The sequence below is a fragment of the Pelophylax lessonae genome, assembly GCF_965119305.1.
Source record: "Pelophylax lessonae genome assembly, chromosome: 4".
Lineage (NCBI taxonomy): Eukaryota > Metazoa > Chordata > Amphibia > Anura > Ranidae > Pelophylax > Pelophylax lessonae.
Window position 1 is genome coordinate 75,210,956 of NC_138771.1, and position 72,089 is coordinate 75,283,044.

General features: G+C 42.1%; 1 protein-coding gene across 1 annotated transcript; it reads left to right on the forward strand.

Moving 5' to 3' along the window:
• Positions 1-17,712: 17,712 nt before the first annotated feature.
• Positions 17,713-42,386, forward strand: LOC309555009 (glycine amidinotransferase, mitochondrial). Its single transcript, XM_082256819.1, has 9 exons — positions 17,713-17,886; positions 22,418-22,621; positions 27,026-27,221; positions 32,688-32,878; positions 38,412-38,549; positions 40,599-40,763; positions 40,861-40,924; positions 41,248-41,364; positions 41,745-42,386. The coding sequence occupies exons 1-9, from the start codon at positions 17,818-17,820 to the stop codon at positions 41,855-41,857; spliced, it is 1,257 nt and encodes a 418-aa protein (XP_082112945.1). The 5' UTR covers positions 17,713-17,817; the 3' UTR covers positions 41,858-42,386.
• The last annotated feature ends 29,703 nt before the right edge of the window (positions 42,387-72,089 follow it).

Sequence of the window (72,089 nt, forward strand, 5' to 3'; positions counted from 1 at the left end):
GCCTATTTTGCGATTCGGCACTGCATGACTTTAACGGACAATTGCGCGGTCGTGCGATGCTGTACCTAAAAGAATTTGACGTCCTTTTTTACCCACAAACAGAGATTTCTTTTGGTGGTATTTGATAACCTGTGGGATTTTTTTAACATGCGCTATAAACAAAAAAAGAGCGTAAATTTTGCAAAAATAACAATATTTTTCACATTTTTTTATATGAAATTCCCCAAAAAAAATGTAAAAATCAAAATTTTTTAACATTTTAGGCCAATTTGTTTTCTGCTACATATGTTTGGTAAAAAAAAAATTGCAAAAAGCGTATTTTGATTGGTTTGCGCAAAAGTTATTGCGTTTACTAACTAAGGGAAAGATTTTTGTCATTTTTGTTGTTTTTTTTTTTTAACGCGGCGATCTGCGATTTTTTTTGCGGGACTGCGACATTGCGGCGGACAGATCGGACCCTTGACTGACATTTTTGACACTTTTGGGATTACCAGTGACATTACTACAGTAATCAGTGCTATACATATGCACAGTTACTGTAAAATTACACTGGCAGTGAAGGGGTTAACTTTATTGGAGAGGGAGGGGTTAAGTGTGTCCCTAGGGGCGTGCTTCTAATTGTGATTGGCTGTGGCTTGAGGTGTAGGATCAGTGATCAACGGTCCTACATAGTAGAACCGTATGATGATTGTTCATACACAGGGGAGAATGACAAGCGGCTTGTTTACATTAGCCGCCTGCCTTTCTCCTGCTCTAACGGACGATCGCAAGTGACCGTCAGACATCGGGTCCACACGCGTGGGGGGGGTCCGTGACCACGCAGGAGCGGGAGCGCGCCTCCGGCGGCGCGCGCTCGCTCCCTAGACCCTCACAGGCTAGCGACGTACCCCTACGTCGCTTTGCCTGTGAGGGGCTGACTGCCGACGTAAATAGTCGTGCGGCGGTCGGCAAGTGGTTAAGCTAACTGATGCTGCAAAGTTTATTTTTAGGGTGGAACTCCGCTTTAATCCTTCCCTTTCACATTGGAATCTTCAGTATCCCCTTTTAAATAAGATTCCAGCACACTGTTAATTCAAATTATTAGTGTCAATGTTATGAAATGATGGCTATAAAAAATGTAAATTTAAATTCAGTTATGTAATACAATGATTGAGTGCCCTCTGCTCTCATGTTTTGCTCATCATGACATATCAAATATATTACAATTTCCCAGCACTACCTATTCTGAGTTTCTGGAATCCATTTTCTGTAACTTCAAGGAAGTGATGACAACAGTGGCACAATCTGCATGAAGAAAATATAAAGTGACAACGCTAAATATATGCAGTTTATGTCCTTATTATACTCTAGGTCAAAACGTATATCAGTATTACAAGCCACCAAAATGTTTCTGCTGTCCTCTAAAAGTACATTTGACCTTTACCCATTCTGTGAAGAAAATAAGATAATTAAACAGGCTAGAGGTGAGCAGCAGGGAAGACAAAGTACTCTATGGTGTTTTTAGCTGGGGGGTAGCTTAAAAAAATAAGGGCCCCAGGCAAGGGTCAGTCGTGAAGTGAAGCTGCTTCTATTACTGCTGTCATAAAATGTAGACATACAATCAGATATCTTCTCAGTGACTGTCTGTCTGTCTACAGTTGTATGTTTTCCCATAGGAAAATGCATTTCAGGTAAAAAAAAAAAAAAAATGAATTCCTGCATGACGGGCGTACATCTCTACGCTGGCCTGTTTCTAAAAAAAATAGTACAAACAACTTTTTTGATGCCGCATGTGCAGAAGTGTAAAAGGATTCCTAAAAAGAGAAGGGGGGAGTGCAGCTCCCACCCTAGGGAACATAAAAGAATCAATCTCCATTTCTACACTAATCACAATAAGGGTCTATTCACAGCATTAGTGTGCGTGGTGAGATGCAGGGGGATCACTGCAGTGCAGTTGAGATGATTGCGAGGTATCACACTGTGAATTTTTTATCACAGTGACATTCCAATTAATTGCATGGAGACAATGGAGTGTCTTGCACTGCACTACCTTACTTCTATGCATTAAGGTAAAAAAAACCTTCTGTGTGCAGCCCCCCTAATACTTACTTGAGTCCCATCTCAATCCAGCGATGTGCAAAAGAGCAGCCACACTCCTGGGTCTCTTCCTCCTCATTGGCTGAGACAGTTGTTGAGTCATTGGCTCCTGCTACTGTCAATCACAGCTAGTGAGCCAATGAGGAGAGAGCGGGAGCAGGGCCCAGGCGCGCTTCATGTCTAAATAGATACACAGAGCAGCAGATCAGGAGCTAGCCTGCTCGGGGTGGCCCCATAGCAAGCTGCACGCGGCAGCAGGGAGGAGCCAGGAATAGTGGCGGGGGACCCGAGAAGAGGAGGATCGGGGCTGTTCTGTGCAAAACCACTACACAGAGCAGGTAAGTAGAACATGTTTGTTGTTTAAAAGAAAATGCCTTTAATATCACCTCATGCTGTAAAGTTGTTTTTTTTTTTTTTTTAACTGATGTCATACCAATATGCTCACCTTGCTATATATCTGCCAGCAGTTAACCATTTTAAGACCGGAAGGATTTGCCCCCTTAATGACCAGGCCCTATTTTGCAATTCGGCACTGCATTAATTTAACGGACAATTGCATGGCTGAACCCAAATAAAATTGATGTCCTTTTTTTCCCACAAATAGAGCTTTCTTTTGGTGGTATTTGATCACCTGTGCGATTTTTATTTTTTGCGCTATAAACAAAAAAATGCGACAATTTTGAAAAAAAAAAAACAATATTTTTCACATTCTGCTATATAACATTCTCAAAAAAAAATGTAAAAATCATATTTTTTTAACATTTTAGGCCAATTTGTTTTCTGTTACATGTTTGATAAAAAAAAAACGAATAAGCGTATTTTGATTGGTTTGAGAAAAATTTATTGCGTCTACTAACTACGGGAAAGATTTATGTCATTTTTATTGTTTTTTTTTTTACTAGTAATGGCGGCAATCTGTGATTTTTTGCAGGACTGCGAAATTGCGGCCGACAGATCGGACCCCTTATGTGGCATTTTTGACACTTTTGGGGGGACCAGTGACATTACTACACTAATCAGTGCTAAAAATATACACTGTTACTGTAATAATGACACTGGCAGAGAAGGGGTTAACCCTATGGGTGATCTATGGGTTAAATGTGAGCCTAGGGGAGTGATTCTAACTGTGGGGGGGGGGGGGGCGTGGCTTGGGAAATGACCATAGAGACATGTGATCCTATATAGAAGGATCAAATGGGCTCAGTGATCATTTCAGGGAGAAGAACGGTTGTCTGTGTTTACAACAGCCGACTGTTCTGCTCTCTCAACGGGGAAGGATTGCGGGTGTCAGGTGGCAATCAAAGCCGCCTGACCCATGCATCAGCTTCCCCCGCTGCTGAGTAGGGGGCAGAAGCGCACCGCCGGCGGCACGCGCTCGCCCCCTAGCTTCCCACGCGTGACCAACGTAGACCTACGTCGGTATGCGCAGGAGAGCTACCCTGCCGCAGTAAAAAGGCAGTGGGTGGCCGGAAGTGGTTAAAGAAGAACATAGGGCAAATAACTAAATACACCCTGAAAATATACATTAATGCATTGTTTTACCTACCAAGATATTTGAAATCTTGTTCAGCCACTTATGTAGTTCTAAAATTTCTTCCAGATGGTCTGAAACCTTTCTACCTCCATGTATTACAAAGAAATTAGACCCATGTTTTACTAGCAATACTGTCACTTGGGAGCAACTTGCTGGGGACATAATCGGTAATAGTTATACTAGTCTCATAGATTGTAAGCTCTAATGCGCAGGGCCCTCCGATTCCTCCTCTGTTGAATTATATTGTAACTGCACTATATAAAATATACATGCAGCCCTAAATAAAGTTCATATACAGTCGGTCCCCGGGTTACAAACATCCTACTTACAAACGGAGGGAGAAAACAGGAAGTGCGGGGAATCTCCCCCTTGAAAGGGAAATTTACTCCTGTTAGGCCCCTTTCACAGGGGCGGTTGTCCTGCCATTAATAACACTCCTGGCACAAAGATTACTCACATTTGTACATTGTGATTATGTGCGATTACTTGCGTTTACATGCAGCTGCGTTTTAGCTGCGGTAGTAAATTCTTGCCTTTTGTATAGCAACTGTTTACTTATTTTTTTCTTTGTACTGCGATTTAACTGCGTTTATATACAGATAGCTGTGGTACAACGCTCCTGGATGCTGTCAACTGTATTTTTCCTAAATGCACAAAACCGTATGTTATCACAACGTTGCTAAACGCAGTGTGTGAATGGGGCCATAGGGATGCATTGTCTGCATTTAGGTGCGGTAAATAAGTTCCTCTTTCCGCAGCTAAAAGCTGAATTCTAACCATTCGTGTGAAAGGGGCCTAAGAGTTCTCATGGGAAAGAAGTGTCTCCACTGAAGCTTTATCACCAATCCTTGTTTCCACAACTTGTCATAGGGACAGAAAGTGAGGTGAAATCTTCTGAACAGGGAACAGAGGCGCAGACAGCAAAGCACTGGTTACAGGGGTGTTAACTATTCCCTATGCTATCCAAAAAACGTAAAAAAATATTATTTTGGCCGGAGCTACACGTAAAAAATGTACCTGTTCTGACTTAAGCCTTGTACACACGCACCGATTGTTGGCCGTAAATTTTCGATCGGCCGATTATCGGCTTGTTAGTATGATGCTTCCGACAACCGACTGCGACTTTTCAGCCGAACAAAATCTGATGTGCATGCTATAAAATTTTTGTTGGCCGTCAACAGAACGGCCGATTGTTCGCCAGTCAGTCAGTGCTGTATTTTGGCCTAGGCCAACAAGGCCCAGGCCTAGGGCGGCACTTTGCAGGGGGGCAGCAAAAAAACCACCCCCCATCCACCTGAGACTCTTTTGGCCACTGGTTGCTAGAACTGCCTCTCTCACCCCTCTCTCTCTCTCTCTCTTTCTCTTTCTCTCACTCACCCCCTCTCTCACCCCTCCTCTCTCTCTTCTTCCTCTCTCCTCCCTCTCTCTAACCCTCGCTCTCTTTCTCTATCATCCCCCTCTCTCTCATCCCCCCTCTCTCTCTCTCGCTCTCATCCCCCTCTCTCACCCCCCTCTCTCTCTCTCTCACCCCCCTCTCTCTCTCACTCTCTCATCCCCCTCTCTCATCCCACCTCTCTCTCTCTCAATCCCCCCCCTCTCTTTCTCTCTCATCCCCCTATCTCTCTTTCTCTCAACCCCCCTCTCTCACGCCCCCCCCCGCTCTCTCTCTCTCATCCCCCCTCTCTCTCATAGCCCCACTCTCTCATCCCCATCTCTCTCATCTCCCCTCTCTCTCTCATCCCCCCCCTCTCTCTCTCTCTCTCACCCCCTCTCTCTCTCACACACCCCTCTCTCTCTCTCACCCCCCTCTCTCTCTCTCATCCCCCTCTCTCTCTCTCTCTCTCTCATCCACCCTCTCTGTCTCTCATCCCCGCCCTCTCTCTCACTCTCCCCTCTCTTTCATCCCCCCTCTCTCTCCCCCTCCTTCACCCCCTCTCTCTCTCACTTTCTCATCCCCCTCTCTCATCCCACCTCTCTCTCTCTCAATCCCCCCTCTCTCTCTCTCTCATCCCCCCTATCTCTCTTTCTCTCAACCCCCCTCTCTTACGCCCCCTCCCGCTCTCTCTCTCATCCCCCCTCTCTCTCATAGCCCCACTCTCTCATCCCTCTCTCTCTCATCCCCCCTCTCTCTCTCACCCCCCTCTCTCTCTCTCTCTCTCTCTCTCACCCCCTCTCTCTCTCACACACCCCTCTCTCTCTCTCTCTCACCCCCTCTCTCTCTCACCCTCTCTCTCTCTCACCCCCCTCTCTCTCTCTCATCCCCCTCTCTCTCTCTCTCATCCACCCTCTCTGTCTCTCATCCCGCCCTCTCTCTCCCCCTCCCTCGCCCACCCCCTCTCTCTCTCCCTCCCTCACCCCCTCTCTCTCTCTCTCATCCCCCCTCTCTCTCCCCCTCCCTCGCCCACCCCCTCTCTCTCTCCCTCCCTCACCCCCTCTCTCTCTCTCTCTCTCATCCCCCCTCTCTCTCCCTCCCTCCCTCACCCACCCCCCTCTCTCTCTCCCTCACCCACCCCCTCTCTCTCTTCAACACCCTCTTACCCCCCTCTCGTGAGATCTCAGGGGTTCATGCCAGGATTTGTAGTCCTTCAATTTTGGAGGAAGTCACATCCATTAAAAAAGGAGTGGGGAAAATTTACATGGGGGGGCGCCCAATTTTAGTCTTGCCTAGGGCAGCACAAAACCAAAATACACCACTGCAGTCAGTACAGATTTCGGCCGACAAAAATCAGATGAGCAAGACTGGGCATGCTCAGAGAAGAAAAAACACACGGAAAGTAAACCATCATGTGACATCACTTCTGCAGTTGGTTGTTGTTGGCCGAAAAAATTTGTGTGCAGTCTAGAGTACATTTCAACCAACACAACAACACTGGACAAAAGTCGGCCGATCGGTCGGCCAACAATCGGTGCGTGTGTACGAGGCTTAACAAACAAATTCAACTTAAAGCGGAGTTCCACCCTGAAAAAACTTTTTAGATAAAAATACCCCCAGGACAGTCAGGGCTAGTGCATTTCAGCAACAATAGCCTCTGAACTGTCCCCGGTTTCACTTACCTTTTAGAAGAAATACTTACCTTGAAAATGTCTTGTCCAGCACTGCCATCTCAGGTGTGGGCAGCTGAAGCCAGAGCGTCCTCTTCGGTGACGTTGGAGTTCCAGAATGCCCTGCACCGGCCCTGCTTGTCACTTCCGGTGCAGGCGCATTATCCCTGCACAGCTTCTGGGCATGCCCAGAAGCTGTTCAGCAGGGAATGATGCGCCTGCATCGGAAGTGATGAGCAGGGCCAGTGTAGGCGCATTGATTACTGGGAGCGATGACGCTCATCTCCCAGGAGTCAATGCAAGGAGAAAGTGATGTCGGTGGCTGTGTCCGCAGAGGGAGGAAGAGGAAGGAAGGTAAGTATATTTTCTATAAAAACAAGGTAAGTGAATAAAAAAAAAATTTTAATTATCCAATTGTTTTTCAGGTAATTTAGAGCAAGCGGATGGGGAAAAGTTAATTTTGAGGGTGAAACTTCACTTTAAGAACAAACCTAGTCCCTATCTTGTTCGTAACCCGGGGCCTGCCCGTATAGACTTCAATAGCAGATAGATATCACATTTGTCATAAAAAGCATTCCTTTTAACTATTGTGGCCAGAAAAATCTGAGGAAGGAGGATGGCAATTTTTATTACATTCTTTAAGAAGTTCTTCCTATTTATGAGAGGCCTGTATATCTACATTTCCAGGGAAGCAGTTCCTGGGGTCTCCTTGTTTGTATCTAAGTGAAGTCATAGGATTCCATAGGCTGTCTCTGACCTCTGTTTGTACTGCCATTTGTCTACTTCATTTGCAAGTGAACACAATTTTCTATTGTCTTCTGTTTTCGCCTTTATCTACTTGATTTGTAAATGGGCCCAAACTGCCTTTTGTTCTCTCTGCTCCTCCTCATCCCTTTGTTCCCCTAATCCCTCTTTCTGTTCTTTGGACTGTTTTTTAGGGATAATGAAGAGATTAGGAAAAGGTAAAGTATGCAATTGTAGGTGAAACCTGATCTAATAGAAAAGGAATTCATGGGAATGTGACAATCTGACAACATTTACAACACTGGATAAATTGGTTATTCCACTCACTACACTAAATAACATGCTTTCTGAAAATGCATGCAGCAAAACAAAGTCAGACTTCTCTATCTCTATTCATCCTCTAGGAAAAGAATCAGCATGACAGCCAGGCAACCAAAGTTATCAGCATGACAGCCAGACAACTAACCCCCTTAGATAGAAAGACCAGCAATTGCACTTTGCCAATGTTTAAATCAGGTGGCTGCATTCGTTTTCTTTTTTTTTTTTGTATCTGGCAAGTAGCATCATTTTAGGGTGTCTCTACTAGAGATCGACCGATATATCGAGGGCCGATATGCACTTTCCCCGATATATCGGAATTGGCCCCGGAGGTTACCGATATTTCGGGAAAGCGCTTGTACCAGAGTGATGCCTGTAGCTAGAGGCATCACCCCAGTACCGGCGTCCATAGCCGACGGTCGGCTGTCTTGTAATGACAACCGATGCGGCTGAGAAGCCGCACGGCTGTCATTACAAGGAGCGGGAGGGGACGGCCCCCCTCCCACCGCCTTCTGCGGCTCGCCCAGGTCTTCCGTCCCACCGGGAGACCTGGGCAACCAGCCTGCATGGCCGCTGAAGACCCGATCAAAGCCGCATTCGGCTCTGATCGGGTCTCCATGCAAAAACCCGGAAGTGATGTCATGAGTGACATGCCTTCCGGGTACTGTCTGGCGCCAGATTAAAAAAAATGACAGCATTCAAAACAGCCAAACTTGGCGTTTTGAATGGTTTTAAGTCCAGATGAGGGGTTTGGGGTCTTTTAGACCCCCAGATCCCTCCACAAGAGTACCTGTAAAGTAAAAAAAAAAAAAAAACATTTTTTAAATGTACAAAAATATCGGCCCATATCGGCTGATACCGATATGCATTGGGCAAAATATCGGTATCGGCAACGAAAAACCGATATCGGTCGATCACTAGTCTCTACCCCACTGAAGACGCAATGGAGCCACTTCTAGATAGCAGCATTGTCAACCTGTTGTACTAGCAAATTTAAGGTGGCCATATATGGATCAAAATTTGTATGGGCAGGCTGGTTTTACAGAATGTGATCTACCATTTGACTTCTGTACAACCATGCTGTTGGGTTTTTCCCAATCGATTAGGGCCATAGGCACTGACAGTGTCTCTGCGCTCAGAACGCCATGGCAAAACCAGGTACCCATTTCCCCTTCCCCCCAAAATGTGCCAAATTTGGCAATGGAGGGGGGGGGGGGATGCAAAGAAGTGGAACTTCCCCTTTGCTTTAAGTTCCAACAGTAAAGTTGTTTCAACCACTTTGAGCCTGGTCTGAGGTTATTCAAAGGGGTGCATGTTTGGTTCTGGTGTATAACCTGGGTCTGTAAAGGCACTATGGGTTACGGGGTATGAAGTAATGCAACTAAAATAGGTTAATTCGTCAAGACAAGGAAGAGGAGGTAGTTGCCATGGGTAACCCAGTGAAAGGACAAGCTACAAGCAACCAGTCAATAGGAACAGTACCTGGTTAGGTGACAAATCCTCAAGTAGCAAGGGGGTCAGTGTTCTGGCTGTCCGTCTCCCATGGTAACCAGAAGCAGACTAGCGTTACATAGGTGTAAGTCCTAGTCACAAGCTATGGGGTGGAATGAGTGTGCTCTGCGTGGGTGGTACCCCACAGGCACAATAGACCTCACCCACAACCATGAGGCTAATACTAACCAATCTGTCTGATTTTTAACTGTCAGCTACAGGTGAATCTTCAAATGATATATAAGAGCACAGGTATTATTTAAAGAGACCCTGTAAATAAAATATGTTTATTGCAAATATAATTGCATGGGAAGGTTGCTGTTGAAATGAATGGTCTAGTGCAGTCTTTCTCAATCATTTTATTTCAGAGGAATTCCTGAACTAATTTTTAGGTTTTGGGGAACCCCTGCTAAAACCAGTTCATGGGGGGTCTGAGGTAAGAATGCTTCCTTTTCAGTGGTGGTCAGAATGCCACCCTTGCAGACAGCAAAGAAGATTGTTGGTATAATGATGCTGACTCTGCCAAAAGGCATTGGACACAGAATTATGCAGGTACCTTAACCACTTCTGGACCGGAAGGATTTGCCCCCTTAACCACTTAAGCCCCGGAAGATTTTACCCCCTTCCTGACCAGGGGGGTTTTTTGCGATTTTTTACTGCGTGACTTTAACGGACAATTGCGCGGTCGTGCGACGCTGTACCTAAACTAATTTGACGTCCTTTTTTTCCCACAAACAGAGCTTTCTTTTGGTGGTATTTGATCACCTGTGCGATTTTTTGATCATGCACTATAAACAAAAAAAGAGCGTCAATTTTGCAAAAATAACAATATTTTTCAGATTTTTTATATGAATTTCCCCCCCAAAAAAATGTAAAAATCAAAATTTTTTAACATTTTCGGCCAATTTGTTTTATGCTACATATGTTTGGTAAAAAAAATCGCAAAAAGCGTATTTTGATTGGTTTTGCGCAAAAGTTATTGCTTTTACTAACAAAGGGAAAGATTTTTGTCATTTTTGGTGTTTTTTTTTTAATGAGTAATGGCGGCGATCTGCGATTTTTTTTTGCGGGACTGCGACATTGCGGCGGACAGATCGGACCCTTGACTGACATTTTTGACACTTTTGAGGTTACCAGTGACATTACTGCAGTAATCAGTGCTATACATATGCTATACATATGCACTGTTACTGCAAAAATGACACTGGCAGGGAAGGGGTTAACTGTATTGGAGGGGGAGGGGTTAAGTGTGTCCTAGGGGCATGATTCTAACTGTGATGGGACATGGCTACTAGGGTAAAAACAGAGATCAACGGTCCTACATAGTAGAACTATCTGTGCTCCATTTTTACACAGGGGAGATTGACAGGCGGCTTGTTTACATTAGCCGCCTACCTTTCTCCCTTCCCGGCGAACGATCGCGAGATGCGGACATCGGGTCCGCCGGTCACACGCACTGACTTGTCTGTGAATGAGCCGGGGCGGGCGCGCGCCTCAGCGGGCGCGCGCTCGCCCGCTATTGGCTCACAAGCCAGTGACAGGCTAGTGATGTACCAGTACGTCACTTTGCCTGGCTGGGGCTGACCGCCGCAGTATATGTACTTGCGGCGGTCGGCAACCGGTTAATGACCAGGCCATTTTTTGTGATTCGGCACTTCGTTACTTTAACGTAAAATTGAGCGGTCGTGCACCGCTGTACCCAAATAAAATGAATGTCCTTTTTTTCCCCCACAAATAGAGCTTTCTTTTGGTGGTATTTGATCACCTGTGCGATTTTTTTTTTTTTTTTTTGCGCTATAAACAAAAAAGAAGCAACATTTCTGAAAAAAAAAAAAAAACAATATTTTTCACATTCTGCTATATAACATTCCAAAAAAAAAAATTAATTAATGTAATTTTTTCATCCTTTTAGGCCAATTTGTATTCTGCTACATATTTTTAGAAAAACAAAATTGCAATAAGCGTATTTTGATTGGTTCGTGCAAAAGTTATCACATCTACAAACTAGGGGAAAGATTTGTCATTTTTATTTATTTATTTATTTATTACTAGTAATGGCGGCAATCAGTGATTTTTAGAGGAACTGAGACATGGCAGCAAACAGATCGAACACCTAACTGACATTTTTGACACTTTTGGGGGGACCAGTGACAATGCTACAGTAATCAGTGCTAAAAATATGCACTGTTACTGTAATAATGCCACTGGCAGGGAAGGGGTTAACCTAGGGGTTTTTAAAGGGTTAAGTGTAAGCCCAGGGGAGTGTGTACTAACTGTATGGGGGATGGGCTTGTGAAATCATCACAGAGACCTGTGATCCTATATAGAAGGATCACAGGCGCTCTGTGATCATTTCAGAGAGAAGAACGGTCAGCTGTGTCACAACAGCTGACCGTTCTTCTCTCTCAGCGGGGAGCGATCGCGGGTGCCCCGTGCTTTGGCATCCCTGCTGCCTAGTGGGGACAGGAGCATGCCGCCGGCAGCGCGCGCTCGCCCCCCTAGCACCCGGCGCGCAACCGATGTAGGGCTACGTCGGCTGGTGCAGGAGAAGCTGCCTGCCGCAGTAAATGTGCGGTGGGCAGTCTTAAAGCAGTTAATATTGGAAGTCAATCAGCCACAACTTAAGGAACCCCTAGCAAAACCTCTGAAGGAACCCTGGTTGAGAATGGCTGGTCTAGTGCCAGGGCCTCTAAAGCTGTTCTGACTGTTGTGATTGTACAATGTATTTAAAGTGCTTTTTAAATTGTCGGTGCTGTATAAATACCCGTAGTGTTAATAAAATAAATAAAACTTGTATGTTGAGAGTTGTAATACTGTACCTTAAGCAGGGTATACACACATTGTTGAGCATTAACCAGACGAATTTCAATGTGTGTTCCCCTCCCTGTTCAACCAGTCCAATGACCAACTTCTGTGAAACGGTCCAGCTGGAAAACCCCTGCAGCCATTGGCTGATCTGTGTATTCTGGCAGGAGGGTAAGTCCCCACTGTCAGAGTACAATAGCGCAGCAGTGGGAGGGGCCTGTATTCACATCAGGTTTTTTTTTTTTATTCAAATCCCTGGTTGAACGAAAATAAAAATCTCTGCGTGTATACCTATCTTTAGTGTAATTTATGGAGAATTGATAGAAGAAAATGATCTTATCTTTATTACATTACTGACAAAAGTCCTGGTCATGGTCACATCATTTGACAAGGATTGATTAGGGATTGTTTTTATAAAAACAGACAGCCCTCCCTATTAAAATACACAAGATAAATGATCCTTTCACTGGAGGCAGAATCAGTCCTTATTCCTCATTATTTATATTACATGTGTACGTGTCTAAATTAGAGAAACACCTCATTGACAGCTGCCTTGACACAATACTACGACTGGCAGTGTAATTTGGGATGAGAGCATTTACGAGAACAAGTCCTCTCCCTTTCCTGTGTTCCCACAGATCTGTCTAGGAATAAATTAGGACAACATCCTTTTCAAAGTGATTTCCTACATAACACATATTCCAACCTTTTTAACAAAAAGCCAGTTACACTTGAGGTTAGTGTAAACATACAGTGCTAGCTTTTGCTTTTGTTCCACAACTTATATACCGATACGCACGTGTCTACAGCTCTACAGCTGATCATAGGCATGGCCGGTGTTGAATAGGAGCCATTCGTAGGCTAGGGATTCCAGGACTGAAACTTCTTCTACATTGCATTTTTGTCTGCGTATTTTAAGGGTCTATTCACATCACGCTTGTGCTAATGCCAGTGCTTTGTGTTTTGTTAACACTCAATTGCTTTTTTTTACAAGCACTGAAATATTTTTTTATTAAAGCAGTCTTTTTTTTTATCAGTTCCTGTGAGGTCTTATAAAGACTTCTTATAGTTTGTAGCATACACATGTAGAGATCCCTCTCTGTTTTTGAACAATGTCTGCTCTCACTGGTATAATCATGGTGCTGGCTTTGGCAATTTTAAAGCGAACACCAACGAGGTTCCTCGCCAGCACCAGAATTTTCTCCCCAGCTTCTTCCAGGTGCCAGTCTTCATCTGTCTTCGTTGGACATTGCATGTCTCTTCTGCAATAAAAAACCTGCCTGTTTTTCAAATTTAGTTCTATTTTAGGACTGCAAACTCAGAAGGGTTGCTTATAGGTCCATCCTCTGCTGACAAAAAGGAAAAAGAAGAGCTAGTTTTCAACCTGGTTCATTAGAGGAGCCAGACTTAAAGCGGAGCTCCACCCAAAAGGGCAAGTTCCGCTTATTTGACTCCCTCCCCCTCTGCTGCCACATTTGGCACCTTTGGGGGGAGTACCTGTCTTCTGAGCCTGCACCCATTCCACCAGTCTAGTGCCCTCTGTTACTTCACTCCCAGTAAGAGAATGGAGTCCCACTGAGCACCCAGCGGGCCCTATGCGTCCTCGTTAACTCTTTTCTTCCCATACTTAATGACCAGGCTTTGAATTTCTGTAACACTGGTCTGCTCCTGGTGATGGGAGGAAACGGACAGCTAGGAAAGGGAACCAGAGCACCAAACTCCTTGCTACTAGAGGACCGGTCACCTAACCAGGTACCGCACTAAATGACTATTTACTGTAGCTGTTGTACTTTTCGGTTACCCATGGCAGCCACATTTGCTTCTTTGGCTTTGCCGAGTTAACCTTCCATAGTGATTTTACACATACCCCATAGTGCTTTTACAGACCCTGGTTCTTTGAGATACGCCAGAACCCAACATGCACCCCTTTGAATAACTTCAGACCAGGCTCAAAGCATCTAACTAACACTAAATGCAGCTGCCCCAGCATACCTGTACAGGTAGAGTCCTTACAGGTAAAGTCCATAATTGTAAGATCCAGAGTGGTAGTGTCCATCCATAATTATGGTGTCCTGATGACAGGAGCGGACAACAAGTCCCAGCAACCTTCTTCTCCAATAGTTCCCGCATGCCCAGGCAGGGACCCTGATCTCTATCCTTTTATAATAAAAAAGGCTAGACCCCTAAAAAGCCTGTGAACTAACCCAGAAAAGGCAGTAAAACTTTAACTCCTTCTTCCTGACTTGGGCAGCCGAGCTGGCTAGCTAACACACAGTAGTCAACCTGCCTACAAGCTCACACTAGAACAATTAGATAATTGGTATTAATCTGCCCAAACATGAGTAGAGTTTTATTTAAAACATTTTTTTTTAAACATTTGTTTTTTCTAAAAGGTAAACCAACGTTAGTTTTGGACTGTAGTGCTGACCACCACAAGACTTAGCTGAAGGTTTCTGTTCATATCAATGGACCTGGTAAAAACAAAGTGATAAGGACAGTTATTTTTAACCTGCTCCATCAATAGTTGTCCCAGACATCAACTGACTGGTGGGTTGTTGGCCTCCCATAGACATGAAATCAATGCCAGGACAAGGTCCTTTAGCATCCAAGATCAAACCGCCCCATAAGTTGTGAGCTGCTTCGGCAGCTGTACGTAGGTTATATAGGTTCTGCTATTTTTGTGCCTCTCTTCCTGCTGAAGCGCCCAAGGCCTACCCTTCAACCTGGCACTGCATGACGTTATCACCTGAGCCAACTGTAATAGTTGATTAGGTGACTATTATCTGTATTTGAGCAGTTTTTTTTTTTGTAAATTTTTATTTGAAATTTACACCTTGCCACCGTGTATCAAAAATACAACAAGAGAATAGGCAGAAAGAAATATTAGACAAACAGTAAAAACTATTTTGTCATAAGCTATCTATTAGTACAAGGACAGTAGGATATCATTCCGTATTGCCACAACCATTTCCCCCCTGAGAGGACAGGGTGGCGAACAATTCTAGCATTACAATGTAGAAATATCAAAGAATGTGTGGACAGTACCTGCCCATGAACTCTGCAGCATATGACTAGAACAAGTCGGATCGCATGATGCAGATGATACTAAGCTAGAGGTATATGGAAAAAAATCTTGAATATTGGCCTTTAAGATCAGGAAAGGGTGGAAAGCTTAAGCAGCTATGAAAGAAAGTAAGGCAAAAGAAAGAATAAGATACCAAAGTGACAGTAACATCGCAGATGTTAGGGGGGGGGGGCAAAGACCTGATGGAATTTTCCATAGTCAGGAGCTTTAGTTTTCCTTGTGAATTCGATAAGTTGGCCTTGACATACCATGCAGTGAACTGGAATGACACTATGAGTTGAGTTATCTCTGAGGTGGTAATAGCATATTCAACAAAAGCTTTCCAGAGGGTAAAAAAGCACTTTGTGGTATTTCTGAATTATGGTATCCGACTTTTCCAGGTAGAAGTGACTTATCACAATGCAAAGAGAGGGGGGGAGGTGATATTCAGGCCTTTAGAATAGCCCTGCAGGCTGTTAGGAAGCAACGATGGACCCATTGAGGCAAGTGATGTACTCTCCAGGATTAACTTGGGTCTCCATGAGGGACATAACTGAACAGGCAGAGCAGAGGGTCAGCAGGTAGATGGGTAGATATGACTTTTTGAGCATTACCCAGGACTTAATCCCAAAAGGCATGTGTCAGTGCAAGTCCAGAGGCGATGCATGAGTCGAACGACTTGAAATACACCACGGGCACATAGCCAATAGTGGTATAGTCAAGTCCATATAAGGCAGTATATAGGCCCTATGCAAAAGTTTAACCACTTGACCTCTGTAAGATTTGCCACCCTTCATGACCATGGCATTTTTTGCGATACGACATTGCGTTCATTTAACTGATGACTGCGCAGTCGTGCAGCGTGGTACCCAAATAAAATTTCTGTCCTTTTTTCCCCAAAAATAGAGCTGTCTTTTGGGGGTATTTGATAACCTCTGTGTTTTTTTTATTTTTTTGTGCTATAAACAAAAAAAGATTGATGATTTTGAAAAAAAAACCACAACATTTTTATATAATATACAGTCCATATCCAATAAAAAAATGTAACAAATCTAATTCCTTTAAAAATGTAGGCCAATATGTATTCTGCCACATGTTTTTGGTAAAAAAAAAACTCCAATAAGCGTATATTGATGGTTTGCGCAAAAGTTATAGCAACTACAAACTATGGGATATTTTATTTTTTATTTCTTTTTTTACTAGTAATGATGGCGATCAGCAACTTGTAGTGGGACTGCAATACGGTGGACATTCTGACACTTTTTGGGGACCAGTGACACTAATACACTGATCACTTCTAAAAATATGCACTGTTACTGTATTTTTGGCACTGGCTGAGAAGGGGGTTAAACATCAGGGGCGATCAAAGGGTTAAATGTGTGCCTAGCTGGTGTTTTACTAAACTGTAGGAGGAGCTTTTACTAGGGGACGGCATAGATCCATGTCCCTGCTTTGCAGGAACACAGGATCAATGCCTTCCCTACTGACAGAATGGCATTCTGCCTTCTTTACATAGGCAGACTGCTGTTCTGCCTGTGTAAAAAAACATTGAGTCTGCGGTAGCCGCTGATCGTCTCAAGCCGTTAATAATCACAGCAGAAGCGGGCCACCGGTGGCGTGCCTGCCTGCCTGCCCCCAAACTGGAAATTCAGGATCACGTACTAGGTACCTGATTGAGCACAGTAGAGCCACCTTGCCACCCTATATTTAAGTGATACGGTCGGCAAGCAGTTAATGTCAGCATCAGGGGGTCCTTGGCACATGCTTTATATAAACAGCTTTAAAGCGGAGTTCCACCCTCATTTTCATCTTAACGGATTCCAGTAAGGATATGCATTTTAAAAATTAATTGGGCAATACTTTTTTGGTTTTTGGATGACTTACCTTATTTTAGAAGATTCTTTGTCCCACTCCCTTCTTCTGCGGCCGCGGCCGCGGACGTCACTTTGGGTTTCGCATTGCGTCCTGGGAGATGTGTGTCATCAATCCTGGCCGGGCGCTCCTCTGATTGCCAATCGCAATCTACAGTGCATACGCGAGATTGTGATCAGCATTCTGGGTAGCCAGAAACCAGAAAGAGGGACACAGCGGCTTCAGACGCCCACACCGAAGATGGCCGCGCTCTGCAATCAATTTTAAAGGTAAGATATTATCTACATTCAAATACTGTACTGTACTGTAATGTGGGAATAGTGTTACTGTAATTGGCGATATGTTAGGATTAGAGGGGCATTTTATCTTATAAATGTATTTTTGTCCGAAACTCTGCTTTAATTATCCTACTAGAAACAATTTAGCCAAACATACGGTCAGAAATCAGGCTTAGTACTATGAGATGTGATGGAATGTAAATGAAACATGACCATCTCGCAGTCACCAGTTCTTCCTATAACAGCTGTCGGTTCCATATTCTCTAGCTGCATTATGTGTATTGGCCTGGCAGATGTTGCCAGGCTTTATGTTTTTACACATTAATTCCCACTGTCTTGCTGCAGCTAAAAAAGGGTAAAGGTGCTAGTTTCTTGGAAGAGACACTTGCTAATCTGGGAATTTGTGACCTTTAGCTTTGACACTATCACCACCTGTTATCAGCAGCAGCCAATAGAGAGGGCTGAGGAGTACATATAAAGAGCTTTTGCAGCTCTACTCTACCCAGATCACTTGGCTTGAGTTGGGATAACACAAGGCTTTTGAGCTGTCTCATTCATTGAGAACATTCCTTCCCTTAGGTAGCCCAGGCACCATGCTGCGTGTAAGATGTGTGAGAGGAGGAAGCAGGGGAGCTGAAGCTGTCCATTACATAGGATCCATGGTCTGTATCCTTATAGTTCATACCTTAAATGCCATGACTGTTCACATTGCATAATCCTGGCTCAGATGTACTGGTTACTGCAACTTATACCATATTACATCAGATCCAGTAATATAACTACATGCAGCCAGATGTATGTTTAGCTGCGGGCATGTTGCCATGTGATAACTGCATTATTGATATAGTATCTTGTTATAGAACTAGCATCCTTGAAATGAATTTAGCCTTCTGAACTGTCATTATCTTTCTTGGTCACATAGTCAAGGCTGCGATTTGTTGAATGTCTGTTATCAGATTTGTTCTGTTCTTTCCATATCCAAACCATCAGCTGAATTTAGCTCATTCATTCATCAAATCCATGCAACTGTAAAGTGAGCCTGGGAACAGCTGATCAATTTTCACTGCAGTTTCGGAAATAGGCATTGCTCCAAGTTCCATCTATGGAGCACGGGAGTTTAAAAATAGGGAATTCCAAATTTCTTCTCATTTACATATGGTCTATCCCTGCTTAGTCTGCAGTAATATACAGAGAATACTACAAAATGCCTCCAATCCAGGAAGGTTACATGTTATATTATGTGTTCCCAAAAATGATGGTTCAGCGGTTTTTCTACCTTCTTGGTAAGCCTTGACCAAGGCAATTTTTTTTCTTTTTTAGGAATCCGCAATCTCCCTTTTTTTTCTATTACTGCAGTAGTTGAAAACTAATTTCATTTTTTACATACATTTAGAGAGGATGTGAAAAGGTATTAAATACCCATAAAAAAATATTTTTTTTTTTAATTTTGTTTTTTTATCAATCCAATGGTAGTAAAACACACAACAGAACCAACATTGGCTATATTATGCTGAGCATTATTTGAGCATTTACAGTTATGTCTGTGGAGGAGGGAACAGTTCAAACAATAGTGCATGGCTTCAACCTTGCCTGATTGATCATTGACCCTGGAACAGTTGACCATGATGATTACTTTTTCCATAGACATAAAATTGTTGCCCAATCTAGGGTCATCTCATTTCCGTGGCCAGCTATACTAAACTAAAATCACTTCCAAAATTTGGCCTTAAAGCTTAAATACACGTATTTTTGTGTTTAAATGTTTTTGGATGGTTACAAAAATTTAAACAATATTTACCTGTGCCTTTGTGTTCTTATGTAACATTGTTAATGCAGTTGTATATATGCAGACATAAGGGGTTGTGTACACTGTCTAGGGATCCTTTGCAGAAATTGAGTTTCACACTTGCAATAAATAAATTGGACTGCTAATGAAGTAACATGCACTGGTTTCTGCATATCCTGTGGACATGCCTGTCCTCTGTTAGTAAATAACCCCCCAAGTCGTTGCAATGCAATCCACTTAATGGACTCAGTGTGGGATTGTTTCTGGAAGGGCTGAAGCTCTCCAGCTGTTAATAAAAATACAGTTCCCAGTGAAAAGGCCATGCTGGAATGTCCTCCGCCCAAATTCAGCACCAAGGCGTAAGAACGCCTTCTCTAGTTTGCAGAGGACTAATTTTTTTTATTTTTTTCTTTGTAGATAATGGCAAGAAGGGAACTAACCTTCTTCTAGCTTTATTTCAGCAGTGGGTTCAGCAGCAGTGGCTGCTCCAGGCTGATCTTCTAAATAAAACAGAAATTGCAATGCAGCTTTGCCACCAATACTTTAGATTGCTGGGACTTTTAGTTCCGCAGAGGCAGTAAATGAGTTACTGACCTTTGCGTTAGCTTTTACATTATCGTATGATTTATTTTCCATTGATTGAAAATGTTTCTAGCAATTATATGGGGGCAGTAAAATGTTGGCCATGCGTTAATTAATTGTACCAGTCAACAGCTTTCACAAATTACCCATAGAGATCCATTAGATGCTTAAAACTATTTACTTAACAAAGTGAATGTTCTCATTTCAAAGTGAAATTCACTTTTAGTAAATAAGGTGAAGCTGTGCTCATTTCTTCATCCATTCATTTACACGCGAAAATCCATTTTTTTAAATTCTCTTGCACATGATTGCCTGTTCAAAGTAAAAACACAACTCTGTTTTATAAACTAAGCTATGTTTGAGTGAACGGTTTCCTACTTTAGTAAATCAACTATTAATTTTTCATAGTAAAAATGAACTTTAGCCCATAGATTTGTATCCTTCCTTGTCATGAATGGAAATCAGCTTCATACTACTAGATAGAAAGCAGATTGATTGTTTGACTTTACACTGAACCCCATATGTTCCCTGTAAATAGCATTTTATTAGTTAAAATCCCATAAACTGTAAACATTTGCATGGTCTGGGACCAAAGTTCTGTGGTTCCCTTTGAAGATCACATCTATGTGTATTGATGGAGTAATCCTTGTTGAAATTAAACTCACCCAAAGCAGCCAAGAGCATGAATGTGTTGCAAACTGGGAACTTGTAATATGTGCAGACAGTGCGGCTGTACAAAGGCATTCTGGGACTCATTTTTAATAGAAGGGGGGTCATTGACCCCTCCCATAGTCACGTACATTTAAACATGGCTCATTCCCTCTAGCTGTCATGTCATACACATTATATGTCTTTTTTATTTGACAAGCAGTTCAATGGGGGGGGGCAAAAAAAAATTGGTTTTGCAAAGGAGACCCTTGGCGACTTTCCACCACTGGCTGCAAATGTACTATAAGACCATACTGTACTACCAATCCTTACGTTTAAAGTTTTTATTGTAAAAGTGAATGAAGAACTTAACATAAAGACAAATATATCACAATAATCAAACGTTTCACACAGGGGTGTTGATTTACTCAAGGCAAATAGGCTGTTCACTTTGTAAGGGAATTTTTCTCTTAGAGCTCATGGAATGTGGTGTAAATTCACTGTGCAAAGAATACTAAATCACATAAACGGGAAAAAGCATTTTTTTGCTAGCACATAACTGGATGATGGAAGTCAGCAGAGCTTCACCTCATTCACTAAGCTCTGGGGCAAATTCTTCTGGAAAGTGCAACTTCCCTTGCAAAGTGAGCAGCCTTTTCCCCCTGGTAAATGAACCCCTGTTAGATTAATAATGCTTGCTCTATTTCTGCTTATCATTTGAGGGAAGCATTATTTTTTATGTTGATTTTACTATTAGCCTTCAGCAGTCCAGAACAGTCTAGATTGCATTCAACCAAAAGCAAGGGGTAACAAAGGGGTTAAACAAACAACTGTGCAAAGCAAGCTAGCTGTTCCAGTTAGTCAACCATAGGAAGTTCTGTGTCCATAGGAAGACCACATGCTCAGCTCAGAGGTCCTGATAAGATAGGAGCTATAATCTTGTTTACAGCAGCTGTTACATGGTTTACTTTGACCACTGGTTCTCCAGGAGCACAGTGCAACTCTCTTGAGTGCTTGACAAAAATATGTCACATGTGTACGTGCAGCGTGGCATGAAAGACCTTTCTACATGGCCATTAATCTCAGCTCAGACAAGAGGCCTTTATGCAGAAGCATGCATCCTAGCTATACTGTACAGCAATTGGGCATGAATGCTGCAGTGCCCCCAGCCACCACTAGGTGGATGCATGGGAACACTTACACATTTCTGCTAACAAATCTCAAAAGTGCATTATAACTTTTGTTTTTTATTACTATTAATATAGGCATTATTATGGCATAGGCAGCTTTCTCAGTGCTTTACATGCTGTAAATTCACATCAATTTCTGCTCTAAAGGAGCTTACACTCTAAGGTCCCTATCTCACATGCTTACGTACTAGGGCCAATTTTAGAAAAGAGCCAATTATAACTCCATTTTCATGGGGAAAAACAAGCAACTAAAAATATAGCATATGCAAATGCTATGCAAGCCGTATTGTAATTGAATGTTTTTGAAAATTAAATTTCCTTTTCAGTTGGCGGTGCTGTCATTTTCTGTAAAATTCAATGCAATAAAATTCAGTACAATTCAATGCAATGCAAAACTGGGCAGCCTTTTAATCTGCACTCGGTTGGTGTACAGAACAGCCCGAAAATATATATTTCTGCTTGTGTGATTGGCTCACTGATTTTCCCTGAAGTCTCTGCTAAGATACAAGTGAAAATTCACCATTATCCAGATTTACTCTACAAACTGATTTTTCTTCAGAGCAGAAACAGGTAGGAATCTGCAAAATATATATATATATATATATATATATATATATATATATATATATATATTGCTACAATCTCTACAATGTACTTTGATCACCTAGAGGGTATTGTTTTTTCAACAAAAGTGGAGTTACCCTGTAAGGACTAAAAACCATTTACTTTGCACTTCATGGTGGAGTGGAGGGGGGTTTACTAGAACTGGAGCTGGCAAAATCTGGTGCAGCTCTGCATAGAAATCAGTCATCTTCCAGGTTTCATTGCCAAAGCTTACTTAAACAGGTTGAGGCTAGAAGCTGATTGGCTACCATGCACAGCTGCACCAGATTTTGCACTCTACGGTTTTAGAAAATCAACTTCAGTGTTTAATAAAAAACCTTTAGGTCTGTTTTGTCCTCACTGAGGTTTTCTTTATCCTTTCAGCTGAGTAAAGGCCTCGTCGGATGGGTGCAGCGAACTTTCCAGAGCACCCAGGCAGCTGCAGCTACCCAGAAAGACTGCACTGCTGACGAAACCACCCCCCAAGACTCTCCTGTCTGCTCCTACAATGAGTGGGACCCTCTGGAAGAAGTCATTGTGGGGAGACCAGAAAATGCAAGCGTTCCTCAATTTACAGTGGAAGTGAAGGTAAGCTAATTGACGTCTATTTACACAGGATTTGACGTGAAGGTACTAATTTATGCCAGGCTGTGGCAAACAGAAAACTGTTGTCTCTACTTTCTCACAGTACAGTCATTAACCCCAATTGACTCGACACATTTTCCCAAGAGGCTACAATGCTGCCAAGAGCAATGTGTGCATAGCAGTTTGCATGAGCGGCAGGAAGATTTCAGAGCTTCTCTGCTATGGTGCCATCCAGCTTCGATACCAATATTACGATTGCAAAAATAGTCTGTGGATATAGTATGTATACTTTATAGAATTTGGCTAGTAGATGTTCCCCCAATACACGTAAATGTACTGATAATTCATGGTCTCGGCTCACGCTTTTCTTGAGCAGAGTACTGAGAAAATAACTGGGTTACTCTCATGTAAGCACATCCCTATTGTCACTGTAGCTTTTTTCCACTGCAACATTTTTGGCAACATGTGACTAATGTGGGGTAATTCCAGAAGCCTGTAGTACCCTACAATGATTTTGACTAATCACTTCCTTTTTTTTAATAAACAATTTTACACATTTTAGCATAATGACCTGTGATGTATTGATTTCCATATTTCAACCATTTATGTATTTTTAGCAACACAAACATCAATAACATTTAAAATATATATATATATATATATATATATATATATATATATATATATAAGGATTAAGAGTATTTTTTTTCTTTGTAGACAGATGTGAAATAATGCATATACATTTTTCATATTAGCCAGGTGCAACCAGCAGGAAGCATACCCTTCAGCTTTTTTTTTTTTTTTTTTTTTTTTACCAAGATCAATCATGCTAGGCTGTGAAGAGCCTGAATATCTTAAAGTGGAAGTAAAGTAATTTTCTTTACTTGTGCCTACAGGTAAGCCTATAATAAGGCTTACCTGTAAGCACTGTGAATATTTCCTAAACTTGTAATGTTTAAGAGATATTCACACTGCATTTGGCCGGTGATGTGACCGGTGAATGCACTCTGAAGGGATACCCGTGCTTTCCTTTCAGAGCACTATGCCACGGTCCGTGACTCCCGCGCGCATGCCCAATCAGATGGCCGGAAGACGCGAACCGTGAAGGAAGACTGGGTGAAGAAGGAAGCGCCTTCAACGATAACAGGATGCCCCTGAAAGACTTTGTTCTAACGTAAGTATTTTGTAAATTGTAATGTGTTAGTATGCTAAGCATACTAGCACATTATGCAATTGTCTTACAGGTTTTAAACTATTTTAAAAAATACGGTTTACTACCACTTTAAAGTAGATAAAGTTGGGATAAACCTAACTAGTTTAAAAAATACTCCCTACCCCATCCTGACGCACAACAGCTGATAAAGCTTGGAGCAAGGACGTCGCCCATAAGCTCCAATGGCCAATCTGTTGTTGGAGCTCTCTACTCAAGCAGAGTGCGCACAACAGCTGATAAAGCTTGGAGCAAGAACGTCGCCCATGGGCTCCAATGGCCTATCCGTTGTTGAAGCTTCCTCTCCCCTGCTGCTGCTGATGGCTGACACAGGTTAGCGAACATAGATGTTAGGAGGGGGAAGGGGGACATTTTTAATACTAGTTAGGTTTATCCTGGAATTCTAGTCAGGTCCTGAATAGCAGAGAAAAACATGTCGCTTTTCTGTTGGGCAAAAACAGCCAACAATTCAAAAGGCAGCGCTGGGCCATCTTATCAGAAAAAACCTTGTCATGGAAAGACCTTGTAAAAAATACTTCTCGCAGCCACACACACTGCAAGGGTTAGTTGCTTGCTTTGTTTACGGGGCTTGGAATAAGCAAAAGACATATCTTTCTTGCTCCCATGATGGCTGGTGCACTCCTTTGCTCTCTAACTCTAACTGTATGTGATAGGACCACTGGCCCTACATTGTTATAGGCTTACTTGTAGGTAAAAGGCTGCATCTGTGCTCTCCTCTCTCCCTGCTCTCACACACTTGGCCTAGAGAAGCAGGGGTCATTGGGCCCTGCTGCTGTCAGTCAAATCCTTTGAGGAGGAGCATGGTCGAGCTGCGCTGTGTGTCTATGGTTGCACACTGCCTGGCTCAGGAGTGAGCCTGTAGGTGCTCCTCCATAGAAGCAGCTTCCCAGGGAGCACATAGAGAAGAGGAGGAACAGACAGTACCCGCGGGAGACCACAAGAGGAGGTTCGGGGCCACTGCCACGGAGCAGGTAAGTAGGTTAATTTAAGGAAAAAAAATACTTTAAAACTGTAACTGAAACAAGTGTTCGTAAAATAAAATGTATATACAATAAAAAGTAATATAAAAGATCAGTTAATATGTAAATGTAAAGAAAAATGTAAAATAAAACTGATAGCGAAAGCATTATTGTTTCCTTCTAAAGCATGGGTTTTTCAATTTATACTTATTATTTTAAGGCTATAATTTGCTGAAATTTTTGTTGTGCCTTCAAATTAATAACATATTTTTCCACTTTCTGTTGGCTACAACACACATGTAAAATCATTAGAGGATATATTTTGAAGAGAGAAGAGAGAGGACAATAACAGTTGTGTTATATGCTGTTGTAGATCACTACATAGACCCTGTTTGATTCTAATGTACATATGTGGACATGGGAGGAATGTGAGAAATATCACATGGGAAGCATGTGACAAAAGGACAGCTGGGGCTCTTGTTTGGCTGCAGAGCTCATCCCATAGATAGGAACAGCAGACTGTACAAGACATCTTCCCAGGGGACTCTTCCCTTCTGAATACAATGTGTTTTTTTTAATGGGGAAACTGTAATATGCTACAAAATCATGTGCAAAATCAACTACAGAGCTTCCTTTGCTTGTACTAGGGTGCAACTAGAAGGGGTGCAACCACCCCCAACAGCCATGAGGGGCCAAGCATAATTAGTCTATATCTTTTCTTTACCTCCACTCGCCATTCTATTTGTCAGCCCTATGAAAGCTTTTTACATATGCTACCCAGATAAATGTCGACATTGTAGTCCACTTTTTTAAAAATTTTTTGTAAACGACACTTAATACTTAATTTTCCCTAAATATTATAACGGTTTTAGGTAAATTTATTTTATTTTACAGCCTTTAGGTTCCCTTTTTTGGACTGAAACCTTGGACAAAGTTGTTTGACATGGGAGCTATTGCTCTAGCTCATGTATCTGTGCATTTTTTTCTTTTCTTAGAGTGGAACTACACGTAATCTGAGCACCACAAACCAAAAATGCTATTTAATTAATTTTTATTATCCAAAGCAAACTTGCCCATCCATTCATTTCAACGTGCTTTATTTTGTTGGGAAATCACAAACTTGCCCATCCATTCATTTCAACGTGCTTCATTTTGTTCGGAGATCACATTAAAAAAATACCCCCAAGCACTTCTGGCAATGGCCATCTTGAGTATAGGCAGATAATCCATGTACATTTACTCCCTGGAATCCACCTGCCCTTAGCTCAGGCATGCAAGCAGGAGAGGGTGTGCCTAAACGAGAGAGCCTTCTCCCCCACTGAAGACTCAAAGAATGTATGACCTCAATTGCATAGGCATCGAAACTAAAAAGTAATTGAAGAAATTGTTTTTTAAAAACAAACAAATATGATATATTTTCCTATCCATTTACTAATGCTAGCAGCATAAGGATTAAAATTGAGAGAGTGAAGTTCCGATTTAAACAGGTGCTAAGGAAACACATGTGAAAAGGAGCCTAGAGGTCCACCTCTTGGCTGCCCAGAAGTCTACAGAATAAATAGCCATTATTTCATATTTACCTGATTAAGAAGACTTATTTTAATATGAACATGATCCTGATCCTAATAAAGTACACAAACTATACATTCCTTTAAAAGAAGAAAATCTATCCAACTGTAGCAATTCATTAACAGAGGTAGAGGCAAGCAGCATTCATTTCTAGTCTTTCTTCATGATTGTGTGATAAAAAGCTACATATTCCATTTCAGGCTGAAATAATTAGAGTAAAAGTATCAATGCCTCATTATAGGACAATTAAAAAACACTGCTTTATTACAGCCCTTTAACGAATCAACCAAGAAATAGAAAGGGTTAAAAGCATAGTCGTCATAGTCGTTAACTGAGAAATGCAATGGTGACGGTGCTGGTCTGGCAAAGCCATTAACTAGCGTCATGGGGCAGCTGCCCATGACATCTAGTATTGCATCTGTTTCTTAAAATATTTTTGCCAGAGAGTAAGAGAAGCTGAAATTAGTGTATTATATAACATAGATGTCAGAGACGTTGATGAGGGTCACAGATGTCGGTTGATAGACAAATTACAATTTGCTAACTTGACGTATCGCATTACCAGATTTGTGTCGGTTCCATCAGAAAATATCTGCACATTATTTTTAAAGTGCTAGCCTAAAATGTGCATTTCTTTGTCCACATCAGGCAAACACGTATGAAAAGTACTGGCCTTTCTACCAGACATATGGAGGACAGAGGTTTCCTCAGGAACACGTGAAGAAAGCTGTACAGGAAATTGAGGAAATGTGCAATATTTTACGACATGAAGGCGTTGTTGTCCAAAGACCTGAAGTAATCGATTGGTCAGTTCAGTATAAAACACCTGACTTTGAATCTAGAGGTAAGCTACTAATACAGTAAGTATTGGGCTTCAAATGAAATGAGCATAACACCTACTTTATATTTGTTACATGTCCCCCATTCACATAGCATAACTTAAAAAACCTTGAAAAATTGCAGCTTACCATTTTTAGATGCTCTATACTGGACTCTTCAGAAATAGATATATCTATCACGTGCCTGATAGTAGAGCATGAAATGATGAGGAAGGCCTCTTACATCTCTGGCTCATGGCCCCTGATAGTGTGAACAGAAGGCACAGGAGTGCCAAGTGGCACGTGTGCCTGTAGGTCTTGATAGTAGCAGAACAGGTTTTCACAAAAGGCAGGAGAAGTCGTCAGTAGTCTTCAGTGAAGCAGGTGGGCTGATAGACTGCTGGTGGGTGGCAGACAAGCAAGCTGGTACTGGAAACAGCAGGTGGGTGAGGGATACACCAGTAACAGTCCGTAGAACAGCAGGCACACCTGGATGTAAGGCAAGTACTGGAAGCTTCAGGAAGATTAGCAGAGTCACGCAGGCCAGATCATACACTGGCAGACGAATCAGGTACAGAGGAGCAGGCAAGAGCATAGTCAGGATACAAGCCAGGTCAGGAGACAATCAGTGGAAGAGAAGCAAATGGAGCAGACAGAATCAGAGGTCAAAGACAAGCAGGGGTTGGAGAGAGTGGTCAGACAAGCTGGGTCAGCAACTGGGATCAGAATACAGAATCACAAGGTCACATGATACAAGGAAGGCTGAAGACAAAGCAGGACTGATCCTGAGCACTGACTGAGTTTAAAAAGCCCATTTAACGCCAATATCTGTCACAAGTGCATGTAAGCGTGTGCCCATATGTGGGCACATAAGAATTAGTCAAATTCCTACTTCTACAAGAGGAAGAATGAATTAGACTGAAGAGACATAGACTTCCATCCAGAGGAATCATGTTGTCTACTGGCATGACCTTCCTGACAAAATCCTAGGTAGTCCTCTTTGTAATAGGGAGCTAGGCAGCTTTGCTTGCCATAAATAACCCTGTCTTTACTGTGCAAGTATATCTTTATTCATTGTAACTTGATTTGAACCCTGGCTAAACCCTAACAAAGGGTTAAAAGTATAGAGGCTGTCAGACTTGGGATAGGCTCACTCTAACCTTGTTCAAAAAACCTTGCAGTCAGCCATGATACCTCCTCCTGAAAAACACCTAAAAGCTAAGAATATATTTTTAAAACAAATGGTATTATGTGTGTATGGGAACACACAAAAAAACACATATTGGGGTTTTCTCCAAATTTACTGCAAAAGTGGAAAATACGCTTTAAGTGTACACTAACAGAGCACTTGCCTTTGCTCCTTTTTGGTCTGCTAAATATAACAGTGAAGTTTTGTTACATGTTTGATAAGTGCAAAAAAAAAAAACCTGATGACCATGCCAACATTTTTGCATGCAGATAACTTCCGGCATTCTCTGCTTGCGCTGACTGACTACATTGCACTTCCCATCAATGGTATGGACAAGAACAGAGGGTTGTGTTCTGTAGACCTTTCCTAGGATGACTATGTTGCTCCTCCAAAGATACAGTACAATAAATGAGTGTTGTCATCCTAGGACAGGAAATGTGTTGGTGACAGGAATATCAGGTGAAAATAAAGTAAAAAAAAAGACTGCAAAAGAAAACTAATGCTGCCACCACATCAGAGAATTGGTATGCTGCAATATATAACATTTTTTGTTTATGGGATTCAATGTACTTAAAGATCACACACATTTTCTATGTGACTGTAGCACGAGGGCCTACCTGATGGCCCATACATTGGATGGATTGTTGGGTAAGGCCTTGCAGTACATCATTCCTTCCTAAATCTAAATAAAATCACACAATTGCACATTTGTAAAATGCATTACCAGATTTATGATCTGATGTGACTCAAAACAATTCAATTTTCCGGGGAATATGCACTTTGCAAGGAAATTTTCCCCAGCGCTTAGTGAATGAGGCAAAGCTCTGCTGTCTTCCATCATCCCATCGCTTGTAAGCAAAAATGCAATTTTTTTAATTTTCCTTGATTGTGGTTGGGTGTTCTTTGCAAAGTAAAATTTCATCGTATTCACTAAGCTCTGGGAAAAATTATCTCTCAAAGTGTAACTTCCATTGCAAAGCCTTTAGTAAATCAATCCCGCTGGTTTTTCTTTTCCAAAAGCATCTCTCTTGGGAGTTGTGGAATTTTTACTACAAGTTATTGTAAAGTGTAATATAATCGTCGCAAACCACAAAGATATATGTGCAATTCTCATCCACTGAAATATACAAAGTACACCAAGATTCAAGCAACGATACACTTGACATGTATTTAGTAGTGCAGTAATCCAGTATGAAACGTTATAAGTCTGTGCAGGAGACTGGTCACTGCTGCTTTCTGCTTGTGCAGGGTGACTGGTCTGGTCTCCTCCCCTGTAGTGGGCGGAGTTGCTGGATCCCTTCCACAGCTCTGCTCTCTATACAGCACAGTGATGGTGTCACTGCTATTTTTTCCAGGTAATAACTGGATTTGCAAAGGAATTTAGTGCACACAGTAGATTTAGGTCCCTTTAGAATTATACATAAATAAAGTATTTGTGCCGCACACATTTGTGCAGAATGTGCAGTAGATTAAACTGTCACATTTTAATGAATGACCTGCTTTCGGACTTTGCTTTGTGTTATGCACAGCTTACTCAGAAGAGGTCAGCTTTGTCCAAATAAAAGTGACTAATCTCTTTCTCTAGTATGGGAAAATCACAGGAGGCTGATAAGTCTGTGTAATGTCCCTCATGCTGTAAAACTCTGGAAAGTTTGTAATGGTAACTTTCACTTTATATTCAGGTTAAATGATATAAGCTGGCCTTGTATTTTGTTTTGAAGCATGCCAGTTAATATTAGCCTGGGCAAGTCCCGGAGCATATTGGTCAGATCTTGTTGAGGTGGCAAAAAAACAGTAAGGGGCACTTGTATTCCCACAGGCGAGAGGATGAAAAGGACATTCATTAAACAATCCTCTCCGAGCTCATGAGTAGAAGCTTTGTTGCTGGGATTCTCATGCCAGTGTGTGTGTGTTGTCATGGCAGTAAATGGCTTTCAACCATAATAACCAGTTCCACAATATGCGTGGGCTTACGCTAACCATTGAGGGAATGTCTGCTTCCTGACGTAACATAGAGCGGTCAGATTAACCACTCCTCTGCCAGGTGACCAGATACACCCTGAAACATTCTTGAGTGCTCGCCGTATTACACTGTCTGTCTTTTAAAATGTTCTGAGAAAAATAGTTTTTTTACTGGACAATGTTCAATCATTTAAAGAGCACTGAAAAAAATAGTAGACATTTGTGGCCCCTTGAAGTGTATTTCCACCTTTGCTGTCAAATTTGAGAAAACCCAACTATGTTTGCCATGTGTCCATCCATACAGCATACCTAAAGAAATAAAAAAAATATATAAAATTTTAGATGTTAGGAGAAGGTGTCACGGCAGACTGCAACAACTTCACTGTGTGTCCCAAAGAGGCAAATTACTCAACTCATTGCGGTTGTAGCTATCAAAGAAATGGACTGGATGGTAGCACTCCAAAAAATTAGTCCTTTATTGAAAAAATAAAAATACATGAAGGATAATCATACCACAGTGAAGGATAATCATACCACAGCGGAGATGATGACACTGACAGCTAACGTGTTTCGCACCCAAGCTGGTGCTTAGTAATAACAACCAGGGCGTGCACCTGGATTTCCTCTGAGGCTGAACTTTGAATGGAGGCTTTTTCTCCTGGAGCAACACAGTGTCTGGCATCTAGCTATCATTTAAGGGTCCATCCCATGGGCAGGAGACCGACCCTGGCCTGGGCTTCAACCAATTACCTTGTTTCCTTCGCCTCTACTCTTTTTCTGCTTTTTCCTCTGGTTTCTTTTCTTTCTTTTTCACCTAGACTCTATGGGGGGGGGGGGGGATTTATTAAAACTAGTGCACACAGAATCTGGTGCAGCTGTACATATTAACCAATCATCTTCTAACTTCAGATTTGTTCATTTAAACTTTGACAATAAAACCTGGAAGCTGATTGGCTACTTTGGACAGCTGCACCAGATTCTGGGTGCACCAGTTTTTGCAAATCTCCCCCTCTGTCCACAGTTGTTCCCTACATGTTACAGGGTTCTCACTGACTATCTGCTGTGGGGTTGGGTCCTTCTCATGTATTCCCCCTGTCCCTCCCATGCCTTCTATACTTTTTGAGGAATGTGGTTCTCTTACACTTGTGCCTTTTTGATGGGAGGCTCATATTTTTGCTGCCTACCTTTGAGTGGAAAGATGTCCATTATCTGCTTTCATGTGGGCTCATAAACAGTTGTGAACTTAAAGTAGTTGTAAAGTCACTAATCACAAATCCTGGAGTTCCCTCTGTTATGGAAAGATATACTGTGCAGCATCTGTGTGTTTTAAAAATGATGCAGCGAAATACCTTATTTTACAGCGCTGCTGTGCATTCATGTGACAGCTCAGCGCTCTGCTTCCCCGATCTAAAGACTATAGCGGAAGGGGCTGGGATTCCCCATTGACGTCAGCCGCGAGGAGAGGAGGAGAGCGGCAGAAAGTCACGTGAGCGCACAGACGGCTCACAGACAGACTTCTAAGCTGACAGGCAGGGGGAGAGGGAGAGCAGTGGGATGAGAGGCACGTAAGCTGACCACGTTATCATGGCTCAGCAGCCATGATTACAGTAGTCAGCACACTAAGGGGGACACAGGAACAGGCAGGATCAACCAGGTATATTACAGCATAGAAATGGCAAATGACACCACATAAGCACTATGCTGAATATCCTGTTCTAAAGAAACAGGATTTAATTTTTTTTTTCAGGGTTAAATATGCCTACTGTTTACCATTAGTGAAAGAATGCACATGTTTCATATACTATGGTTTATCTTTGTACTAATGTGAAACCTAATGTTTGCTTGATAATCATATTGTCACTATTCCTAAATATCAGATCCAAAATCTTTTTGGTTAGGGGGAAGCCCAGCTTCTAAATCTTTAATCTCTTAGCAAAGACAGTGTTCAAAAACTAGTTTATAACTCGCAATGAGATCTGCCAGCACAGTACACACACAGCATTCATTATGGCAAACACTGTTTCCCAGTCCCCTCATAATAGAAATAAGTAGAATTTTTCAGTGCTGGGTTCAATTGTGCCACGTACAAGTCATAGATAACATCTGAAGACTGATTTTTTTTCACATGTAAATTTTTATTTGACTGGTGACAGAAAACTGAAAATAGAAAAATTCATGAGGCAAGCACAGTATTACTGGATCAATATACAATAATCGTGTATGTGCATGGAGAGGGTTTGACCTTTTGGTTCCAAAAATGTATCTAGATAAATCCAACTAGAAATTGTGTTGGTAACACAAATCTATAAATGATGATAAAATGTTATTTATTCTATTGCAGGTCTGTATGCTGCTATGCCTAGAGACATCCTGCTGGTTGTTGGTAATGAGATCATTGAAGCTCCCATGGCGTGGAGGTCCAGATTCTTTGAATACAGGGCCTACCGTCCCTTAATTAAGGATTATTTCCGTCGTGGGGCAAAGTGGACCACAGCACCTAAACCAACAATGGCTGATGAGCTCTATGACCAGGTACATTCTGCTCTAGATTTTTTAAAATGTACATGTACATTCTAAAATCAAATAGAACAATAAAATAGTGTCCTGATTCAGTTAAAGAGCATTGCAAAGTAATACAAAATGCACATTAGAAACTGAAAATTCAGAAAGAAAAAAAAGTAATTTATTGTATCAGCCAGGAATAAAGGGAAAGTATTGCCAACGTGATACCTGTAGTGGCTATGTAAATCAGTAGTAATTCAGAAATATTCATCCCCAAATTTTCTTCTCCAGGGCTTCTAAATGTAGCATCATAGCATATAGATAATACATTTAGATGAGTCAACAGAAACTTATCTCTAAACAGTATTTGGTTACAAAGCATAAAAAGGCAGTCTATGCAAAGCTGATAGGTCACTACTGGGGGGAGCTGCAAGTCAAATACTCTGCTATATTCTAAGATCTGTCTGGGTTATCAGCAATTAGCATTTCTTCCTTAAAGTGGTGGTAAGGGCACAAGGTTTTTTACCTTCTGTGTGCAGCAGCACTCCCAATTCCCCCCCTAATACTTATTTGACCCCCCCCCCCCGATCCAGTGATGTCCACGAGAGCCTCTCTGGTGACTTGCACTCCTGATTGGCTTTTGGCAGCAGTGGGAGCTATTGGCTCTCACTGCTGTCAATCACAGCCAGTGAGCCAATCAGAAGACTAAGAGGGTGGGGCCTAGTCGCAGCTCCATGTGTGAATGGTAACACAACAGTGGGTTGGGAGCATGCCTGCTTGGGTGCCCCCAGAGCAAGATTCTTGTTGTGGGGGCACTCAGCAGGAGGGAGGGGCCAGGAGCGCCAGAAAAGGACCCAAGAAGAGGAGGATCCGGGCTGCTCTGTGCAAAACCACTACACAAAGCAGGTACGTGTGACATGTTTGTTACTTTTAAAGAAAAAAAAAAAACAAGAATTTAGTATCACTTTAAGTTCCTGGCAGTTCACCGTTACTACCACCACCACCACCAAAAAACATACTGTTTGGATGTAATCATGGTCTGATATTATCAATTCATAAAGCTGGCCAAACATGGCCTGAATTATAATAATAATAAACTTTATTTTATATAGCGCCTTTAAAGGTAGCTTAATAAAGTGCTTTACAAGGAAAAGCAAGGAATACACAGGATAACATGAAGGAAAAAGGGACAACTAAGTGAAAGCTTGTCTAAAGAAAAACGTTTTTAGATTTGATTTGAAGGAGTTTAGAGAAGATGACTCTCTGATGTTCTTCAGAAGTGAATTCCAGGGTTTTGGAGCATAGAAGGAGAAGGCTCTGTCTCCCATCGTGTAGGTGAGTAGAGAGGACACACAAAAGACCAGAATTTGAAAAGCAGAGGTTACGAGAGGGGAAGCAAGTTGATAAAAGTTCAGACAGATAATGGGGTGCCAAGTCATGAAGAGCTTATAGGTGAGCAAGAGGAATTGGGCCAATTCCTGCTGATTTTGCTGAAATTTGAGCTATGGGTAGCCCTGTCAGAGCCATCCAGCTTGACAACCTTTGAACTGAAAAATTGAAAGAGCCGGTGGAAAATTGTTGGCTGAACAATTACTGCATCTGATTGGTTCAAGTTTTCAGTCCGCCACGGGTGTTACACCAGTATGAATATAATGGATGGCTGGGAATATTCTAAAATGCACAATGTTTAGCCTGGATGGAGGAGTCTCTTAGATTCCTATTTGAAATATATGCCTGCATGGCCAGCTTGGGGAAAATCCAGTGTGATTACATGCCTTAATTGGCCTAAAACCACATGTTCTTGATGGCCTCGGCAAATAGGAAGTGGAGCCTGGGCAATCTCCCCATTGGAGTATGGGTGAGATCTAAGAAGCTTGTGGGTGCTTCAAGTAGCTATTATCAACCCAGTACTGTGTTATCAGCTCCTAGTGGACATAGCCTTTCTATAGAACTAAGAAAAAGAATGCTCTCAGGGCAGAGGTAAAAATAAGATCTATCTCTAACAGCAAGATGCATATTTTTTACAATTATATTTTACATTGTGCTGAAATGTTAGACCTAGATAGGGCTAATGTGCTACATTTTTCAGCTTTTATTCTTCCATTGGCACTATCTCTCATGTATCCTTGGTGGCAGGACTGAAAAAAGGGGAGAAACGGAGAGGAGATACTGGCAGTGTGTAGCTCTCTGCACTCCCCAACCACCAGAGGGTGCTGAAGAGCACAAGCCGCGGCTTCTTGCGGGGCCCTGGTTGCTCTCTGCAGCATGATGGATGGCAGGTGTGTTTTGTGTGTGCTGCTATACTGTGTTCTGTGCAACCTGTGTTTATGCCCCATGTGTTGTGTATGTCCATGAATAAACATGGTCACAAAACCAATATTATTTCATGTGATCTCATATTACTTTGTATGTAACTGTATAATTGAAAATAATGCATACTGAAATATAGTCTATATTCTTTGCCTAAGAAAGTTAATTTCATTAATAGTCAATCAGAAGAAAATATACTGGAAATTAAAATATTTGAACATGCACTGTACTAGTGCATTTTTCAGGGAACAACGAGGGTGATATTATTAGATTGATAACATTTATAGATACCTTGAGCAAAGATCTTGAAATTTATGAGTACAACAATTTATTTCACCTGTATAAAATGGCTCAATACAAAGTATTTAATAGTAATTTATATATAACCTGCTTTTTATGACCATTCCCCATTAAACTTTACATATCATGGAACCATTGCAGCTACCAGAAACAGTCCTACTATATAATATATATTCCCATTCTTACACATAATCTGGTCACACCATGATGTGGACATGTAATGTTTGTATTTTTATGTGGGGGGGGTTAGACTTAAGTCAACTTCTCTGCATGACAGAGTTTTCCATTTTTTATCGCCCCAGACATTCCTAATTAGTCTGATTTCTACGTTAGTTTACTGTCTACAAGAAAACAATAGTAGGAGGTGACATCATTATGGCATCCAGCTCGGAGTCCCTAGGTGACTCACAGCTTGACTGAAACTTTCATAGCCATTAGAATCATATTTTAGGATAACTCTAAAATACAAAAATGACATAGGCTGTTGTAATAAAAAAAGAATTATAACTCTATAATAAATAAAAAAGTGACATCAAATGTTAAGTAGCCAAATAAATCTTAGTCTGTCCAAATTAAATAGGCATTATGACACTCTTACTAATGTTTAAAATCCAGACTGAAGTCAGAAATACAGGAAACCTTTCTCTATCCCACCCTTTATCCTATGGTAGACATCCTGTTCTATACAGTAAACAGAATTACAATACAATACCTGTATTTCCTCCAACAGAGGACGCTGCGGTGCAATTTAGTGTGAGCCATAACCTATCATTACCACATTGCACATGACCTCAACTGCTAGATGTAATCACCATCATTCAATCATAGGTCATTTATTTTTTCTGTGGGTTTTGAGATGAAATATTTTTTACATATTCTACAATGTATAATTAATACCTGAAAAGAAATAGTAGCTAGGAAGTCACCTAATTTTAGACTTTCAGATACAGTATGACTATATGTATTTCAGGAGTCTTGGCTATGCAGCATATTATGTTTAACAGCCCGATTAGAAAAAAATTAAACTGGCAAGAGTAATAACATAATCAATATTAAAATTAAAAATAAACAAAAAATGGGGTTTGCTTATATGCTTATAGATCTATCTATCTATCTATCTATCTATCTATCTATCTATCTATCTATCTATCTATCTATCTATCTATCTATCTATCTATCTATCTATCTATCTATCTATCTATCTATCTATCTATCTATCTATCTATCTATCTATCTATCTATCTATCTATCTATCTATCTATCTTGTGGGAGATTAGCTCGGTGGCGGGTATGGATGACCCCTTGGGGGGGGGGGGGGGGTGTTTACACAGGGAGATAGCCAAGAAGTGGTTGCAGACAACAGTTTGGTTTATTCTTGCAATTTACTTCACACCAGTGCAAGCCTCAAAAACATCAAAATAAAAATAAAACACAAAATAAATCCTTGCCACTGTGGGCGGCTACCTTCTCACATACAGGAACCTACCTACGGAGTCTGTCTCCATCCTACTGTTGGGCAAACTTTGCTGATTCTACAGCAGACACTCAATAGTCCATGTTTTTTCTTCACACAACCAATGTCCATTGAACATGTCCCTTTTCCTCTTCACATTGAACATGTCCCTTTGCTTGTCTCTTGACATAGCAAACAGTTCATTTATTTCTTCCACATAGAAATAGTTCATTTTCTCACCTTGAGAAGTCTTCACACTTTTTACCCTCCTCAGCGCACATCGCTCCAGGAGGTCTTCTCCCATGCTCACACAGCGTCGGGAGGTACACATCTGACTGTCCTCCTCTCCCCAGCTTCACATAGCGTCAGGAGGCAGCAATCCTTCTCCCATGCTTCACACAGCTTCGGAAGGCACACATCTGACTGTCCTCCTCTACTCACACAGCGTCAGGAGGCAGCAATCAATAGACTTCCATTGGACAAATTATAGAGGCCTTAACTTCCTCATTCCGAACAGCTGAAGGCCTTTCAACTTCCTTAAGCCAGTTCTGGCTACCTTTGCAGCCGACACCCTATAGTAATTGGTGAATTTTCTAAACCAGGTGGAAATGTATCTCCTGTCTGTGACTACATCCACAGATTTACCTGACTTCCTGTCACAATATATATATATAAACTGGATAGCTCTAAGCTATTCCATTAGTCAGAGTGATGCAGTTGGGACAGGGAGAGGCAACACATTTTTTCATCAATTCTCATTGGTGATTTAAAAAGTTGGGCATACACTATACATATATATATATATATATATAATTATGTAACCTCTATAGCTGCTTAATCAAAATTAAAAAGCCAGTACAAATGCAGCTAAAGAGAGCGTTTAATTAAAACAATCTTCCCACCAAAAGTTGTAACATTTTAATAAAATATAATAAATACAATATCTTAAAGTCCAAAAGTGGACATATGGTTTTTATTTAAGACATTGTAATTTTTGTTTCTTTATTATACTTTATATAAATTTGAGATATTCTGTATAATTGTGGGAAGATTGTTTTACGTAAGCGTTGACTTTTACTGTATACACAGATTTTAGTTTAGGAATTTTAATTTTATATTGGCTACCTTTCCAGGGTTAAAGATTAGCTAAACATATATTTAATGTCGTAGCTAGATATATATTTAAAATGCCATACTTACAAGTCTAAGCAGCTCTGCTATTAGAAAATGTACATTTTGTATAGCATTTTCATTTTTTTCTTGGCTTAATGTACCTGGATAAGTTGAATTTCAATAATGGTTGCTTATGGACCTCAAACATCATTTTTTAACTCTTATGTAATATATCTGTGTACTTTTGACATCACTAGAGTGTGTGGATTGTGTATAGCACATGTTGTATGTGAGGGATGAATACAGTATGGGAAATGCTGGAAAGGTCAGGATCTGCACTCCATACCCAGGGCTAGATTTTGACTTCTCCTAATGTCTGCCTTCCAGGAATACCCTATTCGTACTGTTGAAGACCGACACAAACTGGCTGCTCAGGGAAAATTTGTTACTACAGAACATGAGCCCTGTTTTGATGCTGCTGACTTCATGAGAGCCGGAAGAGACATATTTGCACAGAGAAGCCAGGTACGGTGGCTCTGCCAGCCATTGTCATGCTTTATGTTTAATTGCCTTTTATTTTATTTAACATGCTGACATCATATTGGGTGCAATGGTTTCTGAAGAGCACAGCTGGATCCGGTACATTTTTTACAGCCTCCACTTAGCAGCAGCAAGATTGGCACCGCAATTTGTTAAATTTTCTTTATTTCTTGTGTACAGGACTAAAATTAAATTTAAGCAAATATTTTCAGCCAGGTAATTAGAAATTATTGTAGTAAAAAAAAATGACCACTACCAGTAGGTGAGGCTGTAAGCGAGTTTCACATTTTACAAACTGAGGTGACTATTTTGCTGTCAATTATACATCTTGTGAACACACATTAAGAGCAAAAACTTAATTACACACATAACGCTTTTGTTTCTGTTATGCACATAGGCATAGAAGGAATAAATACTATATTATATTATTTTTTTTGTATGTCTTAGTGCTATAGTGTTTTCATTTCCCACTATTTTGATCTATTTTTGGATTTTTATATGCACATAGGCCTTGTCTGACAAAACTGACAGTGCTGGGCTTTTTTAAAACAACGCAAAAAACTCTGCAGAATCAGTATAATTGTTTTATCCTTTATTTGCACAATATATTCTTTTTTTGCAAATAATAAAAAATGATATAAAATATCAATTTATAAACCTTGTAAGGTTAAAAAGACATTTCCAACTTAGCTAACCACAAATCATAGTTCCCTTTATTAAATTAATGACACACCTAATCTCTGCTGGTTCTATGGCTAACTGGATTAATTCAGTCCCTTAAAAGTATTTAATCAGCCACAGACCCTGCATAATTAATGTGCATCAGTAATTAAAGATGTGAGCTAGCATTCTCATTAGGGTTGACCTGGCTACATTCCATGAAAACCCAGGACCCAGAATTAAAGATTTAAAATTTGATGTCTGAGCTAGGAAAACAAGGCAAAAAATATAGCTAACTTTAGGCAAGCCTAAATAAACTGTTTATATATTTTTTTAACCTGAGTTTGAAGTGTTTTGCCCACTTGTTGTCCATGTACTTACATGTGATTCCACAGTGTTAGCCCCCATTCACACGGGGGCGACCTGTGAGGCGACCTGGTCGCCTCACAGGTCGCCTGCCATACAGAAGCTATGGACCCGTTCTAATAGGAGCGACACAAGTCGCTCCGACTTAGAAAAAGGGTCCAGAGCTTCTTTGGGGCGACCCAGGGCGACCTGCATAGACTTCAATGTTATGAAGTCCGTGCCGGCCGCTCCGAGGTCGCGGGGCGAGCAGCGCGCCGCGACCTGTGAGGTCGCCCGGCAAAGTCGGGTCGCTGCAATGTGAACGGGGCCTAAGCGTAGAAAAATATATTTTCTATAAAGCAATGTCATTTTTTTGTATTCTATCTTAGTGTCCATTCGCACTAGTCCGACTTGTCAGGCGACTTGGTCAGCCTGACAAGTCACGTACTGTCGCGGTCCATTGACTGCTACAGGAGCCATTCTAATAGGAGCAACACAAGTCGCTCCGACTTAGAAAAAGGGTCCTGTACTACTTCAGGGCGACCTGGAGCGACTTGCATAGACATTCATTTTATGAAGTCCGTGCAAGTCGTGCCGAAGTCCCGGTGCACGCGACTTCACTGGTCGCCCCCGAAGTCGTGCCGCTGCAGTGTGAACCGGCACTTAGTTGTGCAACAGTTTACAAAGCAAGGACAAACAAATATAAATACAAACAATAAAGCAAAAAAAAAAAAAAAAGCTTTGGAAAGCAATGTGAAGTTTTAAATTTTGAAGCTGCATTGTTTTTTGTCCAACGTTCTAGACAAGCAGGTCCTCTATTGAAAAACATGGGAACTACAGCTCAGCCCTTGCACCAATCAAAACAGCAGACTTTTCTAAACAAGACAGTATATACAGTATAAGTGAAAAAAAATGAGCTGCCTCCTTTTTGCTATTAACCTTTCTTTTGTTAAATTTATACATTAATTTATTTTCTGTTTTTGTACTCTGGAAATTATTTATGTGGATAAATCCTTTATTTATTACTAGGTGACAAATTACCTTGGAATTGAATGGATGCGCAGGCATCTGGCTCCGGAGTACAAGGTGCACGTTATCTCATTTAAGGACCCAAATCCTATGCATATCGATGCCACCTTCAACATTATTGGACCAGGCCTTGTACTTTCTAACCCAGATCGTCCCTGCCATCAAGTAGGTCAAAGACATTAGATTAACTGAAAATGCAAGAACATAGTTGATTCCATTGGTAGCACACATGCTAAAACGGGTTTTTTGTCTCTGTTCCTAGATTGAATTGTTTAAGAAAGCTGGCTGGACTGTTGTCATTCCCCCCACTCCACTCATCCCAGATGGTAGGTATTGGCATGTTTACATGCATGCTGTCATGTAATAATGAGTCATTATATTTAAATATATCAGATAACTGGTTTGGGGGTTTTGACGCATTGACTGAAGCAAGACCTTTGCATCAAACCGTGCAGATTGTGGTAGGTGTATCTTCTGAAACAAATTGGCCAAGCAATTGCTTACTTCAGAAAATCCATTTGTAAACTTTGCAAATGAGAAGAAACACAACTCCATAAATGACACTAAAATATTTAACAAAAAATAAAATGGTATTAAAGATTATCCTGGTTATTTTACATAATTTAATACTCCCTTTGTTTGTATTTAGATCATCCTCTGTGGATGTCCTCAAAATGGCTCTCAATGAATGTCCTAATGTTGGATGAAAAACGTGTAATGGTGGATGCCAATGAAACTTCTATTCAAAAGATGTTTGAGAAGTTGGGTAAGTGTCTACTGATCCTGGTATCTTAAAATTTAGCTAGCCCTGCTTTAGTTTTTATCCAGATAAATTGAACTGGTCTTAGATTGTAAGCTCTAACGAGCAGGGCCCTCTGATTCCTACTGTATTAAAGTGTATTGTATTTGTACTGTCTACCCTCAAGTTGTAAAGCACTGCGTAAACTGTTGGCGCTATATAAATCCTATATAATAATAATAATAATAATAATAACTGATATAAGTCCCATGTTTACTGGTCTTTTAGGTGTTAGCATTTGCCTTTCCATGATCCTTTTTTTAATGTAAATTAACATCACAAATTTGAATATGTTCCTTGGATAACATTTGGTTAATCATTAATGTATCTTTTGTTTTAATTGGCAGGTATCTCCACCATTAAAGTGAGTATTCGCCATGCGAATTCCTTAGGAGGTGGTTTCCATTGCTGGACCTGTGATGTTCGTCGCCGTGGAACCCTGCAGTCCTATTTCAGCTAAAAAGCTGGAAATGAGCAGTAAACAAGCTTTTAAGTGCCTCAATCTATAAACAAGGCAAATATCAAAATCTAGCTTAGAACAGCCTGCTTCCAATTACAATCCTATCTGGTGATGAAGGGTTTAAACCTAATTATTTTGACCTCTAAAATTAGCTTTATGACCGAAAAATGCAGACTGAAACTTATGCTGCTCTGAGTTTCAACATTTAGAATGTTACATTTACATTGAAGAACCATTCAAAATTTTCCAGGACTGCAAGGTGCTGACAACATCAATGCACGAAGTATATCAATCTACCTGTCTACCTCTGTTTTATCAAAAAAGCAGCTCGAAATGTACCATGTAATTTCCATTTCTTTTTTATCTTATAAAGATTTATTGGTTACACTCAAATTATGAGACTGAACCTCAAAATATTGATCCCAGATTTTAAAAAGTTTAGTATGTTTTCAAAGAATTCTATAATTTAACCAGGACTATGCTTAGTTCCTTCTCATTTAAACGGTTCAAAACTTTTTATAGCACCACTTATAAAAATACGGTTTGCTTTGCACTTTCTGTAAAGTCTTTCTAAAGGAGTGTGTGATCCTACTTTCACTCATAAATTGACATGTACAATTTGAGACTGTATTAAAGGGAAATATACGTTTTTTTAGACATGCATGTACAAGAGGTCAGCGTGCTCTGAATTTCTTTTTTTTTTTTAATTTTTTTGAATCTATTGGTGTGTGTTTAGTATTTGAAATAAACTTGTTTCTATGCATATTTTGTCAGTTTATACATAGCTGGGGGCAGACATATTTGCCCATTGCAGACTGAGTTTCCTGCTTTGCAGTGATACATGGTGATTGTGTTTTACTACTCTTTCACATAGCACATCAGTATGGGTCTGCTGGGCTACTCAAAACAATACACTTCCAATGTGGCCGATATATTATTCCAGCAGGAAGACATTATGTTTGCAATACAAAAACAGAGCTCTCCCTAGTGGCCACTCTACAAATTTCCACATTTCCTCCAATAACAAAAATAGGAAAAAGCAAACATAAATATGCAAAAGTCACACCAAAGCATACTTTATGGCAAAAACATAACTATTTAGATGCTGCCTAGTCAAACCAATAAACATCATAAATATATACCCTCAAAAACCATAAAAAAATCTATAATATACAAAGCAATAATATACAAAAAAATCAGTTCATATCCACATGTTATCTTCATGTATGCACTGACAGTAGTAATGTAGTCTCTTAGCAGTGCTGTGCTCTATTACTTCAAGTGCAATGCTGTGCTCTATTTCTTTAAATACATTGCAAGGTTGTGCTCCCCTCCAGTGATCCCACTCATTTACCGACCACTGTGGACTCTTAGATAAATATGAATCATGCACGCCTTGGATCCTGGTTTTGCTGGGGCTTGGGGTCCTCCTCAGTAGTTGTATCCTGTGTTCTGTCACTTTAATTTACAGGGACATGTATTCCTAACATGATGCATGTAAAAAGGAAGCAATAGAAGGGATCCACATAGTGCAATTCCATGTATTATTTCAAACACTTAAAATTGGTTACACTCCCTTTGTAAATAAAAATACAAACAAATTGCCAGACCAGAAGTGACGTACTGGCATGTGCTGCTCCACTGGGCGGATATGATGTCACCAGTAGCCTATCCTCCTGGGCGTCCTCAGGCTCAAAGGCTAAACCACTGGTGATTGGTAATGCTTATATACTTTAAATCCCTCTTATTAACCCACTGAATTTCCTACTTGTGACTTCCGCTTCCTCCCATGGCCATCTTGGTGGTACCTGCCCTTATATGGATTCCTTAACCTCCATATTGCTACACCCTTAGTAATACTTTATGGCATAACTGACAATATGTGCTTGCTACATACAAACCATACTTTCCCTTTAATACTTCCAAATTCGTCCCGTGTTATGACAGCAAGTCACTGAAACTATTGCTGTTCATGGAGATTTTCAATTACTAAATCATTTCTAAAAGGCAAAACTGATCTGTTTAAAAAGCCTGTTAACTAAAAAGTGTAGAAGTTACAAATTGGGGACATTTAAGGCTTGTGTTGGTCACTTGTATTGGTCTGTGAAAAGTGATCCACAGAGGAGTGCTTTCAAGAGCAGCACAGGAGTGGTCAATAGGAATTCGGGAGGCGATACCACCACCACCTGAATACCTGTTTTCGGGCCTTTTTGAATAGGAATACTACTTTGCAACCACAACTGCTCTATGAAAAGTAGCACCCCTATGCCTGCCTTGAAACGCAACTAGTCACATCTGTTCTGCTCAAAGCTTTGGTGCTAAAAAACAGGTGATCTGGGTGAATCAACATCAGATTACAAATCTTTGCCTGTATAAATGAAAAGACAAGGTCAATGAATGCTTTGCTATCCATCTGTTTAAGAGAAGTGAAAAACATACTTAAGAGTGAAGACCATATAAGAGAAGTGAAAATAATTACCCGTGATGAATACCTTGCCTAGCTGTCGCCAAGCTATTGTGGCCTGAACCCGTACCTTGTGAATTAAAAGAAAAGTCCATCTGTTCCTTGTCACTGTGAAACTCTTGCTGGCAGATGGTTACCATTGGGGTCACCCTCCTCTCTGACCTCTTTTGATCAGTTCTGCTTATCAGAAAAATAGATCTGTCTGAACATCTGGATCTGATCTGCCCTGTTCACTTTAATACAGTAATGGCTTTTAAAACAAACTGAATTTCTCTGCCCAGCCTCTGCCATAGGTGAAAGTAGGACTCTCACAATGATAAGGTGAAGCTGGAAAATCTGATTTTAAACCCAGTTTCATACTGTATTTTAGAACTGACCATATACAGTATTTAATGGTTAATTTTTTTTAAAAGAGATAACACATTGCACTGTATGTGTGTGGAACATTTATTTATGCTATCATTCAGTACAGAAATGTGTTAGATGTTGTTTTCATCTTTTGCAGCTATTAGAGCTAATAAATGTTTTTTTTTTTTTTTTTGGAAAAACAATAAAAGCATATACATTATAATTGTGCTTTAATTAAATTACATTTTTATGCCATTATGTGAGCCATGACCTTATCTTTGAAAAATACAAAACCCACTTTTATGTTCTGTTATCACAAGGGTGTAATTCAAATAGCTGCCATATGCAAAGGGAACCAGATCGAACAGGTCCAAGTTTAAGGAAAATGCACTCAAATATCACATGGAAATATGTACACTGGTATCATTTAAATAAACTCATTTGGAGTGTTCAACCATGAAAATTGGGAGGTTGGCAGGCTAAGAAATTCAGATAGCAAACATACAGTTATACAAAATGATCTCCCTCCCTGTAGAGTCTTTTTTCAGTACTGATGCAAATTTAAAGACCTGAAGTCAGTGATATGGTAGAAAGAATCTTTTAGGTAAGTAAACACTGAATTGAGAAGTTTATGCAGCCACACATTCCACCTTCAATAAGGTATACACATATCGATGATTGGTACTCGTATGTAGAATTGAAAATGGTAACTATACACATTCAGTGAAATGGACACATACAGAGAAATGATTTACAAAACCAGGAGAGCAAGGAATTGGAGCAATAATACTGACCTTACCCATATACAAAAAAATCTGAAAATGAATGTACAAACAGCCCTTCAACAATTCACAGTAAGCTAAAATACCAATCTTTGTGTACCATCAAACACCCTTCTGGAATGGGACTTACCCTTTATAATAGACCCTTAAAGTGTAATTCCAGGCATTCTCTAAAACCATACTTCAACTGCTCCTACTCCTATTCTAACTAACCTGTGAAAGAAATTTGTGTATACTTACCAATTCTGAGGGCACTCTGGTATGGCCACATGATAACCAGAGCGTCTTGCTTCAGGTGAGAGGAGAGATCTCCGACAATGGCTGACATCAACCATAGGCTTGCTATGGTGCATCCATTGTTGTGGTCCATCATCCTGCCCTGAAACAGGCCGCTAGGAACCGATCACATGACTGAACTGTTTTATAGGTCATGTGTCCACAGACAGCAGCCATCTGGGCCATGAGGTATCTAATTAGGGTGTGCCCCTATCCTCAATTAACTAATATGATTGGAAGGATTGGGAAACAAGGATTTCGGGCACGAGTTTTTTTAAAAAAAGATTATTATTTTATTCAACAAAAAAGGTTTAAAATCATAGAAAAATACAGGCAAATAATTGTGTATTGAGGACACAGTGAGACCAATAAATGGTCTGTACTGTAAAGTATCTCAGTACATAAAATTTGAGGCAATAATTTACATACAATTCAAAGTACAAGACCATTAGTAGTCATATAATTCTCGAAACCGTTTGCTCGATGTCAGAAGAAGACCGCCGGCGGACACCCGAACAATAAGGTGCCGGTCAGCGGGGTCAACTGAGAGTATAAGTTAACTTTCACCATATAATATATGACCTTTGCTCAACATGTTTCGCTTTCTTAGGAGAAAAGCTTCGTCTGGAGCATATCATTTCTTTTGTCTGTTTGAGAAATAACAATGTTTAGATAAATGACATATATATGTTACATCGTTTCCAATGTGTTGCAGTTATAGTTACATATCAATTTTTCCTTTTGTTACATACAATCACACTATACATCTGAATGAGTCCTTATACTTTTACTATATATCAGCACAATATAACATTGAGTCTTAAATTGCATTCAGAAACTGAGGGGGTTTAGGAAAAGCACTGGAGGCTGCCAATAGCGAGTATATGTGGGGACCCATGCCGTAATTATATTATCAGCATGCTATATCATGATTGTACATCTGATAAACAGAAGAAAGATATACATACCTGTACATATAGTAATCAGGCACATATCTCAATTTTCATAAGAATTTCTTTAACGAGGAGGACTGTGCGTGTTGGGAAGCTCAGAAATAGATACTTATATAGTGACATAGTAGTGAGGGTAATCACTCCATGTCTATTATCTGGATGGATAAGAGCAGGAAAACAATGTTTCTCAGAATAGTTCGTATTTATATTCTGTGATATCACTTTAAGAAAGAACCCATGAACGTGCTAAACCCATAAACTCAAACATTCCATAGTGATAGAATAATAAATGTGCCACGTGCATGTTATGAGAATATATAAGCACCCATATAGCCCATAGGTTGTCTCCCTCAAAGGGGCTTAAGGATAAACACATACTTATTCAGGACAATAAGGATAGGCAATTATCATACGATTCCAGCCGGATATGCACCGACGTATAGAGTTCACCCATGCACCGATGGGCCACCCATAGAATAGAATGCATAACATGTGTATTGATTTATTTTTTATTTTTTATATATACATATATGAATATATGTGTGCAATCAAATTAGTATCCAACTCCTCTCCATGGTAATAGGAGAGTGACCTGAGTTACATATACGCAGGTAATTGCCTCATAAAGTCCACATAAGGTTCATACATGAGATGCTTGAGACAAGTATAAGAAATAGAGATAGGAGTAGATAAGTAAGGTGCCACCAGACATAATAAATCCCTATATGGTGAGAGAATCCCAGACATAAAAAAACACCTTAAAACGGCTCATGTATAGGCTGTTAGGCAGAGTAAAGTTGAAGTAAAGTCACGGGTATTGAATAGTGTCAAAGAATATAGTGCTAAAACAGTGTTGCTAGCCATGTGTAACTTCCGGGCGGAACTTCCTGTGGCACCAGAGCGGACTACGGAGGCAGTTTCCTGCCTTTGTGTGATCTGCTCACACTTGTGACAGAGCGGAGAGCATCGCTGGGGTGTCCCCGCGTTTGCTCTCGAGCGATGTCCGGTGGGAGTGGCCGGGGCGGTGACATCTTCTGACGAACCGCCCGGGATCTACGCCATTTAAGGGCGCCAGTTACAGGCCCTGGTATGGCGGAGGTTCCCCATCCGGTGGGGACTGTGCGGAAGCTGGGAACAGCGTGGCAAGGGGTAAGTTACACATGGCTAGCAACACTGTTTTAGCACTATATTCTTTGACACTATTCAATACCCGTGACTTTACTTCAACTTTACTCTGCCTAACAGCCTATACATAAGCATAGGAGATATGCTCCCTATATTAAGCTCTCGCCCTTTCCAGGTTTGGTGAGCCGTTTTAAGGTGTTTTTTATGTCTGGGATTCTCTCACCATATAGGGATTTATTATGTCTGGTGGCACCTTACTTATCTACTCCTATCTCTATTTCTTATACTTGTCTCAAGCATCTCATGTATGAACCTTATGTGGACTTTATGAGGCAATTACCTGCGTATATGTAACTCAGGTCACTCTCCTATTACCATGGAGAGGAGTTGGATACTAATTTGATTGCACACATATATTCATATATGTATATATAAAAAATAAAAAATAAATCAATACACATGATATGCATTCTATTCTATGGGTGGCCCATCGGTGCATGGGTGAACTCTATACGTCTGTGCATATCCGGCTGGAATCGTATGATAATTGCCTATCCTTATTGTCCTGAATAAGTATGTGTTTATCCTTTAGCCCCTTTGAGGGAGACAACCTATGGGCTATATGGGTGCTTATATATTCTCATAACATGCACGTGGCACATTTATTATTCTATCACTATGGAATGTTTGAGTTTATGGGTTTAGCACGTTCATGGGTTCTTTCTTAAAGTGATATCACAGAATATAAATACAAACTATTCTGAGAAACATTGTTTTCCTGCTCTTATCCATCCAGATAATAGACATGGAGTGATTACCCTCACTACTATGTCACTATATAAGTATCTATTTCTGAGCTTCCCAACACGCACAGTCCTCCTCGTTAAAGAAATTCTTATGAAAATTGAGATATGTGCCTGATTACTATATGTACAGGTATGTATATCTTTCTTCTGTTTATCAGATGTACAATCATGATATAGCATGCTGATAATATAATTACGGCATGGGTCCCCACATATACTCGCTATTGGCAGCCTCCAGTGCTTTTCCTAAACCCCCTCAGTTTCTGAATGCAATTTAAGACTCAATGTTATATTGTGCTGATATATAGTAAAAGTATAAGGACTCATTCAGATGTATAGTGTGATTGTATGTAACAAAAGGAAAAATTGATATGTAACTATAACTGCAACACATTGGAAACGATGTAACATATATATGTCATTTATCTAAACATTGTTATTTCTCAAACAGACAAAAGAAATGATATGCTCCAGACGAAGCTTTTCTCCTAAGAAAGCGAAACATGTTGAGCAAAGGTCATATATTATATGGTGAAAGTTAACTTATACTCTCAGTTGACCCCGCTGACCGGCACCTTATTGTTCGGGTGTCCGCCGGCGGTCTTCTTCTGACATCGAGCAAACGGTTTTGAGAATTATATGACTACTAATGGTCTTGTACTTTGAATTGTATGTAAATTATTGCCTCAAATTTTATGTACTGAGATACTTTACAGTACAGACCATTTATTGGTCTCACTGTGTCCTCAATACACAATTATTTGCCTGTATTTTTCTATGATTTTAAACCTTTTTTGTTGAATAAAATAATAATCTTTTTTTAAAAAAACTCTTGTGCCCGAAATCCTTGTTTCCCAATCCTTCCAATCACATGACTGAACTGGAGCTCCCTTACAATTGGTAGTTATAAGCATCTTCCTTCCCCAGGGTAGTTACAGTGCCTTGAAAAAGTATTCATAACCTTTGACATTTTCCACATTTTGTCATGTTCCAATCAAAAAGGTAAATATATTTTATTGGGATTTTATGTGATAGACCAACACAAAGTGGCACATAATTGTAAAGTGGAAGGAAAATGATAAATGGTTTTCAATTTTTTTTACAACTAAATATGTGAAAGTGTGGCATGCAACATTGCACATCACCCTGAACACATCATCCGCACTCTGAAACGTGGTGGCAGCATCATGTTGTGGGGATGCTTTTGTTTAGCAGGGACAGGGAAGCTGGTCAGAGTTGATGGGAAGATGGATGGAGCCAAATGCAGGGCAATCATGGAGGAAAACCTGTTAGAGTCTGCAAAAGACTCAAGACTGGGGCGGAGATTCAGCTTTCAGCAGGACAACGGCCAGAGCTACAATGGAATGGTTTAGATCAAAGCATATTCATGTGTTAGAATGGCCCATTCAAAGTCCAGACCTAAATCTAAATGAGAATCTGTGGCAAGGCTTGAACATTGCTGTTCACAGACTCTCGCCATCCAATCTGACAGAGCTTGAGCTATTTTGCAAAGAAGAATGGGCAAAAAATGTCACTCTCTAGTTGTGGAAAGCTGGTATAGACATCCCCAAAAAGACTAGCAGCTGTAATTGCAGCGAAAGGTGATTCTATAAAGTAATGATCCAGAGAAAAAGGAGGGGGGGGGGGCTGATTACAAAAGCACGCCACACTTTTCAGATATTTATTTGAAAAAAAATGTGAAAACCATTTATCATTTTCCTTCCACTTCACAATTATGTGCCACTTTGTGTTGGTCTATCACATAAAATCCCAATAAAATACATGTAAGATTTTGGATGTAACATGACAAAATGTGGAAAATTTCAAGGGGTATGAATACTTTTTCAAGGCAATGTAGAATGGAGGTGGGTACAGGTTTAAGTATAGTTTGGAAAAGTCTGGTCTTCCACTTTAAGGTGGCCAAAGATGTCCAAGAATGATCAGGTACATTGCAGTACTTCCCTGAACTTGTATGTTCATGCTTAAAGTATAACTAAAGGCAAAACTTTTTATTTTTTTTATTTAGTGGAGATAGATTAGAACTCCTGTCAGTTTTTTTGCTGTCTGTGCCACCATTAGGGAAATTAAAACTCTCTATTTGTCCTGTTTACCATCATTGAAAGTGAAAGTAAAAGCACATCCCACATTTTGGGTTGTCCCCAGGAACTCTGGGAGGGAAAATCTTCCAATGGGGACACTAGTTCTGGTGACCTGGGGTTCCCCAAGAAATTCCCTTAACTTGCAGGGATTTCCTCTTACTTGCTGTTTACTATGGGACAGGAAGTGAAGGGAAATCTCTACAATGGAAAAAAAAATCTTACCAGGGTTAAAACCCTCCCTTACTCTATCCAAAATAGAAAAAAATGTGGGTTATAGTTCTACTTTAACCTATAGGAGAGGCAAGAGAGGTGCTTTGCAGGCCCCTCTAGTGCCAGGTTATCAGGTAAAAGTTATTTGAAGGGCTTTCAGCAACATGGAGGCATCTCCAGCTTTACTGACCTTTGGCAAATAAAAAAAAAAAAAAAAAGTGTTTAAACCACTTGTTATCTATGTATTAAAAAGTGGTATTGGGCTCCATGCAAACTGGCATTTTTTTTAAGCTGAAAAAATTCTGGAAATGACTTTTTGTAGTAGCGTTTTAGGCATGTTTAGGAGTGTTTAGGAGCGTTAGCATTTTATTAGCATTTTTGCAGTGCCTCTAAAAAAAATAAAATCTCACAAAAATGCTATTAGTAGCGTTTAGGAGCATTTAGCAGCATTGAGGAGCAGTTCTGCTGGAAAAACGCTCCAAGAAACTCTACATAAAACATTTTTTTTTCTGCTTCTAGATGCTGAAGGTCAAAAAATGCCAATAGCCTAAAGTAGTGTGCATGGACACATAAAATAACACTATTTCACTTCTAGGGGCATATAAAAACGTTGTACTGAGAGTAAAATAAAGCATGTCAGAGGCTGATACACGTTAGTAGATCCATCTAAACATCAGAATGATACACAAAGAGTCGTCACAAACAAGTAGAAGGTTTATAAATGCACAAAGCTAGCCATGGCACAGCAAAAAATCCTTACCAGTAGAAAAGAAGATTGTTCAAAAAGCTTCCACCTGGGTTAGAACGGAAAAGGAGAAGGCAGGAACATCGGGAAAGAAAAACGGACACCTGAAAGGGAGAAGGGGATAAAGCGTAGCCATCTGTAGTCTATGTAGCACTTTCCCCATGAGCTTGCTGTATGATGACTTGTCGGGCCTCCTCTGATTACCAGGACACCTATTTAGGGTACAGTTCACACATTCCTCCTGACTCCCAATGGCTCGTCATTCAATAAACAGTCCAGGGGTATTGTTTTTTTGTGTTTATATTGGTACTTAGATGGGAGAAGGGAATAGTGGGATACTCCAACTGTAACTATTCACAATGGATAAAGACAACTCTCACTTAGCCTCACCAGGTTGCTTGTACTGTAGAAGCAGCTTCACTGCATAATCCGTACTGCCACGTGTATGGAAAGTGTAAGTCTCCCTGCTCTTTCTCTCCAGCAATAGACTTGGTGAACTATATTCTCTTCGGGACACTCACTTGCATCCCCTTTACTGACACCTGAACACTGACCCTTCTATACCACCGAAAATGGTTGAACTCCAACAGGTTATAATGAGTTCTTGATAATTCTTCTAGCTGAAGGGGTGGCCCCCACAGACTTGTACTCACTGTACTGCAGAATCAGACCCTCCAGTGTCTCCCCTTTCAGTCAGCTTCACAGGTCCTCTGGGTTCAGTTCCTCTCTAGGCCCTCAGGTCGACTATCTGAGGCTGCATGGCACCTCTATAGAGGAGGAGGTAGCCGCCCCCTCCCTCCCTCCAGGACTCTGCTATCCGCTAAGTGCTCCTGGCATTTATACAATATCCCATCATGCAATGAGGCACTTTCCTCTGCCAAACCACTAGGGCTGTATCAAACACCTATGCATTCATTTGTGAGGTTTCCTACCACTGTCCAACATACCTCCCTATTGGACCAGTGTGAAACACTCTGCAGACAGAATGCGTTGGACCTGAGCACATTAAGAAGACCTCACTAACAGATCCTGCTCTCTGGTAGGCAGAGAACAATATAGATTTAATGGCAAGCCCTCTGGTAAGCAGACAGGATTCAAAACTATACTTTCTTTCTCTAGCATCTACCTAGGACGGTGCTACATCCACCCCCCCCCCCAAACTGAGCCATGTCCTCACAAAAATTCCAGTAAAAAATGTACAAGGAGTATCCCACGAACTTGGAAAGGGGGGAAAGGGAAATACCATATGTACAGGGCCATGGGGCATACCCCGTATGTGGCCAGTGGATACAATAAATTAAGTGAAAAAAACACATGAAAAGATACCGAGTGCATTTAAACCAATGGACCCCCTGCCAAACAAAAATCTGCTTGACAGGTAAAGGTAAACATCCTAACTAACTAAGCTACAAAATGCAGTTTCACATATGTACAATTATAGACAGTGGACGGCCTTTCCAAGACCAGAAGGTCCTCCACAAGCCTGCATAGGAAAAGGTAAGTACATAGCAATATAAAACATCCTATATACTTACGGTGAGACTGCCCTTTCCGCAGAGGCGACCTTCTCACCCACAAAATCTCTGCACTAACATTCCTGTAGTGATCTCTAACACTGCCCCCTAAGGGCACGCTTGACTCATCGCTCTGTTGTGCACCTGTAATAGACAAAACAGAACAATTCCTGCCAATCTGACTAACAAATTATTACAGGTTCCATCTGGGAACCATTTTGACTAGCAATAGGCACAGTCCCTCTCAGACACCAGGGCACTTACTTTCTCCTATTCTAATTAGACCGACAAGTTAGGATGAAGAAATGCGGAGTCCACCCGACTGGTGTTCACAGTCAAGGGTGTAGGAACCCACACAAATCTGGGGGGGACAGCATTTTTACTCGCCAGGTATATGCGCGCAAGCCCCTTTCAATGCAGAGCGCCACAGCATTGTCCCCAATCACTGCAGAGCACCACAGCATACAGGAGATTGTCAGAGACTGCGGACATGATACAAGAGATGGTCAGAGACTGCGGACATGATACAAGAGATAGTCAGAGCAGTGGCGGCTGGTGCCACAGCATTGTACCCCAATGATTGCAGAGTGCCACATAGCATTGTACCCCAATGATTGCAGAGTGCCACGGCATTGTACCCCAATGATTGCAGAGTGCCACACAGCATTGTACCCCAATGATTGCAGAGTGCCACAGCATTGTCCCCCAATCAATGCAGAGACCAGCGTTCGTGCTCCCTTCAACACAATGCACTTACCTGGCGGCGGCGGGAAGGTGAGCGGCTTCTCCCTCGTCCTCTTCTGCGGCGGGAACCGGTGGGCGGCCTCTCCTCTTCTCTGCAGCGGGAACCGGTGGGAAGGTGAGCGGCGGTGACAGTGAGTGACTGACGCACGCACCGGCACCGCCCCCATTGCAACGTCATGGATCGGATGTCCTGGATGATGATTGGTCCAGGCTGGAGACTGGACCAATCACAGCCAGGACATCACGAAGGTGGGGGTGGCCAAGCGCTCTGTCCTGCGCCCAGGTTACGCCCCCAGAAGGCAGCCAATCGGCGCCTTTCTGGGTCGTAAACCCCACCCCCCCTTTAGCCACCACATAGGCCGGAACACCGGCGACAGGGGCGTTGCTAGGTGAGAAAAAGACCAGGGGCTTCAGCCCAAACCTAAATTTGATGACCCCGCCCACATTTTAAAGTAAGTCCCGCCCAAGCTCCACCCAATGCCCCATCATAAAATTTTATAAAATGTGACCACACGCATGTTAATCTCTCAACTTTCCAATCTCCACTTTTACTTGTAACTCTTCCCTTAAAAGCAATTGAGAGCACCAATTATGGCAATCAGGGTGTCCTATGCAGAAGCCTTTCTGGAGGCTCCTATGGAACTGCTTAAGTCATTTTCGAAATAGCAGAGGTCCCAGAACATCCACAACACACAAGAGAAATTCATTTCCCAGTAGCCTAGATGAAGCACCAACACCAAATCTTTCCAAATTAGCTGTAACCAGAAAATGGTGAGTCAGTTCCTCTATGACTTCCTGGGAAAGTTGAACATCAAGAGCTTGTTCAAGAAACAATGCACAAAACAAAATGTTACTTATCTGACATCACACTAGCAAAAGGTGAATTCTAATTGGTTGTCACAGGGTTTAGGGTGCCTTTGTACAGTTTTAGTAAATTAGGTTGAAAGGCTGTAGACTGCAGACATCATACAGGAGATGGTCAGAGACTGTGGACGTGATACAAGAGATGGTCAGAGACTGTGGACGTGATACAAGAGATGGTCAGAGACTGTGGACGTGATACAAGAGAGGGTCAGAGACACTGGACGTGATACAAGAGATGGTCAGAGACACTGGACGTGATACAAGAGGTGGTCAGAGACACTGGACGTGATACAAGAGGTGGTCAGAGACACTGGACGTGATACAAGAGGTGTCAGAGACACTGGACGTGATACAAGAGGTGGTCAGAGACTGTGGACATGATACAAGAGATGGTCAGAGACTGTGGACTTGATACAAGAGATGGTCAGAGACACTGGACGTGATACAAGAGGTGGTCAGAGACTGTGGACATGATACAAGAGATGGTCAGAGACTGTGGACTTGATACAAGAGATGGTCAGAGACACTGGACGTGATACAAGAGATGGTCAGAGACTGTGGACGTGATATAAGAGATGGTCAGAGACTGTGGACATGAAAAAAGAGATGGTTAGAGACTGCAGACGTGACAAAAGAGATGGTTAGAGACTGCAGACGTGACAAAAAAGATGGTTAGAGACTGAGGACATCATACAGGAGATTGTCAGAGACTGCGGACATGATACAAGAGATGGTCAGAGACTGCGGACATGATACAAGAGATAGTCAGAGCAGTGGCGGCTGGTGCTCAAAATTTTTTTTGGGGGGGGGGGGGCGCAAACAGAAAAATGTAATAGACATTGCTTTGCGGCAAAAAACGCTGTAAAAAAATTGCGTGACTTTGAGGTCCCAAAAGTGTGAAAGGGGCCTGCAGTAATTAAGGTATAGTGTGCCCCCTTTCAATGCACAGAGACCACAGCGTGCACTCTTTCAATGCAGAGAGACCAGCGTGCCCCCTTTCAATGCAGAGAGACCAGCGTGCCCCCTTTCAATGCAGAGTGACCAGCGTGCCCCCTTTCAATGCAGAGTGACCAGCGTGCCCCCTTTCAATGCAGAGAGACCAGCGTGCCCCCTTTCAATGCAGAGAGACCAGCGTGCCCCCTTTCAATGCAGAGAGACCAGCGTGCCCCCTTTCAATGCAGTGACCAGTGTACATGTCCCCTTCAATGCAGTGACCAGCGTACATGCCCCCTTCAATGCAGTGACCAGCATACATGCCCCCTTCAATGCAGTGACCAGCGTACATGCCCCCTTCAATGCAGTGACCAGCATACATTCCCCCAATGCAGTGACCAGCATACATGCCCCCAAAGCAGTAACCAGCATACATGCCCCCAATGCAGAGATCAGCATGCGTGCCCCCTTCAATGCAGTGACCAGCATACATTCCCCCAATGCAGAGATCAGCGTACGTGCCCCTTTCAGTGCAGTGACCAGCATACCATTCCCCCATTGCAGAGATCAGCGTTCGTGCCCCCAATGCAGTGACCAGCGTACATGCCCCCAATGCAGTGACCAGCGTACATGCCCCCTTCAATGCAGTGACCAGCATACATGCCCCCAATGTAGTGACCAGTATACATGCCCCCAATGCAGTGACCAGTATACATGCCCCCAATGCAGTGACCAGTATACATGTCCCCAATGCAGAGATCAGCATGCGTGCCCCCAATGCAGTGACCAGTATACATGTCCCCAATGCAGAGATCAGCGTGCGCACCTCCAATGCAGTGACCAGCATACATGCCCCCAATGCAGAGATCAGCGTGCGTGCATCCAATGCAGTCACCAGTATACATGTCCCCAATGCAGAGATCAGCATGCGTGCCTCCAATGCAGTGACCAGCATACATGTCTCCAATGCAGAGATCAGCGTGCGTGCATCCAATGCAGTGACCAGTATACACGCCCCCAATGCAGTGACCAGTATACATGTCCCCAATGCAGAGATCAGCGTGCGTGCCTCCAATGCAGTGACCAGCATACATGCCCCAATGCAGTGACCAGCATACATGTCCCCAATGCAGAGATCAGCGTGCGTGCCCCCTTACTTACCTGGAGCAGCAGCGGCAGCGATCGGCTCCTCCTCAGTCCCCCGAACAGCTTCTTCTGCTCGGTCCCGGCGCGCCTCTTCCAGTACTTCCGGTCCCGCCTCCTCCTGGGCCAATGGCATGGGGTTTGCCTTGCGGCCAATCAGGAAGCGTGTATCGGACGCGCTTCCTGATTGGCCAGGAGGAGGATCGGTGTGACAATAGCGAATTTTCATTCGCTATTGTCACACAATGGGTGGGCTCGGGATGCACTGCTCTGCGCCCCGAGACCACCCTTTCCATTGCCTGGCTCTAATCAGGTGATGAAAAAAAAATCCCCCATTGAACTCCATGCGTCCGGCGCCCCTGCTTGCAGATTGTGGGGCCGGACGCATGGATGGGGGGGTGGCGCCCCTGCGCCCCTAACGAGCCGACCGCCACTGGGTCAGAGACTGCAGACGTGACAAAAGATATGGTCAGAGACTGCAGACATCATACAAGAGATGGTCAGAGACTGTAGTTATGATAGAAGATGGAAAAGCACTAGGGGTCCCGGAGAGCACAGGGGAAGCAGAGAGCACTGGAGATGCTGAAGGGCAGGAGGGGGGCGACAGGAGAGCATTGGGGGGGGGACTGGAAAGAATTAAGGGGGGGTTTGGAAAGCATTGCAGGGGGGTTGGAAAGCGCCGGGGTTGGAGAGCACTGGGGTGGGGGGCAGGGAAACCCAGGGGGACAGAGAGACCGGGGGGGCTGGAGAGCAATGGGGGAAACTGTAGATCACTGAGGTGGGGGGGCCAGAGAGCATGGGGGGGAGAGATGAAAACCACTGTGGTGAGCTGAAGAGCACATGGGGGGGGGGGCAGGAGAGAGGGGGGCTGAAGAGCACTTGGTGGGGGTGTTGGAAAGTGGGGGGGTGTTAGACAGCACTGGGGGGCCCGGACAGCAAAAGAAGTTGTATAGGAGGGGGATGGGGCAGCTACATATAGAGGATTTGATTTTTCCATATTCCTTCTGCAGCTGCTGAATGCCTGCAGAAGGGTGAGGGGAATCAAGCATCCAGCAGCTGCAGGAGGAATATGTAAAGATCAATTCCTCCATACGCAGCTGCCCCCTTCCCCCTCCTATAGAGTCACATAGGGAGCCTTGCTTTGGCACTCACCTGCTGCCATCGCCGTTGCCGCTGTTCTGACAGAACACCACCTCTGATCTACACATTCTACAGCCGGAAGAAGAGGGAGGCGGAGCCGATTCTACGCGCCGAGGAGGCATTTAAAATCCTCCACCGATCTGTGCAATGAGAGCCTCTCCTGCTGGTCACGTGACGAGTGACATCACTGGTTGCTAGATGCGTCGCCAGGCGATAGTAGCAACCAGTGTGGCAGGCCAGGCTTTTTGCGGGCACACGCCACTGACCGGCGATGTACTAAACTGGGGGGGGATTTCACCATACCTGTCCCCCCCGCATTATTTCCTGGGGGGGATGTGTCCCCCCCATCCCCCCCGGTTCCTACGCCCATGTTCACAGTGTCCTTTCCCTCTGTAACACAGAGGAAACACATCTTCTCCTGGCGGAAAGCTATTCTTGCTGGAACCTGAGAAAAGCTTGCCTTCATGTGAGTCTCTGTAAGAACTCTTCAAGGGATCCTTCACTCTGGCATCCCTCTCTCTGAAGAGGCAATGAGCCGCTACTCTTCTCTCACAAGGTAGCAGTGAGTTTCCTTCAGCATTACTCTGGCCCACTGGCCCAAAGGATCTTCGCAAAGTGTCCTTTAACCACTTGCCGACCGCCAACAGTACATATACTGCGGCAGATCAGCTCTGTCTCGCGAAACAACATAACTGTACGTTGCTTTGTGGGACTGCTAGTGGGGGCGAGCGTGCGCCGCAGGAGGTGCACACATGCATTGATTGGCCACAGGAGGAGCCAATCAGTGGGTCTGGCGGCCGCGATTGCCGCTGGACACCCGCGATTGCTCTCCCTGGAGACAGAACGATGGTCTGCGGTGTTTACAAGATCTGCCGCTGTTCTTTCAGTAATGAACACAGGGATCCTGTGTTCCTCTTATTTAGGAACACAGGTCTCTGTGTTCGTTCAGTGAATACAACCTCCACACAGTTAGAAAGCACCCCCTAGGGACACATTTAACCCTTTGATTGCCCCTGGTGTTAACCCCTTCCCTGCCAATGCCATTAGTACAGTAACAATGTATATTGTTAGCACTGATTACTGTAGTAATGTCACTGGTCCTGCAAGAAGTGTAAAAAATGTAAGTTAGGTGTCCGATCTGTCCGCCGCAATGTCACAGTCCTGCTAAAAATCGCTGATCGCCGCCAATACTAGTGAAAAAATAAAATAAATAAAAATTACATAAACTTTCCCCTAGTTTGTAGACGTGATAACTTTTGTGCAAACCAATCTATTTATACTTATTGTGATTTTTTGTTTGCCAAAAATATGTAGCAGATTACATATTGGCCTAAAATTATGAAAAAATTAGATTTTTAAATTTTTTTTATTGGGAATGTTATATAGCAGAAAGTAAAAAATATATATTTTTTCAGAATTAATTGTTCTTTTTTTGTTTATAGCGCAAAAAATAAATATTGCAGATGTGATCAAATACCACCAAAATAAAGCTCTATTTGTGGGAAAAAAAGTACATAAATTTTATTTGGGTACAGCGTTGCATGACCGCGCAATTGTCAGTTAAAATAACGCAGTGTCGTATCGCAAAAAATGGCCACGTCACTAAGGGGGTAAAACCTTCTGGTCCAGAAATGGTTAAACAAAGTATCTGCAAAGTGTCCTTTCTCTACACTTAGTTATCCTGGCTCGTTGGCCCAAAGGATCTTCGCAAAGTGTCTTTTAAACAAAGTATCTTCACAAAGTGTCCTTTCTCAACACTCCTTTTAGCATCAATAGTGGCCCAAGGCCAAGAAGATCTGAATCACAAAGAGTCCTTTAAATGGTAAGTCTCTGTAAACTAGGAGGGTTTAGCAGGAGAAGTTCTTTGTGGTAAAGTGAAGAAACTGTTGGAAGACCACTGCTCAGCTCTAACAACTTGTGTGCATTGCACCTCTGAGATGTGGGTCTCTCTGGTTCGGCAGATGGTTGTGCAGGTTTGCATCACTGGTCCTGGCCCCAGCGGTGCTCTCAGCACTCCCCGTCCTCTTCCAAAAGGGATAGCAACTAGGTGTTAGCAGTTCTGAAGTGGTTCCTACTTCCCAGTTCACATACAATCTTCTGGGCTGGCAATAACTTCTCTCTAGCTTCAGCAGCATGTCACCGCAGTGCCCACACGGACCCCACACTTGCAGCCACATGGACACATTCAGGCATCTGCTACATACCCAGGCCCGGATTGGCTAATCGGGAGCACCGGAAGAATTCCCGGTGGGCTGGTCGGTATTTTTGGCCTCGAGGGCCGTTGTCATGGCAGTGGGTTGATGCTGTTCCTAGGCTGCCTGCACTCACAGCAGCCCCACTCTTTTTTATTTATTATATTACCGCAGCGGCACAGCCCCACATCTCATGGGGTGTCAGAGACCAGTGACCCGACCTGAACTCGGCTCAGGTTATCCCGGGTCAGCCGTCATCTTCCAGCGGGCGCCTCTCTTTACGGCGGTGTTTGCAGCAGCGGCGTGTGCAGTGTGAGGTCAGGAGAGACCGGCTGGATCCCGGGCTGTGTGTGTGAGAGTGTTTGCAGCTCCTCTCCTCTCCCCGGCCGCCTCCCTCCCTCCTCACCATGGATTATGACTTCAAGCTGAAGATGACCGGAGAGGGGGAGCGGGTGGAGGACCTGTTTGAGTACGAGGGCTGAAAAATTGAAAGAGGCACCTACGGGCATGTGTTCAAAGCCAAGAGGAAAGATGGGTGAGTGACCGAGGGCCCTGAGCAGGTCCGGGGGCCCCTGGTGAGCCATGGACGAGCCTGACCTGTGTGCAGGAGGCCACACTGAGCCCCAGGAAGGAGGAGGGGTAGATGGACATCTCCATATATTTTTCTATATATACCCCATCATTATATATACACAATTCTCCATAATCATCCATACCCCATTCTATATATAACACCCCATCATTATAGCTACACCCCACTATACATACATCAAATTATACCCCACCCACTATAGAAAAGCACTATATACATAATGCCCCATAGTGTGCCTGGGCATCAGGCTTTTATTTTTGTTTCCCACTATATACGTAATACCCCATGGTGTCCCTGGACATTGGGGGGGATATATATATATATATATATATATATATATATATAATATTTTTTTTTCACACCACACGCATGCATACATTGCTATTCCACTATTTTTTTTTTTTACATACTATCCTTTAATGGGTTTGAACACAGAACTGGAATATATCCCTCTACATATTCATGATGCCCCATTGTGTGTCAGGGCACAGAACTGGCATATATTTTATATACACCATTCCCTATAGTGTTACTGGGCACAGAGCTAGCATACTGTATATCCTACAATATTAAGATCTAGTGCCTGGTGGTGTACTTGGGACACACATCTGGGGAATATGTTCCATTATAGAATGCCCTTTATTGTACCCGGGCACAATGGTTGCATATATCCTACAATACTGTGTATACATAATGCCCCAAACTTGACACTGTGCTGGTGCATAAATACAGAATACTAATTCTTAAAGAAAATAGATTCTGATACTGTCCTGTTATTACTGTTCTAATAAATCTTCACTGTGAAGCAAAACTTACTGTTTTTGCACTGAATTGGAAATGACGATATTTTTTGAAAAATACAATGAATTACAAGGCTGTAGAGAAAAGTGCGCCATTGCAAATTTATATTCTGAGGTTTTAATTACATTATTATATTATAGTCAGTCGTGAACTAAAGTGGGCCGGTCTATGGCATGAAACTCCAGGGCTGAAAAGGAGTCCCACTCCGGCCCTGTACATACCAGTCCTAGATCCTCCATGTCCCCTCCACTGCACAAGGCCAGACTTCCCTTGGGCATCAATCAAACCCCTGTGTCCAACAGGGTTGGATTCCACGATTCAGTCCGCTCTGCAGGTTCTCCACCAATACGTGGGATAGCTCCTGCACTCCAGTTCACTCTGGCATTCGCCATCTTGCTCCTCCACACACGTGTCTGCTCCTCAGCTACACTCGATGGTGGAAGTGACATCTCAGCTCTCTTCCTCCACTCAGATTGGCAGCCAGTGGACGTTGACTTTGCCCACGGCCCCAGACTAGCTGACTCTCTGGTGGTGGCTCCTCCTGCAAGGCAGATCTCTTGAGCGCACGCTTTTCCGCACGGTGCAGTAACCTCTTTGCCGCTGCCATAACTCTGCCCAGACTGCATGAATGGTACTGCGATGTAGATTGTGTTCCCTGACACAGATACGCATACATCGGCCTCTCCTGTCTATTCTTGAGCTTCAGTTGCACTTCTCCATTCACAAGCTAACCAAACTCCCTTACTGCTGTTAGAAATTGTCCCGCTGTATCCGGCTGCACAGCAGACATTTTCTTTCACAGTACATGTACAGACATAACCCCTGACGTACCCATCCCCACATCCCGGGTCACTGCTTTCTTGACCATAACCTGAAAGCACACTTGCACTGATTACTGTAAAGCAGACACAATTTTCTCCTACAATACAGCACATCCTTTCTCCAATCGACACTCCAGCACTTTACTTGAGAAGACATAATGTTTCTTTGGTAACTGTGTGGTCGTTGCCAATAGCAACCATTGCTGTGACCATGACTTGGCAGCGCACTTTCACAGGTCACTGTAGAGCAGACATTACTTTCTCTGCTAACACTCCAGTACTTTGCTTGAGAAGACATAGCGTTACTTGGGAAAATACTCGGCTGTTGCCAGTAGCAACTGCTGCTGTAACTCAGAGGAAATCAAGGACGATGCCCCCAAATGTAGCACTGTCCCCATAGGGCTTGCTGTATGATGACTTGTTGGGCCTTCTCTGCTACAAGCACACACTTACTTATGGGATACACAGACACAGCCATACAACTATGGTCAAATTTGTAAGCCTTCCATACTTTGACTGAGGCTGGGATGGGAATTGGATGTGGGTTTTACACATCTCTGGGGCGGCCGTGGAGTGCACTGCAGAAGGGTCCTGTGTGTCTTTAGCTCCATTTCAGGTCCAAATTTAGGCAAAAATTCAGACCTAATTTTGGACCTGAAACGCTGAACGGAGACGCACCGTACCCCCCTGCTGCGAGCCGCGCCGCACATAGTGTGAACCTAGCCTGAAGTTGATATTTAAATTCCTAAAATGTCATAGAACCTTATTTTTAGCCTATGTATTACATACATATTTTGAAAGGTATTTGTAATGCTGCCATATCTAATTAGGAGAAATGCAATTTCACTTCTTTTTTGTTTGTTTTCTGTTTACACCGATCATGGTATTATATATTTTCTATGGCCCATACACACAGATCGTCCCTTTTTTTTGTTGCATGCTAGTCGCATATCGAAAATGGAGAAGTTACTAAAGTTATGAAAATTCTCGCACGACAGAACACAAAGTGATGTAATGTGTTGTAGTATATTTGTATTGTGTTTTCGGACAACAACTGTACTTATCATGCCACTGCTTGGCCACTCATATTTCCCACCGGGCCAACAAGACTCTTCCTTTCACAGCTGGCTACCCTTTTCTCCTCCACTACTTCATCACATCTCATCACCAGATGGTATTAAACCGTTAGCTGCTCTTTTACCTGATCGTTGTCGTACCTTCATGGATAAATCCTTCCTCATCCTCTTCGATTCCTGTCATTGCTTACCCCTGTGGAGGTGACTCAGCCCCCACAGAAGCTTATTTCTCTGCTTTACAAATGGCTCCAGCGATCTAATGTCACAACTACCCCATCTTTCATCAAATGTTGGGAAGAGGACTTGAACTCCGAACTCTCCGAAGCTCAAATTACTTGGATACTGCAACTTGCTCATGCACCGTCCATCTCCTCCAAAGTGGCGGAAACAAACTATAAATTGCTATCAAGATGGCATTACACTCCAGCCAAGTTGAGCAAAATCTTCCCCAATTGTTCCGACCTCTGCTGGAGAGGTTGTGGGGGGATCGCTTCCCAGGCCCACATCTGGTGGTCATACCCGCTCATAAAACCATACTAGTCGAGGGTCTTATATCTCATTGAACAGATACAAGCTTATCCTGTTGTAAATGACACCTGGGTTGTGTTGTTTCATTGTGCGGAGGGTTCAACAGGCCCAAATCGACGCCCCATTACCCCCCATCTCTTAAACACAGCTAAAGCTTTAATTTCCAAATATTGGAAAAGCCAAACTATTCCCCCGATACCTCTCTGGCTTCAAACTGGAGACCATCTTTATCACATGGAGGACATGACCTTGGAATACAGGAACCAATCTGATAAGGCGTATAAGACATGGGCCTGTTGGATCTCCTTTACTCACTCTGCCTCGTATGCTGCATTGATGTCCTGATTCTTTACTGGTTATTAACCCGTCTTTTATTATCACATAGCCATGGGAGCCGGACGCCTTTGGTTCTACTTTCCCCTTACCCCCCTCCCCTCCCCCGTCCATCCTTCTCTCTTTCTGAACAACTCCTCACATTTTTCCCTTCTTCTTTTCTATTTCTTCCTCCTCTCTTTTTCTTGTATAAGTTTGCTTCTCCTCTTTTGTGTTGTACCTGGATACCATTTTTGCCTATTTCTAATTGTATAGTGTTATATGCCACTGACAGGCACACGTTATGCCCTCAACCGTTGAGATTGTTCTCTGTCTTCCACGTTGGGTATTACGCGTGTTGTGAGTATACGACATCGCTATTGGAGTTGGCTTGTTTTTCTCTTCATTTCAATGTTGATGTGTTATTGTTTCTGATTGTTAATTATAAACTTTTCACAAAAAAAACTGTACTGATTAAACAAAAATTATACGATCTGGTATTGCATGAGAAACATTTTCGTTCTTGTTGGATAAGATCGGTTGAACTGTCCTGATCATCTCTCAAAAGCTGTGTACTAACGATCCGATTATCGTACATTCGCTTCGAAAGGAGTATTTTTCGTCTGATTTTTGGATTGTGTGTATGGGCCATTAGGGAGAGTTTTATTTTAAAGGTTGTTTTGTTCACTCCATGCAGTCTGCACTTTACCATCGTGACTCCGTAGCTTGGAGGGGTTTCTTCAAAGAAAGTGAGATTGTGAAGTCCGTTATTTATGCAGACATCTGCCAGCACAATAATGTTTTGATGGACACAATGCTATCCTCAGATCATTTCTGACAAAAGGAAATCTTGTTCTCTATGAAACAGCTTGTGTACTACCATAATAAGTGTGTCTGCTCACATACAGTAAGTGATGTCATCCATCCGAATACATTTGGCTGCCTTCTATTGCTATTTATTGGCACACTAAACTTGAAGTGGCCGTGTGCACATGGGGAAATGCTTGTACAATGCAAAAAAAATATGATGCCTTTTTATGATACACTAAAGTTACATGAATATTTGACTAGGGATGCAATTTTCCTTTGGTTCCCCATTGTTCTCCATTGTAGGTGCAGTTATAAGGCTAGAGTCATCTGTGATATGTTTACTGTGGGATTGATTTACTAAAACTGAAGAATGCAAAATCTGGTGCAACTGTGCGTGGTAGCCAGTCATCTTCTTACTTCAGCTTTCTCAATTAAGCTTTGACAAATATAGTGCTACCCCCTTAAAGGGGTTGTAACCCTAAAAAAAAAAAAAAAAATCATGCTCCTTTCCCTTTAAGGCACGAGCTATAACATAGTGATTTTGCCATGTTAATTGTCCCTTTCTATCTTCTACAGAACCTGGTTGATCCTGCCTGTTCCTGTCTTCCCCTCTGATCTGACCATGTTTATCATGGCTACTGGGCCATAAAAGTGTGGTCAGTTTACGTGCCTCTTTCATTCCCGCTATCTCCTGTGTGTCTGTGCATCTTTCCCACTCCCCCTCCCTCTCTACCTGTCAGTTTCTGTAATCTGGAGTCTGTGTGAGTACACGATCTCCTCCTCGCCCCATCCTGTGAGATGGAGCAATGCTATTCCCCTAAAGCTCAGGCCCATTCTGACATTTCTCGTCTGCATGTAAAAATCTGTATTTTTTTGCTATAAACTTACATTATATATTTTTTTTTAGCAGAGACCCTAGAGAATAAAATAGTAAGTCTTGCGATTTTTAATGTCACACGGTATTTGCGCAGCAGTTTTTTTTCACAAAAACACTATATAATACTCAATTTTGGTAATACATACTATATAAGATTATGTTATAGTGGGTAAATAGATACCAAACATTGCATGCTTTAAAATTGCATACATCATAGAAAGGCGCCAAACTACAGTATCTCTATTATTAGCAATGCTTTAAAAGCCTTTACACGTTACCAGTTTACACAGAGTTAAACAGGTGGTCTGGTGCTAAAATTATTGTTCTCTCTACGACGTTGGCGGGGATACCTCACATGTGTGGTGTAATCACCATTTACATATGCTTGCGCAGCTTAAGTATGCATTTGCGTTTACCTGGTAACACCAGGGAGAGGGCCGCTTTAAATTTTTTTCATTATTCATTTTATTTTTTATTTTATTCAAAACTTTTTTACACTGTCTCTAACTTTTTTTCATCAACTTTATTGCTTTCACAGGAATTTAACTATCAACCAACCAATCCTTCCTGCAATCGACTGATCCTTCCTGCGATCAACCTACCAATCCTTCCTGCGATTGATTGACCCATCCTTCCTTCAACCAATTTTTATTAGGGTAAACAACTTGGATGGGTTATAAGGAGGTATGGGATACCCAGAACTGACTTGAAAAAGAACCATTGCTACTCTGTCTTCTTAGTCCAACTCCAGACTATTCCTATGGAGACCACTTCCAAACAGACTGGTAACAATTCCAACACTGATCCCAGCACTGGTTTTTCAGCAGCAAATCTTCCCAAGCAGGGGGTGAAGGTTTAGCAATAGCTTTCCTTCTTGTATGGCTAGCTTGATATTGCACCTGTCTGCCTTTAGGCTGTGGATGATGAACAAACAGAGGTTACCCAGTCTCTAGTGTCTTGCAGCAGGGATAGTAACTTCTGGTCAGGCCTTCTGCTGAACAGGTTCCATGTGCTTCCAGGGTGTCCCAGCCAGGCAAGGGGGTGAGGGTTCCTCTCAGCTTCCTTTCTTCTTACTCCTTTTCGCTCTCTCTCTGGCACCTTCTGTCTGGAGGCAGAGCCCCTCAGCAAAGAGGTCACTTCCAGGCCTGAAATCTCTCCCCACATGGCCAGGCTCCACAATATTTAAGGGCCATCTCTCCACCTTTTGGGCCATCCTACCCAGGGATTGGCAGAGATATCTTGAATATTCAGGCCCTGATCTCTGCCCCTCCGCCTACTAAGTTCTAGAACCTTCAGGGAGCTTCTAGAACCAGGGGGAGGCGTCAGGGACTCAGCTTGCAGAGCCAGCCAGCTAAGTGAACAATTAACCCTTGCTCCACTGGCTACAGTGGAGCCCAACTAAACTTACCTATACAACCATGTACACAGAGGGTGCTACTCAAAAAAAAAAAAAAATGGAAACTGATTGGTGCAGAGCTGCACCAGATTTTGCACTCTCCAGTTTTAGTAAATTAACCCCTATATGCCTGGGGGTAAGTAGAAAGATAATTTGCTGAATACAGAAATATTTTAAGCAGGTTAGAGTGTGTTTCTACTTTAGCAGACAAACTGGGATAACACTTACAAATGTTACATGTTCTCATTCACATAATATAACAATAATTTATAAATTGCAGTTTACTATTGCACATGCTCTTTTTTGATAACTCCAGCACTGAAAAATACTACTTAATTCTCTCTTGTCATAATTAACCCTGTTAACCTTGCTGGCAGACGTCAATATCAATTGTAAACTAATAAGTAGACATGGGCCAAACACCCCCCTGTTTGGTTCGGAGCAGAACCCCTGAACAGGGGAAATGTTCTAACCCGAATGGCGAACCCCATTGAAGTCTATGGGAGCTGAACAGGAAAAATTAAAAGTGCCCATTTTGAATGCTTGTATGCATGTAATTGGCCAAAAAAGGGGTATGGGGGTCTGGGTACTGCCCTGGGGGTAAAGTATCAAGGATCGGTAGAAGTGATTGTTTTTTCAGTAACAGTGTTTTTAATTATGCTTAAAGTGCAGCAATAAAAATGAACAATTCCTCTAAATATAGTGCCTGGGGGGTCCCCTTAATGTGTCTGTTAAGTGGCGCATTTGTAGCATGCATAGAAAAAAAAATCCCATTGAAATTGACCTGCGGTTACAATTGCCACGCTATAAAAAAAATAAAGAAAAAGGTGTGGGGTCCCCCTCAGTCCATACCAGGCCCCTCAGGTCTGGTAAGGATTTTAGGGGAAGCCCCCACGCCAAAATTAAAAAAGAAATGCCCCCCTAAAATCTATACCAGACCCTCATCCGACCATGCATCCTGGCAGGTCAGGAAAGGGGGGGGCGAGCGAGGGCCCCCCTTCCTGAACCATACCAGGCCACATGCCCTCAACATGGGGAGGTGATTACTATGGCGCAGGGGGAGGCCCCCCCGTGTTTGATGGGGACAAGGGTCTTATCCCCACAACCGTGTCTAGTGGTTGTGGGGGTCTGTGGGTGAGGAGCTTATCGGAATCTGGAAGCTCCCTTTAACAAGGGGGCCCCCAGATCTGTGGGTGGGGGGCTTATCGGAATCTGGAAGCTCTCTTTAACAAGGGGCCCCCCAGATCCCGCCCCCCCCATGTGAATGATTATCGGGTACATTTTACACCTACCCTTTCACCAAAAAACTGTCAAAAAGTAATAAAAACAAGAAACAAGTTTTTTTCCTTCATTAAAAAAAAAAAAAAAAATAGCATTCCTCAGTGTAAATCCTTTGTCAATCACACCGCCCAAGGACCCGAAAAAAAAAAAAAAAAAGCTCTGCCTCCTGGGATGGCCTCCCACCCAATGCCTGCTCTGTGCTTTGACATTGCTTATATAGGTAAGGTTAGGATTTTGAAGCTTTCCTCTTGCACTGTATGTTAATGAGGGGAAACCCAGCCAGTTCTTGGGGCAGACTCACTTTGAAACTGTTCAGAATTGCTTACAGTCTGCCATGAAAAGGCAGATAAGAAACATAAGAAAGATCTAAAATGCATGGCATATTTTTTTAACAGATAACAGCGTTTAATAAGTTTGTACTTACAGGAAACAACATTGTAGCTTACAGTTCACAAAAGAAACATTAAAGTGAAGGATCCTAACCACACATAGTATGGTACAGTGTCAAGAAGACATTTGTAAAGAATAGAGACATGATATGACAAAATAAAGGTAAATGAACTTTAATTATCTGCCAAGTAACATTTTAGCGGTCCAGTGTCATCAATCTGTGCAACAGGCATATTCATTCCAACAGATCATGTCCATATAGTTTTTGAGAAAGGAACTCCTCCTTTCCAGGACAAATGGCCAATATAATGAGCTCAATATGGGAGGGAAGGAGTGGGGAGGGAGGCATAAGGTAGAAGAAAGTACCAGTAGAGGGAAAGAGGTATTCAAGGCCCATAACCAAGCAACCCTGGAAGTCCAATTGTGGAACCATGTGAATCAATCCAAATTCAAAATCTTATCAAATTTAGTCGTCTAATTTCTACTTTCCTATGTTGATTTTTAAAAGGGTAGAACATTGTTGATAATGGGAAATGTGGTGGGGGAGGGAAGTTTCCGTTAAAGGGTTATTTTCTACTTGAATGAAATGTGGCATAAATAACAAACAGTTTTGCATAACGACTCATTTCCAAGTCATCAAGAATGCCTAGCAATAGTATCAAAGGATCTAACCCCAAGGTAAGGTCAAATACACCATTGAAGACATCTACCACTGCTTCCCTTTAGGGTCGAATCAGGGAACATGTCCATACCATATGGATAAAGATATCTGCAGAGGCTTGACATTTTGTACACGGGGAACTAAATGTCAGATATATATTGCAGAGTCAATGAGGAGTATAATAAACTCTGTAAATAACTTTTAGCCTAATAACACTATCCTCAGCAGAATTCATATAGGAAACATAGTTACCAACGAGTGCACCCTTGAACTCTGCCCTCTGTGCATAGGGAACCCTTGGAACTGCACTCTATACATAACGCACCCCTGAACCCTGCACTCTATACATAGAGCACCCCTGAAACCTGCACTCTGTACATAACGCATTCCTGAACTCTGTACATAGTGAAATTTTGAACTCTGCACTCTCTATTTAGCATAATCCTGAACCCTGCACTCTGTATGTAATGCACTCCTGAACCTTGCACTCTGTATGTGGCGCACCCCAGATAAAAAAGGGCCCTTTAAGGGCAACCATGCTGCTGATACAGCCTGCGATGAAATTGGGTTCGACACCCCTGCTCTATATCAATGCTGGTAATACTATGTACTACTCTGTACATAGTGTAATCCTGAACCCTGCACTCTGTACATAACGCACTCCTGAACTCTGTACATAGTGAAATCCTGAATTCTGCACACTCTATGTAGCATAATCCTGAACCCTGCACTCTGTACATAACGCACTCCTGAACTCTGTACATAGTGAAATCCTGAATTCTGCACACTCTATGTAGCATAATCCTGAACCCTGCACTCTGTACGTGGTGCACCCCAGTTACAAAAGACCTCTTTGAGGGCAGCCATACTGCTGATACGGCCTGCGATGAAATTGAGTTTGACACCTCTGCTCTATATCAATGCTGGTAATATTATTATGGTTGCTGGCAGATGTTTAAAAAATTCATTGCTCACTGCCTGGCTTGTTCAGGGGTCATCTCAGTTCTTCTTTTGCATTCTGTCCAGTGCATGTGTAAGATGAAGATGGCAATTGGAGAATTTGACATTTGTAGGAAAATTCAGAAAATAAATAATGGAATAAGTCTTTAAACAGTTTGTACTGTAATCTGTACTACGTAAAATATATTATTTGTAGCTGATACTGACTTGTCCTCGGGCCTGCTGTAAAAAAATTATGAATTATTAGTTTTGAAAGAAGCATTGTCCTGCGGGGGCTGTCATTTACTTGGATTGGGTTCCCTTTTTACACATACTTGCATGAATATCCAATTCGGTGATATTATGGGACATTGTGGAATTCATTCTTTGGATCTACTTTGATTTTAGAGACCTGAGTAGTTTAGTAACAGTCCGGAAAGTTGGGTATTGGTACTAGCACCTAGGATGGTAAGCTGTTAATGACACAATGCTCATAACTTAATTGGGTTGAAATACATTAATATACCCACCCACCCAGCAAATCCAGTGCTGTCCTGCTGTCATCTGACGAAGCTGCACTGCAGTCCAACACTTCATCTTCTTTGTGACATTAGGTTCCAACAGCTAGTCTCCTGCTTCACTGAAAAAGTGGAGTTGAAACAAACTATTTAACACTGACAAGGATGCTTAAAATGGTCAGTTTATTTTAATTTATATAAAACTTTTATGCAAAATAAAAAAAATAAAAAACTGTTGCTGTAACTACTTAAAACATGTTAGCTGGAGTGCAACTTTAAAGAGGAACTGCAGTCTGCTCACATAAATTGTAAAAAAAACATCTTTGCCATTCTGAAGCTTCCCTCCAACCACTTTGCATATTATTTTATATGGCACTCCTCAACCCTGCACTCTGTATGTGGCACCCCCCGGATACAAAACAGCCCTTTTGGTGCAACCATACTGCTGATACAGGAAAGCTGAGATGAAATAGAGTTTGACACCCCTGCTCTATATAAATGCTGGTAATATTATTATCGAAGCTGGCAGATTATTAAAAAATTCATTGCTCCAAATCACCACTACAGGCGCTGTTGGGAAGTCCGGTGGAGGGGACCACAGGACATAAAAGAAAGCTTATAACATTTATTTTTTTGGTAGCTAGAATTGCTATAGCAAGATCATGGAGATCTCCCACGGTCCAGTTTTTTTTTTTTTTATCCAAACAAGAACTTTATTGATTTAGGAATAACAGCAAGAACAATTAACAGCAAGCCAGTGTATCTTTCCGCCCCCTGCAGATATTTTGTTCCAGACCTTCTGAATGAGACTATAGGTGGGGAAGGCCTTATGAGGTTTACCAAAAGCTTGTGCCTCCAAAGTTGTAGATAAGGGCCCCTCGCGAGTCATGTA

What these genes read in the sequence shown, in the direction of transcription:
- LOC309555009 (XM_082256819.1), top strand. Translation starts at nt 17,818, where the DNA reads ATGCTGCGTGTAAGATGTGTGAGAGGAGGAAGCAGGGGAGCTGAAGCT. An exon ending in ACCTGACTTTGAATCTAGAG is followed by an intron (nt 27,222 to 32,687) that starts GTAAGCTACTAA and finishes ATTCTATTGCAG; the next exon opens with GTCTGTATGCTGCTATGCCT. An exon ending in CACTCCACTCATCCCAGATG is followed by an intron (nt 40,925 to 41,247) that starts GTAGGTATTGGC and finishes GTTTGTATTTAG; the next exon opens with ATCATCCTCTGTGGATGTCC.